Source organism: Gossypium hirsutum, chromosome D13 (assembly GCF_007990345.1).
Source record: "Gossypium hirsutum isolate 1008001.06 chromosome D13, Gossypium_hirsutum_v2.1, whole genome shotgun sequence".
NCBI classification, from domain to species: domain Eukaryota; kingdom Viridiplantae; phylum Streptophyta; class Magnoliopsida; order Malvales; family Malvaceae; genus Gossypium; species Gossypium hirsutum.
In genome coordinates, this window is record NC_053449.1 from 53,060,388 (window position 1) to 53,121,335 (window position 60,948).

At 34.7% G+C, this 60,948-nt stretch overlaps 2 protein-coding genes and 1 long non-coding RNA gene across 4 annotated transcripts in view; 2 read left to right on the forward strand and 1 right to left on the reverse strand.

The window, feature by feature from the left end:
• Positions 1-101, forward strand: part of LOC107918822 (protein trichome birefringence-like 41) — a 2,795-nt gene extending 2,694 nt beyond the window's left edge. For both annotated transcript variants that reach the window (XM_041109116.1, XM_016848406.2), the window contains exon 4: positions 1-101. This exon is cut by the window's left edge and continues 324 nt beyond it. The gene's annotated coding sequence lies outside the window, so the exon portion shown is untranslated.
• Positions 102-43,192: 43,091 nt separating this feature from the next.
• Positions 43,193-45,578, forward strand: LOC121225127 (uncharacterized). The gene is made up of 3 exons (XR_005923025.1): positions 43,193-43,718; positions 44,226-44,403; positions 45,256-45,578. It is a non-coding gene; the product is annotated as an uncharacterized lncRNA (long non-coding RNA).
• A 4,543-nt stretch (positions 45,579-50,121) lies between these two features.
• Positions 50,122-51,316, reverse strand: LOC121224984 (uncharacterized). The gene is made up of 2 exons (XM_041108644.1): positions 50,595-51,316; positions 50,122-50,503 (listed from the first exon to the last, which is right to left on the reverse strand). The coding sequence occupies exons 1-2, from the start codon at positions 51,314-51,316 to the stop codon at positions 50,122-50,124; spliced, it is 1,104 nt and encodes a 367-aa protein (XP_040964578.1).
• Between the last annotated feature and the right edge of the window lie 9,632 nt (positions 51,317-60,948).

The window sequence follows — 60,948 nt, forward strand, 5'->3', positions numbered from 1 at the left end:
AATAAAATGTCTCAACCAACAATCAAATACATTATTTGATTCTTATATCATATATGACATTGGTAAGATGAATAATTAATTTAGACAGATGATTAAAATTATCATATTGGGCTTATTGCTTCATCTATTTTGGGCTTTTTCATTATTTGAATATCACATCCAAAGGCCATGATGGGACTTATCGTGACTCAAATTTACAATAACAATTAAGATACACAAATCCCTTAATTTAGATGATTTTTGCAATTAACTATTATCCTACCTTTGTTTAAATTTCCTCATCTATAATACAATTATTATTTTTTGAATGTAAACTAGCTGGAGCATTTATTGAAAAGGGGAAAATAAACAGAACAACAACAGTCATAAAAATAAATAAATAAATTAAAAAACCAAACAATACCGAAAAAGCCCCAACCAAGTAAAATGGATTCAATCCCTCATGAATCGTCAGTCACACTAAGGGCCAATTTAGTATTACTTTTCAGAAGCACTTTTGAAAATTTCAAAAACATTTTGTTTAGCAATGTTTTTATCTCAAAAGTGCTTTAAGGGCAAAATATGCTTCAGAAAAACACTTTTTTGGCCAAAAGTAGAAGCATAAAATATTAGCTTTTACTTAAAAGTGCTTTTGGACTTTTAAAAAGTATTGCTAAACTAGCCATAAAGCTTATCGACCATTCATAAAACCATCCAAGAACAAATCCAGCACATCTTCTTGGAGAGAAAATGATTGAAGTCCCCCCTCCTCCAACCTCCATTTCTGATCTCGATTACCCAACAGTTACCAAACCTTTTAGATCCAAAAACAAGACCCATCATTTCTTTCCCTTAAACTACCTCGTCACCTATCCTCATGAAACCCCAGTCACCATGGACAAAGAGGAGCCCCTTCAAATTGAAACCCCAAAATTGGCTCTCCCTTGATAGCATGGCCTACCTGACTGTCATTTTCCAACTCATCCACCAGATACTCCGACATACCTTCTCCCAGGTTAGTATTATCTCCCCTCTTCAACCCCCTAGCTAGGATATGGGCGATGCCATTTGCATTTCTTGAAACATAGGCAAATCAACAGTCCCTAAATCTTAAAACCTCTTATTTGATATCATGTATATATGGTCCTATAGCCGAACCATCCAAATTATTTGATTTCAATTTCCTGACTACCGAGAGAGCATCACCTTTTAACACCATCTCTTGAAGCCCTAGATGTAACCTCAATCTTGCTGCTTGGAGACATGCAAGAGCTCTGTTGCAAAAATAGTCGATATATGGTAATTAATGGTTAGTTTAGACCTTATTACCTGACTTCTACCGTCTTTAACAATTATTCCTGACCAGAACCTCTTAGAATGTGATTGGAAAGCGGCATCAAAATTAACCTTGAATAAAGGTTCCTCCGGCGGTCTCCATTTTTCATAACCGACCCTCCGAACAGGTAATTTATCATTAATCACATCAACTTCTCTAACATAGAAAATTACTTTATGGGTAATGTCTTGTAGTGAAGAAACAATTATGTTGTAAACCTATCTATTTCTTGCAGACCAAAGAAACCATAGTGCGTATACAATCATTCTACAGGTATGAGTCGAGAAAGAATAATTTAGCCAATCTTACAAGGATAGGTCGACCGCCTTATTTGGCCATTTTATGACAACAGTGATAATACTCTGAAATGACATATTTTTATGTATTAATTACATGCTTATTTTTATGTATTTATTACCCGCTTTGTATGTTTTGAGAAGCTTACACAGTCAGTTCATTAGCTTACTGTGTCAGTGGTTGTCGAGCTCAAGAGATAAAATGGCGTGGTATTCGTCATTGAGAAGTGATGATCTAGTGTAAGACGATCCCATAAAATTGACGGTTGGCTAGAGTCAAGTTCCTCTATATCGTAAGTCTAAAATCTAAGTGGAGCTGGTGGTCGTAGGCGTCCTCTTCCACTATAACTGATTTATTCTGTTATGAAAAGGATCATCTAAAAGCCTAGGATTGAACCCAAGGAGGATCGAGATAACTAGAGACTGGAATCTCTCCATCAAAGGCTCTTTTTTCTCAACTCTATTTATTTTTTTACAATTACAATTACAATTTACGCAATCTCAATTCATCCAAACTTTTAATTCTATTTTTTTTTATTTTTCCAAGTACGCCACTTTTCTTGGGCACGATTGTGCTCGAGATCTCGATGAACAAGAAGTTGTGCAAGTCCAGACCCTGATTTGACCCTACTTCCCTTATACTATTCTTTTTGTTATTTTATAGGGATAAAATATTTTTAGTGCTCTTAACGACGCATCAACTTTTGGCGCCATTGTCGAGGACTGGTAACGTATTAATCTTGTTTCTTTTTTTTTTCTTATGACCAAATTTTCTCCATGTATTCTTATGTTTAATTCAGAAATAGAGAAGACTGCGATAGCTAATCGCAAGGAAACAAAGCTATGTAAAAAACAGTCAGAGGTGGTAGGAACTCAGAGTAACCCACCACCGGAAATAGAAGCAGACAACGAAGTTGAGTCTAGGGTTAACGAAAACCTTACTCAAACATTGGAGAACAAAAGAATATGAGTCGATCCACTAGAAGAAGTGTTTAGCGCTAGGGTTAACGAAAACCTGAATCTAGCAAATTAACCTATGGCTCAAATGATTCGACAATTGGTCGAAGCTCTTGCAGAACAACCGCCGTTATACATTGTGTATCCTACTATGGATACTAATTTTGAACTGAAGTCAGGACTAATCTAGTTACTGCCGACTTTTCACGGATTACAAAATAAAAATTCACACAAACATCTAAAAGAGTTTCATATGGTTTGTCTTAGTATGAAACCTTAGGGCATAACTGAGGATCAGATCAAATTACGTGCTTTCCTTTTTTCCCTAACAGACTCTGCTGGGGAATGGTTATTTTATCTACCCCCTAGGTCTATTACAACTTGAACTGATCTTTCTCGTTTGTTTCTCAACAGGTTTTTTCCAGCATCGCGTGCAGTTGAGTTAAGAAGGAAGATCGTTGGGATAAGGCAAAAAGAAGTAGAGTCTCTTTACGACTATTGGGAGCGATTTAAGAAGTTGTGTGCAAGTTGCCCACAACATGGGATCACAGAACAGTCTTTTCTCTAGTACTTCTATGAGGGCTTAAATCCCATAGAAATGAACATGGTAGATACTGCTAGTAGAGGGGTGTTAGTCAGCATGACTCCCCAACAGGAAAGGGACTTGATCTCCATGATGACTGCAAATACTCAGCACTTTCGAGCCAATCCTAAATCCACTAGAAGGGTTCACCAGCTAAGTAATTTATCCTTAGAAAATAAAGTTGATAGACTTAATAATATTGTGAATTCTCTTTTTGCAGTAAAAATAGGACTAGCCTGATTGTGCAGAATTTGTGCAACACCCGGACATACAACTGATTATGCCCTAGTTTATGTGACGATACTATGACCTATTTAGATGCTGTGGGAAACTTTCTTAGACCACGCCAAAGGCGATACGACCCCTATGCAAATACATATAACCCAGGATGGAAAGGCCATCCTAACTTGAGTTATGAGGCAAACCTATAGTATAACCAGCCATACCAAAACTGGTAATATTCAGGTACCTCTCTAGAAACCATGATCAATAAATTAGCAGCTAATGTGCTTGATTTCCAACAGTAAATACAATGGCAAAATCTTGATTTCCAAAAGGAAACAAAGAATTTTCAACAGAAAATTGAGGCATCTATAAGAGAATTGACCACATAAATTGAGAAAATGAACTCACAAGGGAAGATGTTGTCACAAACAGAACCTAATCCAAGACAACACGCAAATGCAATGACATTGTGAAGTGGAAAAGTACTAGAACCAAATCCTGGAAAGAATCTTGATCAAGATTTCGTCTAGAAAAAGTAAGAGAACGATGAACAGGTTCAAACGAAACCTCTATTGCCCATAATTCAACCTCCGTTTCTAGGACGATTGAACTAACATCGGAGAGGTAAGGAGGAAAAATAGATCTTCGAAACATTTAGAAATGTCGAGATTAACATGCCATTGTTGGATGCCATCAAACAAATTCCGCGATATGCCAATTTCTTCAAGGAGCTTTGCACCAACAAGCGAAAATTGATTGGAAATGAAAGAATAAGTGTTGGTGAAAATGTATCTGTGGTGTTGCAGTTGAGGATGCTAGTAAAATGTAAAGGTAGGATCATATTTGCGGTACTATACAAAATAGGCCACTTAGGAATTAAAAAAGCTATGTGTGATTTAAGGGCCTCCATAAATGTAATGCCTTTTTCTATTTATGAATCACTTAACGCGGGCTTTTTGAAAAAAATAGGTGTTATCATTTAATTAGTAGACAAGTCTATTGTGCATCCTGAAGAAGTCCTTGAGGATGTATTAGTGATAGTCAACGGATTTATCTTTCCTGCAGACTTTTATGTGATAAAAATGGAATAAGATAACGCTTCTAGGTCTTCAGACATCTTGTTGGGACAACCTTTCCTTAGTACTGCAAATACTAAGATTGACGTGCGTAGTGGAACCCTCACGATGGAGTTTGACGGGAGGATCGTGAAGTTTAACATTTATGGCGCTATTAGTCACCTGAGTGAAATTTTGAACGTAAACTGTGTCGAGATAATATACTCATTAGTAGAAGAGACTTTTGAGTTACCTTATGAAGACAACCCTAAAACGATGTTTGATGATTTTGAATCTGTTAATGAATTATTGTTGCTGATGAACACTAAACTTCTACTTTCTGTTGTGTAGACACCAGATCTGGACTTCAAACCACTTCTCAAGCATCTCAAATGTGCATTTTTGGAGAATGATGAGACCATTGTCGACTTACAAGGGATTAACCCATTGACAGGCACACATAAGATTTTATTGGAGGAAAAAACAAAACCAAAGTAAGAGGCGCACGGACGATTGAACCTAAATATGGTGGATGTGGTAAAAAGGAGAATTTCCAAGCCCATACGAACAAAAGAATTTAGTTGGAACAACCCTAATACTAGTTGAGGCGTCAAGCTAATGACGTTAAACAAACTCTTGTTGAGATTCATCCAAACTTTTAATTCTATTTTTTTTTCTAGGTACGCCACTTTTCTTGGGCACGACTGTGCTCGGGATCTCGAGGAACAAGAAGTTGTGCAAGTTTAGTCCCTGAGGATTTGACCCTACTTCCTTTATACTATTCTTTTCTTTATTTTATAGGGATATGGTATTTTTGGTGCTTTCAACGACGCATCAAACAGATTCTAGACCTAAATTGTAGAAGGGCAATGTACGCACTATACCCGACTCGGATATATCGGACGCCACAATACTTAAATACTTAATAAAAATTTTAAAATTGGCAAAGACCATTTTAAACATACTTCTTATTTATTTATACTCATTTCTAAGTCAAAAGATGTTGGATAAAGCATTTATTAATTACAACAAACTCTCAAAAGCAGTATAAGACATTACAACTTAAATATTTGTAAAAAAACTTAACCATGGCGTTAAAATTTCTATTCACTATATTCCAAGGAATGTCCCTCTGTATGCATAATATCGTTTTTCGAAATGCCACTATGGCGCATCCTTGGCTTGGTCCCTTTTGGTGCACTAGTTACAGTCTCAGAATCTGCATTACAAATAGGCGCCCGTGAGTTCAATGGAACTTAGTAAGTTTCAACCAATATTACCTGCAAATGTTGTTATGGAATTCCTAGACTTTAAGATTTTGGACTTCCTTTCAGGCTTGATGGATACTTTTTTAATTCTTGATGGTTAACTATACGCCAGTCTCCACACTCTATCATCTTATACACATTCCGCTTGATTGGCGGATCACAGACTCCACTCCTTATTGTGGATCCTAATTCACAAATCTCTTTGAAAATAGTATATGACTATATTCCTTAGAAGATATGCATATAGATACTACCCTTGGTGATTTTTATACTGGTTCTAGTGTACAGTCAGAATGCCAGTCACATCGTATCTCTGAGTCGACCTAGACAAATGAACTTGGTCCGATAGATGCAATATTTCTAATCATCCAACAGAAACCCAAATGACTCTCATACATAACATAAGAATTTCTAGGTTTGGTAGACACTTACACTGCTCATAATTATAGATATGCTAAGCTTCCTATCCTGGCGGGTTACTCTGGTGGTTTCATCATCGAGTATACTATCGAGAACTTTTTCAAAAAATACCTCATGGCATACCTAGATTTTGTCACAAAGGCAGGCTAAACTTGTTACTAAAGTGTTACGAAATTCATCATACTGGCTTTCCATATGACTTGCAACAAAGGCTTTCCAAGCAATTTGCCATAAAGGCTTTTCGAATAATACACCATATAGATCTTTCAGATAACTTGCCACAAAAGCTTTCCAAATAATATGCCATATAGGTTTTGTTTGGTTTGCCACAAAGACACCACATAAATTGACGTGTTTGGCGATATGGATTTGCCTAAACTCAGCATTGCCTAAAGTTTGCCCATTATCTCCCTCAGGACAAGCAAAAACCTTGATAGACAAATGTGGTTCATCTACCATTTCTAGAATGTGACATGGCCATGGTCTTTCGACATATCTATCATATTTACCTTTGTTTTTACTCTCCCAGCGGACATCATCAAAACACCACCACTGAGTTCGTTATCATATCACATATTTTTCCCAACATTCCATCCAAACCATTTTTAGTTCAACCATACTTGCCATGCATCATTCATTTAACCTAACGAACACATTTATATAGATTTCACTCATACCCATAACAAAATCATACTTCCCAAACACAATTTCCCATGTATACCTACCTCACATCGTCATATTTATGCAACACATTGTATACTTCATTCACATATACGAGGATGCTTCACAGAAACACACACACACATAAATCTAAAAATTTCTCAAAAAGATGTGCACATTTACAGAGACATCAACCATACAAAGAATTATCATAAAATAACATGCTAGAGTCTAGTCTAGAGAATCACCAAGGACCTACTTTTACCTCAATCCGGAACTTTTGTTTGGATCGACCTTTCCAATCTAGCAGTAGCAACTGCTAATATCATGGAATTTCTTTTAGAATCCCCATTTATAGATAGTTTACTAATGTTTCAACTACATCTGACCTCTATGCAGGGCCTTCCACTCACACCCTACTGTTCTTACGTCTTTTAACATCCTTTTTCATAAACAATCGTAACATATAGAGCTAAGACTTACCAGAAGGTTGAATCACCCACTAATTAAATGAAATCTTAACTATAGCTTAACTAAAAAAAAGAGATCATTTAGGTTAGAAAGAAGGACTAGAACGTAGAGTAGAAAAAAAATTCAGAATGTCTTCCCCCTTCATTAAATATATACTATCTGTCCCCCTACTCTAGATTTTGACAAGTGACAATATTTATCGAAACCAATTTTCTGATTTTCTCACAAAATTTGGGGGAAGGTAAAGAAAATTCGGTGAAGATCTTCGTTACTGTTTGACTAGTCACAGGGAGGGTCAAATCAATTAAATTTACTCTCAACTAATCCCATTACAAGAACCAACTTGAACAGTGCTCAAGCAAATTGAACGTACTATACCTCAGAGATGACTCACGCATGGAGTGACCTTAAAGACAATTAAGTCTCCTACAACATTCTCATACACTTGGTAGGCTCTTTGTGATCAACTAAAACTCTAAGGCGCACTCTTTCTTAGGCGTACCTGTTCTTGTGCGTATTCTTTTATTCACTTGAAGATACCCTATAATTAAATTCTTAGATACTACAAACGAGTAGATACTTTAATGCTAGTATGTGCCACTACTCTAACTTGCCAGCAAGCCAATAGGGTGACAGATTATGCTACTATAGTGCACTAGAATAGTTAACATACATACTTCATTCGCTTTTTCAAATTCATTGTTTTTAGGGTGTGATAGGAAATCTTTAAATCAATGCTCCAAATTTTCTACACCATTCGCGCACTTTGGGAAAATAACAGATCCAACTAACAGTTTATTATATAGATTACAAAAAAATAGGGATAAGGTTATTGAAGATTCGCTAGACTGTAATTTTTATTTTTTTCTAGTAAATTGAGTTGCCAGATCTTCTTATAGAAAGGTTTGTGACCAATTATATTAACAATAGGCCTAGGCAAATTTATCTTTTGTAATAGAATCCTGTAGCCACTTCTAACTGTATATTCGCTTGAAGGTTCCCCCTAGACAATCATATCAGAATGTTGGTTCAAAGTGAGAGGGATACATAAAATTTTGTCCGCAACTTCAACACTAAAATATCTGGTAATTTTCCCTACATTTCACTTTAGTTCATGATGTATAATCAAATCAGAGACTTTAGAAATTGGGAAATTAAGTCCACATTGTTTAATTCTTCGTTCTGTCAATCTAGGGACTTAAACATCTTTCTAAATATTGATGCTTGAACCCATTCCCATCTGCCAACCCATCCTCTCCTTAAGCAAACCCTTTGCAACCCATATACTCTTCCAGAAATATGATGGGTAAGACCCTAAGCTTGCAATTAAAAAGTCAATAGTAGAATAGTATTTAGCTTTAAGAGTTTGGGCTAGTAATGAATTCTGATCTTTAATCAATCGCCACCCTTCTTTAGTAAGAAGGGAAATATTAAATTTACCAAAACTTTGAAACCCTATACCATCCTCCTCCTCCAGTTCACATAGCTTAGACCATTAACACCAATGTATCCCCCCTTTACCCCCAAAATTTTACCACCAGAAGCTACTAATAATGTGCTCTAATTCCAAACATAACGAGGTTGGCAACAAAAAACAAGATATTGAAAAAGTGGGGATGGCCTATAAAACGCTCTTTATAAAACCTCTTTTCCCATGAGACAAAGGCTTAATGCACCAACTATTAATATGGCTTCTCATATGATCCTTTAGCCTTTAAAAAGCTCTTTTTTTCATTCAATAATCATAATTAATAAAAATAAGTAATGATATGTAAGAGTATTGAATTAGTTGTTTTTGTATGACATTGATTTATTTAATGATATTATTTAGGAAAGAAATGATTGTAAAATTAGCATGATTCTCCTGCTCAACTAATTTGCATGAAACTCTTGTCCATCAACTCCTAATCAAGCTGACAACACTCTTTTTTACTATACAAAATATTTTCTCATTTTGATAGTTTCATAAAAGCTTAAAATGACTTTTATCTTTTAAACTCAACTTCTTCATCATTATAATGACATCCAATGTTGTTGAAAATGTTTTGAGAAGAATGTTTCGAGAAGAAACTACAATGGCTTTTGTAACCTTGGTGAAGAAACTTTTGACAACTTAAAAGAAGTATTGCATCACCAAAAATTTCGTCACAAAGATGAGATAAAATTCAAATGTGATATATGCCATCGTGGTTTTCCAAGCAAGGAAGCAAGAAATGAACATCATAATAATGGCCATTAAACTTGGTTTTATCCTAATATGCCCATCATGCTAGTTATTTCGGTGTTGCTTCTATTTAGGTTTAATATGTTACTTTACTAAATGCTTAATTTCTAGTTTTAATGTGTTGTTGCTTACTTTTTCTTTCATATTTATTAAATGCATGTTTGGGGATCTTCCATCAAATTTAATAAACTTTTTGTTAACTCTCAACATTTAAGGTTTATGTTGGTGTGAAAATATGGTATGGTTCATGGGTTTTAGGGCTTGTTTCATGAGTTTAAATTTAAGGGTTAAGATTTATGCAAGCTTGAAATTGTGGTACGAGTTCATGAATTTTAGGGCTTCTGTGTTATTTGTCTTTATTTATATTTTGTTAGTTTTTAACTTTACTGGATTGTAACCTTTCTAATTTTATAAATAAAATTTCAACTTAGTAAAAATAAAAATAAAAAAAAAGATCACAAACAGTTACATCTAGGAGTCAATATACATTTTTTTGAGAGTGTTATACATTTTTCTTTATATCAAAATATTATATATATTAGGTCTTAAAAAAGTTGTATTCACATTGTATTTTTATGATATTTAACATTTTGATATTCTTACACGTGTGACACAACAAATAATATTTAAAAATTTTCTTTTTAAATTTCATGTATATATTTATTCTATAAGTTTTATTAGCATTTTAAAAACCAATATTTACTTTCAATATAAATAAACAATCACAAGCACCATTTCACCATAAGATTTGATTTTTCTAATAGAATATATAAACTCCATACTTTACTTTAGACTTTAGACCTTAATATACGGATTTTTATTCTTTTTAACACGTGTAAAATAAAATTCACATAAATTGTAACATCTGAAAAACCCCCTTTGTCGTAAACAGTGTGATTTTAGAAAGTATATGCATTAGAAGTTAAAAAAAATAAAAATAGAAATTATGCCGATGAATGCCAAAGTTAGTTGTAATATCGGCAAAGCAAGGGAGAGACCTAGGCTATATAAAGAGGTAGCAACACTTAAATGGTAAGAAGCCTTTTGGGGTATATGAACACTCCCAAGAACAAAGTCGTGAGGGCGTGCCCAAAATGCACAATATCTTACCGCGCTGGGTGTTGGCTATGATACCATTTTAAACTTTTAAATTTTTTAAACATAGTTTTAATGTGTTATTGCTTAATTTCTAGTTTAGTAGGCCCATTTAGAAAATGAGCGTTATTTTTTTTTAAGTCCATTTTTCGGGCTTATATTTTAGCTAAACCTTCTCACTTTCTAAATGGGTCATATGACCCGGCCCATGAATAAGTCTAATTTGATCATTGCCTATTATTTTTTAAAATTCATTATTTAGTTATGTTTTAATCATGATCGTAAATATTACTTCCAAAATATAAATTAAAAAAAGATTATTTAATGCATTAACTTCTAAATTAACGATAGAAAACACTTAATTTCCTTGACATCTTAGAATGTTGAAGATATATATATATTCATTAAAAGTACATTTTAGAATGGTGAAGATATATATATTCAGTTATAAAAATTTCTTACAATCAATCTCCAATTAAAATATTTTTTATTAAAAATTTTAAAGTAAATTAATTTATGAACACATTTTAAATACACCATTGAATCCCAAATAAAATTGAAAGCATATCAAATTCATTGCATGACAACTTTTTTATTTTTTAATGTATTTATCGGAACGAGTTTAATAATTAATTTCCTGTGTTCTATACTTTCATTAAGAGATAAATGTTGTTAATGAATTTTAAATTTGCTCCATATCATGGTGGATCGAACCCTCGACATTTTATATATATTTAGCATCAATTATTTTAATAGCTTTTCAATATATTAATTGAAAAATGTTATAGAAAGTTATTAGATTGATATTAGCCGATAGTTGGTACTTGAATATTGAAAATGACAGCTTCATAAAATGTATAGGATGTGTACAATGCGAAAAGGTTAACATATATTTTTTTTTTCTAATTTAAATTAATTCCTTTTTAATTTGAAGTATCATTAAAATATATAAATTTAACTATTGTCGGACTCGATCTCTAGAAAATTAAACCAAAAGTGTGAAATATCAGAGAAAATTAGGACTGAAATGAGCTGTGATCTACTATCTCCACCGTCGAAACTGATTCCAAGCAGGACTGGAACCTCCTTGTGACCTTTCCTCCATTGCCACCATTCATATTGGCACTGCAACCTTGAAAACCCCAAACCACCCCCCCCCCCAAAACAAAACGTATTGTGTCTCTTTTCTTCGATTTGGCTTGTAGGCTGTATAATTTTCGCTTTGTGGAGCTCTTTTTGGACGGAGTCATTAGCATTAGAACTAGATTTGTGGATCGAGAAATGTATTGAACATTGAATGTCAATATTTGCTAACTGCACCAAATTACACATTTGTAATGCTTTTGATAAAATCAGCTAAATATTAATAACGGGGTATAAGAATAATATTTGTCCATGGTATTGCTTTCATTCATTTGTTCTCACGTGTAATGCTATATACAGGTTTTTACATGATAGAAGCATGAAAAAGATTGTAACAAATAAACGCACAAATATTTGAATTAGAAAATAAATTGGCTTATATTTTTCAAATATAGAATTTCCTCAAATGCCTAGCATTCCATGTCTACGGGATGAGCTTCTCATCTAAGTGTGCTAACTGATAAGCTCCAAATTTAATCTTCTTCACAACTTTGTACATATTCTCTCAGTTCAATGTCATCTTGCCTCATTGACCTGTCAGAAGTAGAGCTGGTCATGAGCCGAGCCGGGCCTCAATAGAATTGTAGGTCAGCTTTCTAGGCCTAGATCAGCCAAATAAATGGGCCTAAAATTTTGCCTAAGCTCAATTTGGATTATAAATGCTAAACCCGAGCTCGATCTGGCCCGTATTAAATTTTTTTAGATTATTTTACTATATAAAACAAATTTAAAAAGTATAATAAATCAAATACACTTAAAAACATTAAAACAAATATTAAAATAACAAACAAATTAAAAACAATATTAAAACAACAAACAAATTGAAAAAATTGCTCCTAATTTTTTTCAACAAACAATTACCAAATAGAAAGTTTTTGGTTTTGAGTGACTAAAATGAAAGCACCTAAAAAGTTGGGTGATCATCTGAAAAGTTAACCACTCCAATTTTTTTCAGTTAAAGCCACCACGTGGCACAACTACGGTGTGACACATGAATTTTTTTTAAAAAAATCAATAAAAAAATTAAAAAAGTTAACCGCTCCTAAGGCGGAACGCTCCTTTATCGATGCATTTTTACATCCCACAGCTTCAGCATATCGCTTAGCCCCGTTCATCTTCGGTGCAAGAGCTCTCGATCAGTGAGCTATTACGCACTCTTTCAAGGGTGGCTGCTTCTAGGCAAACCTCCTAGCTGTCTCTGCACCCCTACCTCTTTTATCACTGAGCGGTCATTTAGGGGCATTAGCTGGTGATTCAGGTTGTTTCCCTCTCAACGATGAAGTTTACACCCCATCGTCTCACTGGCCGACCTCGACCTTTGTTATTTTAAGGTAATATCTAGTATTCAGAGTTTGCCTCGATTTGGTATCGCTCTCATGGCCCGCATCAAAATAGTGCTTTACCCCTAGATGTCCAGTCAATTGCTACACCTTAACTCATTTTCGGGAGAATCAGTTAGCTCTAGGTTCGAGTGGCATTTCACCCTTAACCACAACTCATCAGCTGATTCTTCAACATTAGTTGATTTGGACCTTCACTTAGTTTCACCCAAGCTTCATCTTGGTCATGGATAGATCACCTAAGTTTGGGTCCATAAGCAGTGACAATTTCCCTATGAAAACTGGCTTTTGCTACCACTCTGGTGGGTTCCCTTAACCAAGCCACTGCCTATGAGTCACCGGCTCATTCTTCAACAAGCACCCGGTCAGAGCCCTGGACTCTTCCCACTGCTTGGGAGCTTACGGTTTCATGTTCTATTTCACTCCCCGACGGCGGTTCTAATTTTAACTAAAAAAAATGGTGGGTTGTTAACTTTAACGGTCAACAATTAAAGTTAATGGTTAAATGATCTTTTTGATGTATTTTATATATATTTTTTCTAATTATTAAATACTTTTAATATTTTTATTTAAATTTAATCATTTTTATAAATTTTATTGATTTTTATTTTTTATAAATTTTTTGCCACATGTCATGCTGTGGTTGTGACACGTGGCGGCTCTAATTAAAAAAAATAGGGGTAGTTAACTTTACGATCAAGTGTTAAAGTTAACTAGATAATGTCCATTTTGATGCATTTTAACAGTTCAAGTATCCAATTGAGTGCAAAAAAAAGTAGGGGCTTAATTGCTATTTTTGAAAATGTTTAAGGGCTTTTACACTCTTAACCCATTAATTTAAACAAACTATATGTCACATCCCTGTTCTTATGGTGGTGTTACGAACGTTTGTGTATAAAATTGATATTTGGCCTAATTGTTTTGTAGTAGTATAATTTTGTTAGAGATCTGAGTTCGAGTCCTTTTCCTTTCATTTTTTTTAGTTTTTAGCAAAACCTTGTTTAAATGCCCAAATTGCCGCCCCTAGGGTTAGAAACCCTAGTACAATACCTTATTAATACTTTTTAATTAGATCATCTATCCCCTAATATTCTTTCCACCATCTTTTTTTACTATTTCCTTATTTCTCACTCTATTCTTTTCTTGGTTGTTGAATTCCTCTTTGTCGAATTATCAATTTACTCGTCGAATTCCATTGGCGTTTTTGTTCTTCATCTCTATTCCCTATTGCTATAGATCAGTAAGTCCATTAACCATTTGGCTCTAATAGTATCACGCAATGGAGTGTAAGGGATACACACGTTTTTTTCTTCTGATATTCCTTATTGAATTCTTGCAAATCTTATCAAAAACTCTATTATCGAATGTTAACATGTTATGTGTTACCTTTTAAAGGACCAAATCTAGGTGAATCGAATTAGAATCGATTGTGAAGAGCACCAATTGGACCCGTGGTGAAAGGTGCGTGTCTTTTCCAAGTGAATTGGTGGTAATCGTGTGTAGTTTTAGGGTCACACGATTTCCCACACGGATGCGTGGACCACATGGGTAGATCACAACGGTCGTGTCCTTATCATAGGGAATTTTATCGTTGCTCACATGGCTTAGGCTGTTACACAGCCGTGTAACCTTTGTTTTGCATTTTTTCCTAAAATTTTATGATATGTTCAATTTAGTCCCTGTATCAACCCCAACCTGTTTCTCGGGCTTTTGTAAATTCAATTGAGTCTTTGATAATATGACTGTTCTAAAATATATGATCCTATAGACTAAATTGAAACTATATTGTGTGTATGATTTGGGAAACTACTCATGCCTACTATCACTGTATTTTTGATAAACTATTATTGTTGTTACTGCTTTTGTCTTACTGATTGCATGCTAAGCATGTCTACTGCTACTGTTAAATCGAATACATGTTAAACATGTCTGCTGTTTTTGCATTGTTCTATTACAAGCATGTCATATTGCATAGTATGGGGTGAGACAATATGAACGGAGGAAGTACTAACAGTTTAATAATCTACAAACACTAGTGGTTCATCCATAACTTATTGACAGTTTATAAAAAATAATGGTAGTTTACCCAAATTTTTTACCGACAGATTATCTGCAAATTACTAGTGGTTTATCCACAATACGGTGTGTAGGGATAGATGAGTTGTAGAGAACTCTTACAGTGGGGTGTAGCGGAGTTGGGTAGGATCTTTTCTGTTAAACTAAAATTGCATTGTCATTCATAAGCATGTACAAGCAAACTGAAAATTATGAAATGCTATACTGATGTGTTTATCTGAAAAACTGATATTTTGTATGCTATGGTCTTTGTACTACACTGATTTCTTGTGTTAATATTCACACTGAGCTTTTTAAGCTCACCCTTCTTATTTCAATCTTCATAGGTAACCCGCAAGTTTAGGACACGGACTCGACATTCGAATGTTTTTGTCACATCTCAAAAATCTGGGGTTAGTAGAATCAGGTTTGTGAATCAAGAGAGAGTGGTCATGCCCTAATTTTTGATATTATCTGTGCATTTTTAGGAAATAAATGATGTATTGGTTTGTTGGTTAAGTGTTATTAAAACCTTGCTTGAAACCCAAGTTCAAATCCCTTCTCTCATCTTTTTTATTATTTTGCAAATTGTGCATGAAACTCTAGTATGTGACACACCTTATTTTTAAAATAAGTATTGCAAAATTATTTTAAAAATAAGGAACTGGCACAGTGGTTAATTGATAAATGAAAAAGCATGGAAATTGGATTTAGGTTCCAAATTCGAATCCCTTCCATTATAAAATGATTAAATTTTGCAATAATTCATTTTCTTTTAAGTGTGTGCCGTCCATGCCTAATTAAAACTAGTTATAAATATTACTTTTAACAATTTTTATCAGCCTTTAATCCTATTTTCTTCACCCTAGCCATCCCTCTCTTCTCCTCTCCTATTTTCTTTTCAATTTTTTTCTTTCTTTCTCCCTTGTTGTTGCCGCCCAAACCCCTTGAATCACCATCTCTTTTTCTTTTCTTTTGCCACAAGATCTTGTATTATCTTCCCCTAAATCTTGCTGTCATTTCCCCCTAATTTTCCAGTCTCAAATTTGAAATTTTGGACCTCCAAGAACGATTCTCATTGTTGCCAAGAAGAGCCATTGCCACGCCTTTCACCTAACTTATGTAAGTTCTTGTTTTTTTTTTAAATTTCTTGATGGTCTTGTAAGTTGAGTACCTAAATTTCCATATCTAGAATAGGGGTGATTTTTAAGTATTTAATGGGTATTTTCCAGCCATTAAAGTGATTTCAATTGTGGTTTTAAATTGATTTCGCCACTGTTGGTGGTGATGTGCCATGCCTAGAGACACAAAAGAGGGTTGTTGTTTCTTTAATTTTTCCAAAAAAAATCTTGGGTTCTTGAACCCTTCCTATTCAGCCTTTAATCAGGTGTAATTTAGGAAAAATAAATCTTGATCAATCAACGATTTAGATCTAACAATTCGGGAAGTGTAAATATGGTTAATTATGGGCTAGTGTGTAGTTTCGGTTTAGATGTTGGGTAAAATGTTAATTGATCTAATTAAAGATTTAATCTTGGAATAACTACTATTTTTTCAGTATTTAAATGTGTTAGGTTCTGACTTAAACGCCCCAAATCAATAGTGAAGACGATAAACACATCAAACCAATATAAGAAACCTAACTAGTTTGGATATGAAAAATTGATATAATTGTAATGATTTGGATTGAACCCATAAGAGGGTGTTTGGGGGCTATTTAAGTGGTATATTAATTTTTTTAAATAATTATTTTTACTTTAGGTCTGTTTTAAGGTCTTAAGGAGAAACCGCGAAATTCACAAGTGTGCTGTCATAGAGCTTAAATTAAGGTGTGGGTCCTAACTCGTTAACTCAAATGTTTTAATATTATTTTTAAATGATTTAATTAACGACTGAATAATTTTGTGATTGATATTGTTGTGGATGATTAGTTGATGTGATGTATGTTGATTGTATGTATAACATTATTCCAAATGAGAATGAGGCTTACGCATGATATATTTGTATGAATGATTTGCTATGAAATATTTAAAAGACTACTATACATGCACTTGGAAAAGAATTGTAAGTTATATGAGATTATGACATGTTGAATGACACCATCTTAATAGTGAATTGAAAGTTGGATAAATGATCCTATTTACTAAAAGTATTTGATAATATGAGTGTGTGTGTTGATCATGCCAAGGAAATGTGAAAGTATTGAATTCATGACTATGTATGAGATTGTATGACATCTTGCATGAGCATTGGGGTGGGCTTGATATTGTGGTTGACAGATGAGTTTCATGAAGTACTAACGGCATATTAAGTTTACATTTATTCATAGTCAATGCACTGCACTAGGAGTATTATGGAGATTTACGATTTTATCACATTTATTGTTAAATGACAGATTTTCTACAATTTTTTTATTTGCTGGTTTTACCACGTCGAGCTTTGCTTGCATTTGTTGGAGTTTGGAAGACGGGTTCTTGGGAACTCATGGTGTGTAGTGGATGGTTGGGGTAGGAATTCATTCTTGCAGTATGACATGATCATGACTCATTAAAATGTTGTTAATGTTGCTGGATTGTGATATATGCTTCATTGTGTGAATGCTTAAATGTATGCTAAATGCCTTATTGTTTAGACTCACACTGAGCTAGTTTAGCTCACTCCATAGTTTCAAAATTCTTAGGTAATGCTTGAGACTAGGATTGGACCTGACATACGGAGTATCGCGTTGGACATCAGACTATTTTCAAACAAGTATTGTTAATAAGTTCTTTGCTGGTTTTTGGGTTGTAATTTTTAATGTCTTGGGTCTGTGGCTTGATTATTATTTATTTGGGGATTTTGTGCATGCATGGATCATTGAAGCTTAATAACTGATAATTGCATGATATTTGGCTTAACTAAAACTGTATTGATCATTAATTTTCCGCTACATTACAAATTAACCGTTTTTGAAAAGAAATTCTATAAGGCAATTGGAGTAAATGACATGAACAATGGTTTTTGTTGCATTTCAACGATTCATTTAAAAAAAAGCATAATGTCAAATAAATTAGTCTTCTAAAATATGGAAACAATAAGAAAATAGACTCTAAGTAAAGATGACCTAATTAAATGAAAGCTTTAACGTTACTTAATTTCAATAGTGATGACTTTGCTTAAGTTAGAAAAATTAGGGTTTTTATTAAGATTACCCAATAAATGAATGTTTTATCTAACTTGGATCACCAATAACGGTTTTCTTCAAAATTAGTCGTGTTAAGGATTTTCAAATGTCAAATGGTCTGTTTAGCCATTTCGGTCACTAATGTAGCCTTCTCAATTTGGCCATAACGTCTAGGTCGGATTAGGGAGGTTACAATCTTGGCCTAGATTATTTTCTTTAAAAGTATTCTAGACATAATATTATAATTTCGATTATTTGTGAACTGTATTGTTTTATTTGAACTTTGGCATGTGACTTAAGTTTTGGGTTAATTTTAGCAGTCATGGAGCTTAAGTTGTTTAGACTTAAGAAACTTGGAAATTGAATTTATGATGCATGAAATCTAGTTTTTAATTAAAACCTTGTCGGTTATCTCTGATCCACTGCAAAGTTATAAATGAGTTATGAGTAGTAAATAATTTGGAAAACAACTTTTATAAGGTAAACATTAAAAATTAATCGGTTTTTGGAAAATTGTATTTTTAGTGAAAAGGGAGATAAAACGCTAAATTTTCTTCAAAGGTACATAAATATTTTAAAAAGACTTTTATAAACTCTGGTAGTTTTACTAGGCCATTTCGTGGCTAGTGTAGCCTTCAGAATCCGGTCGTAATGTCTAGGCCGAGTTAGGGAGATTACAATATTGTAGGGATTAATTTCATATAAAATATTTTTTATATAAAACCCATTGTCATATTAAAAAAATTTATTTTCATGTTATTATAATTACTAAATAGTATATACTTTTCTTTCTAGATTCTATACAAACAAAATTTCGATTTTTTTCATGTAATAAATATTTAGAACAAATATAGTAGGGATTATTGTCATTTAAAACCCTTGATATATGGATGGCTATTCAATGTAATGTTGGGGTTTTAAAAAATAACTTTATTTTGAAATCTATTCTCTACATAAAAATAAATAAATTTAACACTTTAAAAGTTCATATATCAATTAATTTTTTCTCTTGTTTTATAAATTTTCATATTTTCATTTTTCAACATAATATAATAGTGGATGATGATATGTGAAGTTAATGATTAATTATGTTAATTAAATTATGATTAAACTAATTAAAATAGGTTAATTAATGACTAATTAAGGTATAAAAGAGAAAGTTAGTGGAATTTCACCACCATCTTCTTCATTTCCTACCGTCCACCCTAGCCAAGGGTTAGAAATAGCTTCAAAATTTTCTTTTTACATTTGACTACTATTTGGTAATCAAATTCAAGCTCTTTCCATGAAAATTTTATATATTTAAGGTCGTGTAAACTTAATTTAGCTAGCCAATATACTAATTTGTGCAACTGTTAAAGTTTAAAAAGTTTATATTGTTCATTTCTTGTGGAATTGAGCTTGAAATTGATAGATTTTAAGCTTAGATTATGAAAAGGACTAGATTTTGCAGTTAATTTAGCTTAATTGTTAACTTTGTTACATTAGGGACCAAGTTGAATAAATGCAAAACCTAACATGAAATTATGTTAGAAATATAAATTATAAGGTCACTAATAAGAAAATGTGAAATCTAATTTTAATCCGAGACTAGGGATTAAAAGTTATGACTATCCTGAGTTTCGGGAGTAAATTGGATAAAATTTTAAATTTTAGGGATATAAAAAAATCGAGTTCATATAGGTTCATGCATATCATAGCATAGAATGGAAATATTTGGTATTTATTGATGATATAACTTAATTATTTAGATCAAGAATCATATCGAAGTAGAGTGGAATTGATTGAAGAAAAGCTAAAATTATGGATTAGTCCCTGAAGTATCCACTTTTCATATCTTGAACAAGTTCATATGAAACTTACCATCCTATTTTTATATTATGTATGAATTATGTTTGAATTCATCTATATGTTTAGATTTAATTAGAATTTAGTGCATTTGACATATGTGGCTTAAACAAACTAAACCAAAATATTGATTATTATGTGATAGTACATAGTGCAAATGTAAATATTAATTAATTACAAGATTTGTAAATGACATATGTGAACTTAAATGGTGCCCGTGTGAACTTATTAAAAGGTTAGGATATGTATGAAATGTAATTAAGGTTATACACACATTTGATAAGAGATTTTACATGTTATGACGAGGTTTAACATTTGTTGCAGATTCTTAGATATCGTAGGTTTAGCTCGGATGGGTAACCTTGATATAATGTCAACTTGTGTGATCAAACTTTTTATAAATTCATCATGTGTGAGCAACCGTGGTATAAAGTTAGCTTGTGTGAGCAACCTTGTTATAAAGTCAGCTTGTGTGAGCACTTATTCACCAGTGCATCTGAGCCCGTTTTACTATAGTTCCATCGAGTGATTGTTGTTATATGTTTAGTTATACCATCATGTGCCAAAGTATAGCTATGTGAATGCCAAATTGATTATTTTAAATTATTCTTATATGATCAAGGTAAGTTTAGTGAAAGGGCACACACTATCTTGAGACAGTAATTATATGTTCTTGTTGAGTCTAGGCTATGTGGCATGTACTTAAGGTTTCCTAGTGTGTAAATGATTGTTTTGGGATTTGGTATGTTAATGGTAGTAATGGTTTGTTTTGAATATATCTTTTGGTATGAAACCTAATGATGCATATTTTGTTTAAGTTTGATGCTTTATGGTTGGTGAAATTTCTTTTGATTGATTTGGCAAGTTAAGACTATCATTTAGGTTATATGATTTGGTTAAGTTGAATTGATGTTTTAGGAAATGATAAGCTATATACTTTAGTTGATTTATGGAAATTCCTTGAAATGGTTTAGTTTCAATTGAAATGATGAACATGTTGTAGATTGTAGTGAAAGCATTTGGTGTGGATAGGTGAAAAATGACTTCAAAATATGTAGATATGGAATGGTTAGATTGTAGGAAATAGATTGGTTGGTTTAAATGATTAAATACTTGAATTGGTAGGCATTCGCTCATTTTAATGGTTTCTTTCTTTTGTATTGCTGAATGAGACACTTAGAAAATAATTTCATATCAATTGAACTAGGTACCAAATTTTTGAAAACAGGGGTAATGTCACGATGACAGGTCTTTCACGTCCCAACGACATTCGACAGGGAGTGGTGTTGTGACATGGATATACATGGTGTCGCGACATGATTCTCTGAAATGGTAACGTCATGAAAAAGAGATAACGAAGTTGCAACATCAATCCAGAGATTTTAAAACTTTACATTTTGGTCCTAATTTATACTCTGGTTAGTGAAAGAGCTTTCCTGTCACATCCCGAAATTGGGCCTAGAAGTTTTTAGGTAATTTATGGATTTTGGCTTACAATGAGCTCAGAAATTTTGAAGTATAGTAAACTGAAAATGTATTCAAATATGACCTTTTAGAAATTAAATCAATTTATGAAAGCAATGTAGACAAGACCTCTAATTTTAAAAAGAGGACTGTCTTGTAAAAGGGTTAATTTAAGAGTAGTTTTAAAGTAAATATACCAAGTTTTAAAATCAACCCAAATTTCCCCATTTTTACCCTACTTTTGACGTGTAAAAAAGGAGAGAAATGACCCTTCATCTTTTTCTTTTGTGTTGTCCATTAGGAAAGAAAAACCCCAAACCTTTATCCCTCAATTTCAATCTTCAGAACTCCAATCCTTTGTTTTCTATAATCTTCCTAGCATTAAAACCCCTTTTGAAAGCCAAGAAGAGCAGAAAGAACACCCTTAATTTCCTTTTCATTCAACTTGTGGGTTTTCTGAATTTTCAATTAAACACTCCTTTTCCCCTCAATCAAGGTAATGTTTCGTTTTCCTAATAGTTTTTTATGAACTCTAGCTATTTAAATCGAGTTTTTTTATCAATTGAATCAAAGGTTTTGTGTAAATGCCAAAATTTTGGGCGTTAATGGTGAAATTCGAGATTTTGAATAAAATCAAATTTTCAAAGTGTTTTTCAATCTTCCAAACTCTAATCCCTTATTTTCTATAATCTTCCTAGTATTAAAACCCCCTTTGAAAGCCAAGAAGAGCACAAAGAACACCCTTAATTTCCTTGTCATTCAACTTGTGGGTTTTCTGAATTTTCAATCAAACACTCCTTTTCCCCTCAATCAAGGTAATGTTTCATTTTCCTAATAGTTTTTTTATGAACTCTAGCTATTTAAATCGAGTTTTAAATCAATTGAATCAAAGCTTTTGTGTAAATGCTGGAATTTTGGGCGTTAATGGTGAAATTCGGGATTTTGAATAAAATCAATGTTTCAAAGTGTTTTCACCTCGTTTTGATGTGATTAGAAGGTTTCTAAACTCTCCTTAGTTTTGTTAAAAGTTTTTATGGTTTTGTTAAGTTATCATGAAAGATAACCATTGTATGTCGAAATTTTGGAACCAAGTTTTCGAGTAGTTTGGAGTGGTTTGAAGGTTGAGAATCATTCTTAGATAAATAATTAAATGATTGGAATTTATTTTAGGAAAAGAGAATGAGTAAAGATTAAGATATTTGAGTTTCAAATTTGCAAGTAGAAACTTTCAATTCCAACAAGAAAAAACTTTAGGCTTGCATTTTTGATTGTTTGGATGTGTTTATAACTGTAAAGTAATCATATTTGTTGTGTGGTTAATTTTGGTGAATATTCGGAACCGTTGGAGCCTTTGACGAGCAAGGCAAAAGGAAAGGAAAAGCTAGTTTAGGCTTTTGACGAATAGGTGAAAGCGCGAACGGTGAGTGTTTGGAATTGCTGGTTGTAGACATGATTCATAATGTTAAATGAGAGCTTAGGAGTAGCCTAAACCCCTACTCTAAGTTCTAAGTGTAAGCTTTCTTATTCCTCTCGTTACTTTATTGTGATATGTTATTATGTGATGTGGAATATGTATTATGATGTGTTAATGTGATTTGAGATATATAATTGAGATGACTATTTTGGAGTTTGTTAATTGTGGGCATGTTAAATACGCCAAATGAGAGTGATGATGTTGTGATAATGATGTAAATGTGTATTGAAATTGTGCAGAAAACGGTAAGTATAAATGTGTTTTTATTGTGGATATTTTGGCCTTGTGACCTTTTGAGACGTTGGATGTAGTTGGCATGCCATAGGATTATGTGAGTACTCACCCTTATGTTGTGTTTTTGAGGCATCGAGGCCCGAGAAAGTTTTGGATAGATAAGGGAATATGAGCTCAGGTCCATTCACCGGGATATGTTTGTGTGTCATAGAGTGTTAGCTAAATTCTACGCTTTTGGGATATGTTTGATTCATCAAGTCTGTCGAAACCATTTTTTTTTTGTAAAAGAGGTCGAATTTTATTTTTGAAAATGAAAATGGAAATGAGAGTCGCCACCGATCATTTTTATGAGGTGTGATCGGGTCACCTCATAACGATCTAATTTATTAAATAACAATTTTGGTCTACGAAATTAAAAAAAAGGGTTCGGGAGTTGGTTACGTACGAGAAAGGATTAGCACCCTCATAACGCCCAAAATTGGTACCTAATTGATTAATTAATGTCTTAGTGTGAAAAATTGAAAACTTTGAAAAGATTTAAGGTACGATCCTTTGTTAAAATATCGTTTAATTAAAATTTTTAGAAAAGGGCGTATTTCACGTCAATTGAGAAAAAGAATTATATCCCGTGAGTTAGGACACAATGTCTTAAATCCTCGAAACAAGAATAAACACCAAAAGTTTTATTTATTTTAAAAGATATTTGATTATCTCAGTTTTAGAAAAGAAATCATATTCCGTAAGTTGGAACTCAATCTTTTTCAATTCTCGAGATTATTAAAAAACTTATGTTAAAAAAGGGTTTGTATATTCAGATTTATCAAGAAAAATCGAAACCCCAGAAGTTAGGGAACGACTTTTCAAATTCTAAAATACGAAATATTGCTTATTTTTCTTTTACAGGTTTTTGAATAACATCGAATGCGATATTTAAACAATGTGTATTTATTGTGTTTGGAGTATAACAATGAATAAATATGTCTAAATACGATTCAAGATATGATTATAGTAAAATAAAATAAAATGCTAGTGTATGAAAGTAGAATAATGATATACTAAAAATAAAACGACATGCTAGTTAATGACAATAATATGAACACGATAATAAAAATATTTATAATGATGATGACAATAGTTATACTACAATTACTACATTAATAATAACATAAAAAATCAACGAATAATAATAATAATAATAATAATAAGTAAGCAGATAATAATCAAATAAAGAATAAAATAAAAATCCTTAAAAGGCCAAAGTTAAATAAGTAAAGGATTTTATTGAAACTAAATGGGATTAAAAGTTATAAATTGCAAATATTAAAAAAAAGGGCTGACAAGGGCCAGAATATAACGGGCGAAAAGTATTGAGGACTGAATGAGAAAATATCTCTGGTCCTTATGCACGGCGTTGCAAAATGAAAAAATGCAAAAATTACAGGGTAAAACTAAAAGACAAAGAAAATAAGGTAGGGCTTAATCGAATTGCGCCGCAAAAACGGAAGGACTATTCGCGAAAATAGCCCATTAACGTGAAAACACGCGGATCTGCCTTACGGGTAGGTCAGCGCGCATGTTAAAGGGGCAAAAGGCCAATACAGTGCCGTTTTAGGGCTATTAAGATTAGCCCTAAACGTTGTAGTATTACATAGCCTATAAAAGCTAACTTTTTTTTTTAAAATTTTCATTCTATCCCTTTTTTAAAAAAAATCTGAAGGCTCTCTCTCAGTCTCTCTCACCCTTTTCTCTTCCGGCCAGGTTTCGGTCGTCGGCCACCATGGCTGTCGCGATTGCCAGCGACGACGCCGTCGTCTATGGTGGCCGAAGAGCACAAAAAAACCCGTTTGAATCCAGTTACCTGTGGAGCAAGGACCCGAGGCCAAAACCCCCGAAAACCCAGCCAAACCCAGCAGAGCAACAAAGAAACATTCCGTTTCTCCTCTTTTTCCGGTGTGGCCTTCTACGGTGAGTTGATCGACCGACCTAAGTGAGTTTCCTTCCCTTCTTTTTTTCTTTTCATTTTTGTAGATAAATTAAAAAAATAAATACAATAAAACTTAAACGTAAAAAATAAGCAGAAATCAAACGAATATCACCTTCAAAATATAAAAGTTCAAATATTTTATCTTTTTGTATTCAATCTTTTCTTGTAAACATTACAACCCATGGCCTTTATAGCCAATATTACATTGTTTATTATTTCTCTTTGCTACTATTTCTCTGTTGTTGCTTCGCGTGTCTGTTCTTCCTTGCAGGTAACGATGGTAGAAAGGTGTCAGACGGCACGTGGAGGGGACAACACGAAGAGGCAGCGCGACTAGGGTTTCTGTTGAAGAGTTTAGGTTTTGGGCCACTTGGGCCGTTAGTTTTTTTTTTATTTTTGGGCTTGTAATGTTTATTTTGGGTTTGTAATTTATTTTGTTGGGCCTGGGGAAATTGGGCCTATTATAGCTGCCCCTCATTACTCGTTTTTGTGTAACGGGAATGAAGCAAAGGCTTTAAGAAGGACCAATTTTGCCTGGTTTCACTGAATCTTGACTTTTTTTGGTGATTTTCTTCTTCAGGTAGCTTCATTCATGTCCACTGCGTTTTGTTGCGTCGATCCACTCCACTTCAACTTCAGGGTGACAAGATTCGTGGTTTTAGTCTGCTCCACTACAACTTTAGGGAGATAAGACTAATTATGGTAGATTTAATTTGACCGACTGCAACCTCAGAGGTATAGGATTTTTCATTTTAATCTGCTCCACTTCAACTTCAGAGAGATAGGATTGGTGGCTTCAATCTACTCCACTGCAACTTCAGGAAGATAAGATCCGCCATAATTTGTAGCTTTAATCTGTTCCACTACAACGCTAGGGGAATAAGATTTGCTGTCTTCAGTCTGCTCCGTTACAACTTCAGGAAGATAAGATCTGCCATAATTTGTAGCTTTAATCTGGTATACTGTAACTTCAGGAAGATAAGATCCGCCATAATTTTTAGCTTTAATCTGTTCCACTGCAACGCCAGGGAAATAAGATTCGTTATCTTCAGTCTGCTTCGTTGCAATTTCCAGGAGATAAGGCTGGTGGCTTCAATCTGCTCCACTGCAACTTTAGGAAGATAAGATTCACCATAATTTGTAGCTTTAATCTATTCCACTGCAACGCCAGGGAAATAAGATAAGGCTGGTGGATTCAATCTGCTCCATTGTAACTTCAGGAAGATAAGATTTGCCATAATTTGTAGCTTTAATCTATTCCACTGCAACGCCAGGGAAATAAGATTCGCTGCCTTCAGTCTGCTCTGCTGTAACTTCAGGGAGATAAGGCTGGTGGGTTCAATCTACTCTACTGCAACATCAGGAAAATAAGATTCACCATAATTTGTAGCTTTAATCTGTTCCACTACAACGCCAGGGAAATAAGATTCATGTTTTCAATCTGCTGCATTGAAAACTTCAGGGAGATAAGGTTGGTGGCTTCAATTTGCTCCACTGAACCTTCAGGAAGATAAGATCTGCCATAATTTGTAGCTTTAATCTATTCCACTACAATGTCAGGGAAATAAGATTCACTGTCTTCAGTCTGCTCTGCTGCAACTTCAGGGAGATAATGTAGGTGGCTTCAATCTGCTCCACTACAACTTTATAAAAATAAGATTCGTCATAATTTGTAGCTTTAATATGTTCCACTACAATGCCAGGGAAATAAGATTCGCTGTCTTCAGTCTGCTCCGCTGCAACTTCAAGGAGATAAGACTGGTGGCTTCAATATGCTCCACTGCAACTTCAGGAAGATAAGATCCGCCATAATTTGCAGCTTTAATCTGTTCTACTTCAACTCCAAGGAAATAAGATTCGTTTTCTTCAGCCTGCTCCGCTGTAACTTTAGGGAGATAAGGCTGGTGGCTTTAATATACTCAACTGCAACTTTAGGAAGATAAGATTCGCCATAATTTGTAGCTTTAATTTGTTCCACTGCAACGCTAAGGAAATAAGATTCGCTGTCTTCAGTCTGCTCCGCTACAACTTCAGGGAGATAAGGTTGGTGACTTCAATCTGCTCCATTGCAACTTTAGGAAGATACGATTCGCCATAATTTGTAGCTTTAAACTATCCTACTGTAATGCTAAGGAAATAAGATTCGCTATCTTCAGTCTGCTCTACTGCAACTTTAGGGAGATAAGGCTGGTGGCTTCAATCTACTCCACTGCAACTTCAGAAAGATAAGATTCGCCATAATTTGTAGCTTTAATCTGTTCTACTGCAACGCCAGGGAAATAAGATTTGTTGTCTTCAGTCTGCTCCGCTGCAACTTCAGGGAGATAAGGCTAGTGGCTTCAATCTGCTCCACTGCAACTTTAGGAAGATAAGATTCGCCATGATTTGTAGCTTTAATCTATTCCACTGCAACGCTAGGGAAATAAAATTCGCTGTCTTTAGTCTGCTCCGCTACAACTTCAGGGAGATAAGGCTGGTGGCTTCAATCTGCTCCACTGTAACTTTAGGATGAGAAGATCTGTCATAATTTGTAGCTTGAATTTGTTCCACTACAACGCCAGGGAAATAAGATTCGCTGTCTTCAGTTTGCTCCACTATAACTTCATGGAGATAAGGTTGGTGGCTTCGGTTTGCTCCACTTCAACTTTAGAAAGAGAAGATCCGCTATAATTTGTAGCTTTAATCTGTTCCACTACAACGCCAGGGAAATAAGATTCGCTGTCTTCAGTCTGCTCCGCTACAACTTTAGGGAGATAAGGTCCGTGGCTTTAATCTGCTCCACTGCAACTTCAAGAAGATAAGATTAGCCATAAATTGTAGCTGTAATCTGTTCCACTACAATGCTAGGGAAATAAGATTCGCTATCTTCAGTCTGCTCTGCTGCAACTTCAGGAAGATAAAGCTGGTGGCTCAATCTGCTCCACTGCAACTTCAGAAAGATAAGAGTCGCCATAATTTTTAGTTTTAATATACTCTACTATAACGCCAGGGAAATAGGATTCGCTGTCTTCAGTCTGCTCCACTGCAACTTCAGGAAGATAAGGCTGGTGGCTTCAATCTACTCCATTGCAACTTCAGGAAGATATGATTCACCATAATGACTTCAATCCATCCCACTACAACTTCAGGGATATAGGATTTATGGCTCCATTGATCTGTTCTCTTGGGAACATGACCTGTAGAATCCATTTCATGGACCTATTTATGCCTAGTAATTAGGATGTAATGAACAAAATGAATCAAATGCTCTTAACTAGATGTGTACGAATGATATTTGCATGAATGCAGATTTCATGAGAATGATCCCTTTTTATTGCTTAGGTTGCCATTGCTCGTTGTTAATCAAGGTTCTATCATTGACGTATTACACTACCTTCTTGCTCAGTTGGTATCTTTGACAGAAAACTTGAAGAAATAGTCACAATTTAGACTATTCTTTCAAAAATATTTCCAACCCTTAGGTTTGGAGTGTTCTAAATAATAATCCTGTTTTAGGTTCTTGTACTATTTAAAAGCTTTCGGGGTAATATGCAAAACTCCTTTTGCTTAAATATTATCAGTACATTAATCGTTATTTAAATGAAAAATGATTGAAAATATTATCACAATGGACAAGATGAAATTTTATTGAGAGCAAAGCTTGAAATGAATAAATTAATCAAGATAGCAAATTTTGCTAAGATAGGAAATGAATAAGATGAAAATAGGTCCCCCAGATATCGTAGCATGAGCTTCTCTGCACAAAACTTCTCGAGGACCCTTTGAACTTGATACGTATTTAGAAGTCCTAGAAGACTTTGTTGATGCCTCAAGATGTAGCAACCCTCCTTCTTGTTAGTTCGGAGAGGACAAGACTACCACATGCCCCACCTTTGATAAAAAATTTGAATTGCCCATTCTTGGGTTTTCAATTCAAAATCCTTTTGGTCTCAAGGCGCTGTAACAACCTGATTTTAACCTTAATCGGAATAGTGGTTTCGGGACAACAAATCTGAGTCCAAAAATATTTTAATATTATTTTAATATTATTTTATGTGTTAATTATATGTGAATTTACATGTGTGAAAGTCCCGTGAATTAATTTTATTGTTTGTGTGCTTAATTTGAGAAAATGACTTAATCGCGTAAAATGAAAATTTGATGGTTAAATAAGAAAGTGCCTAATTGTTGTTGTCTTTATAATTTGGAGGCTTTATGTTGTAAATTAACCATAAGTGAGAGTAATGGACGGCATGATGTTAAATTATATAGCTTATTATATTAAGTATAATGGTTTAATAAATAATAATACAATATATTCTTAATATAATAAAACAAACATAAGTTAAAAAGCCATTGTCATCTTTTTGTTTTTACTAACCGAATGTAAAAGAAAAGAACAAGCTTAGGGTTCGGCCATTTTTGAGTTTGATTAAGGTATGTAGCTAGCTCAGTTTTTGATAATTTTTACGTTTTTGAGATCGTTGCTAAGTTATCTTCAAAGCTCATGTCTTAATTTTTTATTTTGATGAAGATTTTCTTAATTTTTTATTTTGATGAAGATTTTGAAATTTGCCATTGATGAGTTTATGAGTTTTATGATGATAGTTGATGAATTATGAAATAATATTTTGATGGATTAAAATGTGAAAAAAAATGAAATATGTGGACTTGTATGGAGCTTGTGAATATTCGGCCTAAGCATGATATATGCAAATTTTGTATATTTTGTGTTTTATGCAATAAGGACTAAATTGAAAAAAGTGTGAAATGTTAGGGGAAAAATGGTAATTTTCTCATTTATGTGTTTGGATTAAATTGAAATGAATGTGTGTTTAAGTTAGTTAAATTTGAATTTATTTAGATCAAGAATAGAAGAAAACAGAATTAGATCGGGGGAGGTCGAAAGTAGTCGAATAGTCGATTATACAGTCCGCGATATTCGAGGTAAGTCTATAAGCATTTAAATGTTGTTAAATTGAGAATATATAAATGTTATGTGATGAATTGAATTATTCGAATATATATATGTGTGTGTTTTGGCCGAATGTGATTATGAGATAGAGAACTATGTTTCGAGTTTGATTCAATCAAGATTTAACGTCTGAAAGTCCCGTACGAACCCTAAGAATATATAGGATACATATGTCATGACATAGGATCTCCGATATGTGTTTTCGTGTAACAGCACGTCTGGGACATTGGCATTGACTTGTGTTTACGTGTAAGACCCTGTCTGGGACAGTGGCATGGATATGTGGTTACATGTAAGACCACGTCTGGGACGTTGGCATTGTACGAGCTTTCTGATTATCCGCGTATCCTTTTTAATTTTGAACGGTTCAACGGGCAATGTTAAGTGAATACCGAATGTGAAATGGAATAAAATGGTTGAGGAATGTGCTTATCCGAAGTTGTGAAAATAAGATAAGTTGGATGTTGAATTTATTGCATAAATGTTGAAATTATAAATGTGAATTATGTGTATGCATATGTGATTGTGTATATTCGGCCAAATGTGGTATATGTGATATTAATAGTGAGATTTATATATGTCATGTGTATTTATGCATTTAGCCTTATGATATATGTATGTATGATTAAAATGATAACTTTGTATTGGAAGATATGTATATTCTGCCTTATTAACTTAGTGTTAATATAAAATTATTGATATATATATTTGCTTATGACTTACTAAGCTTAAATAGCTTATTGTATGTATGTTCCTGTATATCTTTATTTTATAAATTTTAGAGTCAAGTTACGAGCTCAGGGATCGTCAGCAAAGTCTATCACACTATCGATGGTTTCTTTCGGTATTTTACTAAGTTGAATTTGGGCTTATGGCATGTATAGCATAGTTGAAATGTTTGATTTTGGAACAAGTATGTATATGTTTAAAGCCATGCGAAAATGGCTTGTTTATGATTAATATGGATAAGTACGGTTTTATGTGTTTTTGAATGGGTGCTTGATGTGTTTAATTTTTATGCTTGAATTTGACTATATTTGATCATGAATTGAGCTTACATTCAAATGAGATATTCAAATTGCATGTATGTGATAAACTTGGTTTATGCTAGGTATTAGAGTCTCAAGATGTGAGTTGGATAAATTTAGGTGAAATGTTAATTATACTATAGATGGAATGATAGTTCATTTCGGTTATTCGTTATGAATAATATATGTATATTAGGTCTTATGAGTTAGCACCAAAGTTGTTTATATAATTGGTTAATTAATGGTAAACAATGGGTTTATGATGTATTTGATTGTATATTGGCTATATAGGTTCGATTTCTATTGGTAAGTAATGAATATGTTTCATGATTGTTTTGGTACGAATCCAAATGGAAAATGAAATAGTATCGTTTGGTTATGATATTTGATTCATTATAATATGCATATAATCTTGATAAAGGTATGACCCAATCAATGATTAGTTAATAGGATAAAATGTGAAGTTTAGGTAAACTAATATGAACATGCGAATTTGATGTACATAGAAATTTTATTTATGTGCAAATGTTAAATGTGACTTTTGTTTATAGGGAAAGTGCACATTACAATTATATATCAACATTAACAGTATGTTCGGCCATGACGTAATGTTACTATGCTTGTATATACATTTGATTATTAAATGGTATAAAATGGTTCGATTGGTTTAATATGCGCATGTATTGAAGTAATATGATTGATAATCAACTAATGTTATATTTGTTTTGATTTATGTTCGATATATGCTATATAATGATGTATGCTGGAATAGGTTTTAAGTGTATAAATTCCATTAATGTTAAGTCATGTGGTTTGGACATTTTTTTTATGCATTAAGTTCTTGTAATATGATTTATTACACATTGTTAAATTGAATACGTGATTATTTAGATGATATTAATATGGTTAATTATTGAAGGATGATCTGTATGTGTGATATGACTAGAAAAAGTATATACGAGTTTGAATTGTAAGGAATAAATGTCTGTTCTGAATTGTGTTTTGTTCGGTAAAGCCTCATAACCCTAATCTGGTGACGGATACGGGTTAACGGGTGTTACAGGCGCCTTTTGAGGGTTTTCACATTGGCCTCTCCTTTTCCTTTTTTTTTGTTTTTCTTTTCTTTTCTTTTTTAAAGTGAAGTATTTCTTGCTTGAATCAGAATTTATTTGATTAGGCAGGCTCTTGCTGTCCATCTCAGTTAATATCAACGCTTCTCTAAAAAAGAGCTTCTTTGCCACATAAGGTCCTTCCCAGTTTGGCATCCATTTTCCTCTAAAATCTTTTTGTATGAGAAGAATCTTCTTCAATACCAAGTCCTCCTCATGGAATTCTCTAGGGGCAAACCTTTTTGTTGTAAGCTCGCATCATTCGCTTTTGGTGCATTTGACCATGACAGATAGCTTTCAACCTTTTTTGTTCAATCAAATTCGGCTAATCATATCGAGAATGGATCTATTCTATTTCATCTAACTTGAGTTTTGAAAAAACTTGGGCAGAGGGAATCTCAACCTCAATAGGCAAAACCGCCTCCATCCATAAACTAATGAGAAAGGTGTAGCCTCAGTAGAGGCTCTTTTTTACTGCATCGTTCATTTTGGGGCGATATGGTGTTAATCTTGAACAGACAGCAAACTTCTAATATTGTGCTGTTGTTCAAATTTGGTGCATTGTCAGATATGATCCTTTTTGGCATTCCATACCAACATATGATTGTTTTTTTTCAAGAATTTGCTGACTGTCGACTTTGTGACATTGGCATATGAAACAACTTCCATCCACTTAGTGAAGTAATCGACAACCACAAAGATGAATCGATGACCGCTAGAAGCTTTTGGTGAGATCGGCCCAATGGCATACATGCCTCACATAGAGAAAAGCCATGGATTCTATTGATTCTTTGTAAGGTAGGATCTATTTCTCATCTTACTCTACCATTCTTAACAAATCAGGAGATAAGCTACAGTCTTGGTCATTTTTAAAGTCTTGTGGTTCCTCTGGACATATATCTTGCTCAAAAGGAGGCTCTAAGTCAATAGCAGTGTCGCTCATATCATTGATATCTAGAGACCTGTTATAGGGACGAAAGAAGGTCTAAAGAATAAAAAAATCTAAGAATATTTATCTGTATAGTATGATTATGAATGAAATGGAAAAATAAAAGAATACTTGCTCGAAGTGAGAAACAAAGATGCATTTTATTGAAATAAAGATGTTGGACATAAGCCAATTTCTCAAAAAGGATTCTTATTTCTCCTAGGCTTAGAGCAATAAGCGTGCTTTGGACATTACTTTGAATTAGCTCTAAAAAATACAGGGATCTCTTTCACAGTCCCACCGTTCAAAACACTCCCTGATAAATTCTCTTTCTCAGCTCCCCATTCAGATACGGCGCTAATGTTTAGATTCCCTGACATTCCTTCCAAGCCTTTGACTTTTTGAGGAATTCCTACTCTTTATTATCCATTAGGCTCTACACCAAAGCTTTAAATTCAGTGCATTCCTAGATTTCATAACCTTCTTCAGTGTGGAACTCACAATAGCTCCTCATCCCTTTTGGTATTTTCTCTGAATTCTGAATGATTAACCCCACGTCTATCATTTTCTTCAAAACCCATTTCAGTGGGGTTTTTACTTCTGCAACATTGGTTTTGGTTCTCTTTCTTCCATTATCAATTATCGCGTTTACCCCTGGGTTTAGATGATTGGGTAACAGATTTGCTGCCACATTAGGTCCCGATGGATCGTCAAACTTCACGATACCCATCTTGATGAACCTTTCAACTAAAATTTTAAATGTAGGGCAGTTTTCAATTGAGTGTCCTGTTATTCCCACGTAGTATTCGCATTGGGAGTTCGCATCATACCATTTCAGGAACGGAGGTTGCACGGGTTCCGAGTAGAATGGAGATACCATATGCGCATCAAACAGATTCTGGTATAGCTCTCTATATGTCATCGGGATGGGTGTAAATTGGAGTCTGTCTGTGTTTGGCCTCGAGTTGGATTCTTACTTTGGGGTTCCTTGATAGCTACTAGTCACGGCCTTCGGCTGGCCTACGGTGACTGATTTGGAATACCCTTTGCTCACATTATTCACTTCATTTTCATTTTTCTTCGGGGTTGATCTTTTGGCGCTTTCTCACGCGTTTATCTTCCTACTCCTTATCGCGTTTTCAATCATCTCACCGAACATTACTATATCTGAGAAGCTCATGGTAGCGTTTCCCAACATATGGTTAATGAACGGGGCTTTCAGAGTGTTGATGAAAAGTATTGTTGTTTCTTTCTCCAGAAGAGGTGGTTGGACTTGCGTCGCTACCTCTCTCCATCTTTGGGCATATTGCCTGAAGCTCTCACTTTGCTTCTTTTCCATATTCTGCAGTGTAATTCTGTCAGGTGTCATGTCTGTTACATTGTTGTATTGCTTCATGAAAGCCTGTGCCAAGTCCTTCCATGAGTGGATTTTGGCACGGCTTAGCTGGTTGTACCATTTTACAGCCAACCCAATCAGACTATCTTGGAAGCAATAAATTAACAGTTGATTGTTATTAATGTATCCTATCATTCTTCGGTAGAACATCCTGATGTGAGCCTTAGGACAACTAGTCCCATTATACTTTTCAAATTCTGGAGTCTTGAATTTCGGTGGAAGTACTAGATCTGGGACCAAACTCAGATCCTTGGTGTCAACCCCGTAATGGTAATCAACATTTTTCATTGCTCTGAGTTTTTCCTCCAACAACCTGTACCGATCTTCGAGTTGTTTTGGCAATTCCATCTTTGCCTTTTCTATTTCTACCATTTCATCTAGGTCAGAAACCATAGGATTGGTTAGATTGTCCCCTGGATTGGACCCTGAGCCTGTCAGGTATTTCATTGGTGTCGAGGTACCGGTTTGATATTGTTGGGGTCTGATAGTAATGGGTGCCCCTTGTGGATACGTGTTGGGTTGGACCTGGACACTTATCGGGGTAAAACTTGGGGGATAGGCAGGGTCTTCATTATCATCTCTAGAGTTGGCCGCTGGGCTTTTCCCTTTTTCAAGCCCTCCGGCTAGTAACTGCGTTAATTGGTTCATCATAATTCTTTGGGATTCTAGTATCTGATCCCTCATCTCTTGTTGTACCTTCATTAACTGTTCTTGCAGTTGCTCTTGCAACTGATCTTGCATATCCTTCTGCATTTATTCTAATATTTCTAATCTTTGATCCATTTCTTTGGTTTTACGATGGGTACCGTAACGATATTTAGTTGGTGGATTTTTGTTAGTTTCCAGGGTAACCGTAATGCATGCAATGTAATGCAGATAAATGGAATGAATGCAAAAAAAGCGTGATTCTGATTCAATTCTATTAAAACAACTTTACTAGAAAACAAATCCTTTTACATAAAAAAAAATTTACATATATGGCCTTGCCCTAATACTCAAAGTGAAGACATTGATCCTCTTTCTCATTTCCGTATGTTAAGATCGAATCTCGCGAACTTTTCAAAGGGGTGCCTCCTCTATTTCCTTGTTGCTTGATCCAAGCCATGACCCATTGTTCACTTATCTTCGTGAGGCTCATTAGCTTCTTTAAGAAAGTTGGAACGTTGGCGGCTCTCGAATAATCCTTGTCAGCTTGAATCCTCGGGCAACGAAGCAAGGTCGTGTACTCATTCATCAAACTATCACCCTTCCCTCGTTACGTTTTCTCAGACCATATTTGGACGACCGCATTGTCTTCCACTTTATCAAGAAATTCATTTTCCATGACAAGTTCTCTATTTTGCAACTGAACGTGAATCAACACCTCTTTTTTATGATGAAAATGCAATGCAATCATAATCAAAACAAAAGAAAACACGTCAGTACAAAACATAAATAACAAAAAGAACACCTATTTAGATGACCACTAGGGGTTTGGCGTGGTTCTGCCTAGGGTAGGCTCTTAGGGCTCATTATATGCAGTTCGGCTCTAAAGTAAAAGTACCCGAACCGGTAGATTCCTCGATCCTCGCCCATTATAGGCTCATATAGACCAAGTTCAGTTCAGGGGAATACATTTCCCTATGGCCATCGGAGATGAAAATCTCACGAAAACATAGCTACGGATGTATCCCGAAAGTGATTCACTATCCCATGTGGAGATGAAAACCTCACGAATGAGTAGTTTCTCACTCCCACTTAAAAGGGTATAATTGAGTGATCATGTAATGCAATATACGAAAATATATCAAAAGACTCGAACCAAAAAAGCAAATATGAACAAAATGATGAAAATCATAACAAAGACGAATCAAATGCAATGAAAGGATCGTATATTTAAACCAAATTTTTAATTTTCGACAAAAAGACAGAAATTAATCAATTTATGGCTTGACTCTCTTATTTTTTTATCCCCAGTAGAGTCGCCAAGCTGTCGAAACCATTTTTTTGTAAAAAGGGTTGACTTTTATTTTTGAAAATGAAAATGGAAATGGGAGTCCCCACCGATCATTTTTATGAGGTGTGATCGGGTCACCTCATAATGATCTAATTTATTAAAATAATAATTTTGGTCTACGGAATTAAAAAAAATAGGTTCGGGAGTCGGTTACGTGCGAGGAAGGATTAACACCCTCATAAAGCCCAAAATTGGTAACTAGTTGATTAATTAATGTTTTAGTGTCAAAAATTTAAAGTACGATCGTTTGTTAAAATATCGCTTAATTGAAATTTTTAGTAAATGGCATATTTCACGTCAATTGAGAAAAAGAATTATATCCCGTGAGTTAGGACATAATGTCTTAAATCCCCCAAACGAGAATAAACACCAAAAGTTTTATTTATTTTAAAAGATATTTGATTATCTCGGTTTTAGAAAGGAAATCATATTTCGTAAGTTAGAACACGATCTTTTTTAATTCCAGAGATTATTAAAAAATTTATGTTAAAAAAAGGGTTCGTATATTCAGATTTATCGAGAAAAATCGAAACCTCGTAAGTTAGAGAACGACTTTTCAAATTCCAAAATACGAAATATTGCTTATTTTTCTTTTAAAGGTTTTTGAATAGCATCGAATAGGATATTTAAACGATGTGTATTTATTGTGTTTGGAGTATAACAATGAATAAATATGTCTAAATACGATTCAAGATATGATTATAGTAAAATAAAATAAAATGCTAGTGTATGAAAGTAGAATAATGATATACTAAAAATAAAACGACATGCTAGTTAATGACAATAATATGAACACGGTAATAAAACAATTTATAATGATGATGACAATAGTTATACTACGATTACTACTTTAATAATAACATAAAAAATCAAGGAATAATAATAATAATAATAATAATAAACAAGTAAGCAGATAATAATGAAATAAAGAATAAAATAAAAATCCTTAAAAGGCCGAAGTTAAATAAGTAAAGGATTTTATTGAAACTAAATGAGATTAAAAGGTATAAATTGCAAATATTAAAAAAAAGGCTGACAAGGGCCTGAATATAACGCGCGAAAAGTACTGAGGACTGAATGAGAAAATATCTCTTGTCCTTATGCACGGCGTTGCAAAATGGGCCAAAATGAAAATATGCGAAAATTACAGGGTAAAATTAAAAGACAAAGAAAATAAGGTAGGGCTTAATCAAATTGTGCCACAAAAACGGAGGGACTATTTGTGAAAATAGCCCATTAAAGTGAAAACGTGGATCTGCCTTGTGGGTCGGGTCAACGCGCGGGTTAAAGGGGTAAAAGGCCAATACAGTGTCATTTTAGGGCTATTGAGATCAACCCTAAACGGCGTCGTATTACATAGCCTATAAAAGTTAATTTTTTTAAAAATTTTCATTCTATCCCTTTTTTAAAAAAAAATCTGAGGGCTCTCTCTCAGTCTCTCTCACCCTCTTCTCTTTCGGCATGGTTCCGGTCGTCGGCTACCGTGGTGGCCGTCAGTCGCCGGTGACGGCGTCGCCATCTACAGTGGCCGGAAAGCACAAAAAAACCCGTTTGAAGCCCGTCACCCGTGGAGCAAGAACCCAAGGCAACCCCTGAAAACCCAGCCAAATCGGGCGGAGCAACAAAGAAACATTCCATTTCTGCTCATTTTCTAGCCTGGCCTTCGGCGGTGAGTGGACCGACAGACCTAGGTGAGTTTCCTGCCCTTTTTTTTCTTTTTATTTTCTTAGATAAAATAAATAAAAAATAAATACGATAAAACTTAAACGTAAAAAATAAGTAGAAATCAAATGAATATCACCTTCAAAATATAAAAGTTCAAATCTTTTATCTTTTTGCATTCAATCTTTTCTTGTAAACCTTACAATCTATGGCCTTTATAGCCAATATTACATTTTTTTATTATTTCTCTTTGCTACTGTTTCTCTGTTGCTGCTTTCCGTTTCTTTTCTTCCTTGCAGGTAATGATGGCAGAAAGGTGTCAGACGGCACGTGGAGGGGAGAACACGAAAAGGCAGCGCGACTAGGGTTTCTGCTGAAGAGTTTCGGTTTTGGGTCACTTGGGCCGTTAGGTTTTTTTTTAATTTTTGGGCTTGTAATGTTTATTTTGGGTTTGTAATTTAGTTTTTTGGGCTCGGGAAAATTGGGCCTATTACAAAGTCATTGGTGTGTTGGAGATCTGTGTATCCAATGTGTGGTGGTAGAGCCCACTTTTATGTGTCGTAGCCTCAGGTACCAATTTATCATTAAATGAAATATTATGAAATGTGATGTATGATTGATTATGTGATTACAAAGTTATATAAGTTGATAGTTGATGCATGAATAATTTAGTATGTTACTTTAGTTAAATATGTATGAAATTGCGCTTTAGATGTTCTCATTTAATGTGTGATATCTTGTTTATTGGTTGATTTTTCGATCATTCATTGAGCTTGTTTAAGCTCACGTATTCTTTTCTAAACCTTTGCGAATATTTAGTTTTTCCAGTGTGGGCGGTGCAAAATTCCAAGGAACTGATCCAATTAGGCTGTAGTGTTTGAGTAGATGATATTTTTGCTATTCTTTGAACTGTGGGAATAAGGCAATGTGGTAGACATTTTTGGTTTATTATTATTACGTCTTAAATGGTTGATATGATCTTAGACTCTTAGGAGTTTATGGATGTTTGATATTATATTATTAGTTTTTTCTTGGCTTGAATTATTGATGATGCTTTAAACTACAAATATGGTCATTTTGTTGTTGAATATCGAGCAGTGGATGTATGTTGAAATGGAAAATGTCTGAATGTGTTATATGCCCTGTTTTGCTATAATTATTGTTGATTTGTACAGAGGTATCGATAATCAAGCTTAAGTATCGATACCCCCATGTTGGAACGAATGTGAAGGAAGTCAGTAGCTTAAATTGGTATCAATACCCTTCTTTGAGTATCGATACTCGAGGAGAAAATATAGGTACTTTATGAATTGCATCAATAAATTGATGGGTTTTAAATTTTGCAGAGAAACAGAATGGTAAAAAGGTACTGATTTTCTAATGGTATCGATACCTATCTTCATAAATATCGATACTTGAGTTTGAGTATCGATACCTACGCGATTTCTTAGGGAATTTTTGTTAGATGGTCCCATGCATGATTAACTTGTTATTAATGTCAATAAACATTTGATAAGTGGTTTTAAATGTTTCCTAAGGTGTTCAAGACTCAACACTCCCTTAAATTTTTTAGAATGACGATGGTTGCATGCTTTTGGGATTGTGTGAATATGTATGAGTTCGATGTTTGATGTAGCATCATGTTACATGGGCTCAGCGACCGGGCTAGGTATAGAGTGTTACATTTCTTTAGCTCATGTGAGACCCAAAAATGATTGTGAGACATATTATGATTGTGATTAATTCTTAATTACATGTTTAAATGAATGAATGGTGCATGATTATTTATAGTTACTCCAATTACGGTCATAGCATCTTGTACCTCAAACCTGACGATCAGATCAGGCAAGGGGTATTATACTATTACTAAGGAAAGTATTCCAAATTTGACGGTATATATTAATAAGGAATTTACCTTTGATTATTTTTTAAAATATAATAAATAATTACACATGATAGAATAATATAGTGACAAATAACATATTATAAGCACGCCACATAAGAATTGTTTCCTTTTTTGTAACTTCAAATTGCTATATATATTGTGTACGTTATCTTAGACATTAGTGTATTTATTCAGCTATAATATTGGTGCTAAGGTAGTGTTTGGTATGATGGAAAGTAACTACTTTCTTGGGAATTTAATTGGAAAGTAATTCTAATGTTTGGTATGTTAAATTTGATTTACTTTCCTTAGATTCTAACTTTCCCGTGGCAGTTATGTTCCCATGAACATGACAATGTGATTCCCATAATAAAAGGAGGGAAAGTTACTTTCCCATGTAATTAGAAAGTTAAAAAAAATTAAGACAAAATTAACCCTATTTTATATTGGTTTAGGGTATTAATATATTAATAAACGTAAATGAGAAAAAAATCTATTGCCTTATTCCTTTGTCCTACTACTTTATTTTCTCTATTACTTCAACGGTTTCTTTTCAAGTATTATATATACATATTTTTTTTTAATTTTTTTCCAAAACAAGTTTTATTTATACATAATTTTATATGCGCATTTTATATTTAAAAAACTTATGTAGGAAAAATTTGAAATAATTTTGCTTTCAATTAACATTATAAATTTAAGAAAAATTAAAAATATTAATTAAAATTCATAATGAAATACTTAATCCAAATATTTATTAAGAATTAAATACATGAACATTATCTTTTATTTAATAAGGGTAAATTCATAAGTTATCATTACATTCTTAAGAAAGTACTTAGTGAGCCAAACGTGGTAATGTAACTTTTCTCAGATTTTAATCAATACCTTCCATTGTATACCAAATGTTATAAAGTAACTTTTCCCTCAATCACATTCCAAAAAATCACATTACATTGAAATCATAACGTGAGAAAGTATCAAACGCTATTATTTTTCATTCAATAATCATAATTAATAAAATAAGTAATGATTTGTAAGAATATTGACTTAGTTGTTTTTGTATGACATTGATTTATTTAATGATATTGTTTAGGAAAGAAATGATTGTAAAATCGGCATGATTCTCCTGCTCAACTAATTTGCATGAAACTCCTATCCATCAACTCTTAGTCATGCTAACAACATTCTTTTTTACTATATAAAATATTTTCTCATTTTGATAGCTTCATAAAAACTTAAAATTACTTTTATCTTTTAAACTCGATTTCTTCTTCATTATAATGACATTCAATGTTGTTGAAAATGTTTCGAGAAGGAACTATAATGGCTTGTGTGACCTTTGTGAAGAAACTTTTGACAACTTAAAAGAGATATTGCATTACCAAAAATTTCATTACAAAGATGAGATAAAACTCATATGTGATATATGCCATTGTGGTTTTCCAAGCAGGGAAGCAAGAAATGACCATCGTAATAATGGTCATTAAACTTGGTTTTATGCTGATATGTCTATCATGCTAGTTATTGATGTCGCTTCTATCTAGGTTTAATATGTTACTTTACTATATGTTTAATTTCTAGTTTTCATGTGTTGTTGCTTACTTTTTTTTCTTATTTATTAAATGCACGTTTGAGGATCTTCCATCAACTTTAATAAACTTTTTGTTAACTCTCGACATTTAGGGTTTATGTAGGTGTGAAAATATGGTACGGGTTTATGGGTTTTAGGGCTTGTTTCATGAGTTCTATATTTAAAGGTTAGGATTTATGCAAGCTTGAAATTGTGGTACAGGTTCATGGGCTTTAGAGCTTTATTAGGTGTATGTTGTTTGTCTTTATTTATATTTTGTTACTTTTTAGCTTTGTTGGATTGTAATCTTTCTAATTTTATGAATAAAATTTCAGCTTACCAAAAAATTAAAATAAAAGAGATCACAAATAGTTACATGCAGGAGTGGTTATACATATTTTTTAGTGTTATGCATTTTTCTTTATACCGAAATATTATATATATATATATTTGGTCTTAAAAAAATGTATTCACATTGTATTTTTATGACATTTAACATTTTGATATTCTTACACATGTAACACAACAAATAATTTTTAAAAAATTTCTTTTTAAATTTCATGTATATATTTATTCCATAAGTTTTATTAGCATTTTAAAAACAAATATTTACTTCCAATCTAAATAAACAATCACAAGCACCATTTCACCATAAGAATTGGTTTTCCCATACTTTATTTTAGACCCTAATATACATATTTTTATTCTTTTTAACATATGTAAAATAAAATTCACATAAACCGTAACATCTAAAAAACTCGCTTTGTCATAAACAATATGATTTTGGAAAGTATATGCATTAGAAGTTTCAAAAAAATAAAAATAGAAATTATGCCGATGAATGTCAAAGTTAGTTGTAACACCTTGGGCAAATCTCACATCGGTAAAGCACGGAAGAGACCTAGGCTATATAAAGGGCTAACAACACTTAAGTGGTAAGAGGTCTTCTTGGGGTGTATGAGCGCTCCCAAGAACAAACTCGTGAGGATCATGTGTGCCCAAAACGAACAATATCTTACCGAACCAGGTGTAGGCTATGATACGACATTAAACTTCTTAAGTTTTTAAACATAGTTTTCATGTGTTATTGCTTAATTTCTAGTTTAATAAGCCTGACCCATTTAGAAAATAGGCGTTACTTTTTTTGCCAAGTCCATTTTTCGGGCTTATATTTTTACTCCATTTTTCGGGCTTATATTTTTACCCAAATCCTCTCACTTTCCAGGCAGGTCAGGTGGCTTGACCCATGGGCAAGTCTAATTTGATTCTTGTTTATTATTTTTTTAATTCATTATCTAATTATAATTTAATCATGAGCAGTAAAAATTACTTCCAAAAGATGAACTAAAAAATATTTTTTAATGCATGAACTTCTAAATTAACGATAAAAAACACTTAATTTCATTAACATTTCAGAATGGTGAAGATATATATTGTCACACCGCGAAAATCGGGTTAGTAGAACCAAGTCTTTAAACAGGAGGTTGAGCAATTTAAGTATGTGAGTAGCATAATCAAGTTTTTAATTTATTTGTTAGCTCAAAACAAAATTCAAATTTGAGGTCTGATTTGAAGAAATGGGTTTTAATTTATTAAGGACCTAATTGGAAAAATAGAAGAATTTGGGGTGACCAAAAGGGCAAATTGGCTTTTTCTTTGTAAATTGGCTTTCAAATTGCAACCACTCACGTCTTCCCCTCCCCCTTTTGCTCTCATTCAAAACAACAAATTCTCCTAAACACAAATCCCTTATTTTCTCTCTAATTGACTTAACCTTTGTGATTTTCTAAGCTCTCAAACACCCAAACCTCCCTCAATTTTTAAGAAAACCCCCCAAAAAATATCAATTTCCTCATTTGGTTTCCAAACGAATTTTTTGAAAATCAATCTTTCATTTGTTCTTCTCGATTGAGGTAAAGTTTTGTATCCTTATTAAGTTTTGATATATTCTAGCTTCTTAAATTAGGTTTTGATTCGTTGTAAAAAGAATTTCATGTTTTAGCCGAAATTGAGATATTTAATGGAAAATTTTGGGTTTTCAAATTAAACTATTGTTTTTAGGTTATTTTCTACTTATTTCAATGAGATTAGAAGGTTTTCAAACTGACTTTAATCACTCATTAAGAGATTTGAAAGATTTAATACAAAGTGGTCATGAAGGTCGAAATTTCTCGAAAATGTAAATCTAAAATTCTGGGTGTTTTAAAGGTTGGACTCTATTCTTAAGTGAATAACTTGGTGTTTAGAGTTGATCTTAAGCAATAGAAACAAGTCTGGTTTAAGGAATCAGAGTTTTGGCTAATCTAGTCAAAATTTTCGATTTAAAGAGGAGCTATGTAGAATCTGGTTTATGTTTGATTTATGGTGTGTTTATGGTTGTTACTTTTTTTTTACTTATTGTGTGGTTAATTTTTGTGAAGATACGAAACCGTTGGACCCCCTACGAGTAAGGCGAAAAGCAAGTAAAAGCTAGTTTCAGCTTTCAGCTAATAAGCGAAAGCATGAATGGTGAATGTTTTGGAGACGCTATTGGTATGCATGATTCATTTGTTAAAAAGGAGCTTAGGCTAGTCTAAACACCTATCCAAAGTTCCAAGAGTAAGCTTTTCTATTCCTTTTGCCTCTTTTTTTTTTGTAAAATGGTGATTATGTGTTGAGAGTTGTGGTAATTGATGTAGCAAGGCAACATGTGATACGTGAATTACGTCAGTATGTGTTATGTGATCTACTAGTTTTAATGTACTCATATGTGACTTAATGAGATTTTGGCTCATTGAGCATTATGGTAGCACTTGTAAGAACATCAATTGTGAGTATGTTAAGCATGCTATGTTAAAGTGATAGTGTTGTGTATATGATGGTCAAGAACAGAGATTATATGCATTAAAACGGTAAATAAAAATGTGTGTAATTATGGATATTTGGGTCTTGTGATCTCTTGAAACAGTTGGATATAGTTGGCATGCCATAGGATTGTGAGTACTCACCCTTGTGTTGTGATTTGGATATCGAGGCCATAACAAAGATTGGAGAGATAAGGGAATGTCGAGCTAAGCTCCATTCACAGGGACAAGTTTGTGTGTTGGAAAGTTTTAGCTTTATGCTACACTTATGGGATATGTTAGACTATTTGAGTCATTGGTACGATGGAAACCCGTTTATCTAATGTGTTGTGATAGAGTCCACTTTACGTTTCATAATCTCAAGTTGTCAAAGTATCATTAAACTATTTATATTTGAAATACATTGTATGTATATGCATGTGAGGACATAATTTAAGTGTATGAGTTGATGAAGCTTGAACATAATAATTTTCCTTTAAATGACTATGATTGTGAATGTGCTTGAGTAAGCTCTTGCTTAACCTATATTGATGTGTATGTCTTGTGGTAATTTCTAAAACATTCACTGAACTTGTTTAAGCTCACACACTCCACACTAATTTTGCAGATAAGTAGAACTTTTGGTGTTAGTGGAGCGATCAAGGAAATGGTCTTAGCAAGGCAATAAACTTTCGAGTATGCAGTATTATAATTGTTAGACTCTTCGAATAAAGGCAATGTGGGTTAGAGTTTTAGTTCTAGTTTTTAGCATTATTTTATTAATTATATTTTGGTATTAGGTTGATGGACTGTTGAAGTTGTTAACGAACTTTAACTACGAGCAATTTGATGCTTGAGATTGAGTTTGGTGATGTCTGATAGTTATTCTTGACATAAATGTACGAATTGGACTCGATAAATGGTTAAAGGATATTAGTAAGTTCAATTAAATTAGTCAATAGTGGCATGATGAGTAGGAGTATTGTTTGGTCATGAAGTCTACTTTGCTTTGCGAAATTTTTAGCATTTTGACCAATAGTATCGATACTTAGGACAAAAATATCGATACCACGGAGTTGGGATGTTTTCAAAAATTGGTAGTAACCCAATTTGGTATCGATACCCAATCACAAGTTGTAATGGCCTAAATTCAAGGTTATCGGAATAGTGGTTTCATAACCACAAATCCTATTTAACGAGAAATTTATTTTAATATTTTTTTGCATGAATATTGATATGATAGGAAAATTGTATGAAATTATCGATAAAAAATTTTGCCGATTTAATGGTTAGTTAGAAAAAGAAATTATTGAATAAATTAGGTAAAAACAAGTTATCGAGACCTCGATCTCATAAAATTGAGTCAAAAATATTTTTATAAATATTTATGAAATGTTAGTAATGTTGTATTAAAATTTCGTTAGAAAATTTTAATGTTTGGGTAGTCAATTAAATGAAAAGGACTAAATTAGAAAAAGGTGTAAAAGTGGTTGGGATGATTAAATAGCTTAAGTGTATAATGAGAAAGGATTTAAAAGGCAATTAGACCCAAAATTTCTTTGGGCTAGACGGCAACGACATGAAATCAGCAAGAAAATGGATGATTTAAGGGTAAAATTGGAATATTGCATAATTAACTAAATAAATTAGGACTAATGTAGAAATATCTAGATTTCTTGTGATTTCTCTTCATTCTCATCAGTCAAAACGCCATAGAAGGGGTTCTTTAAGCTAGTATTTCATAATTTTTGCACCAAGTGAGTTAATCATTGTCTTTTTCTTGTAATTTTTGTGTTTTTAAGACTTTTACAGCTAGGTTCTACTATTAAATTCATTAGTTTTTTATTTCATGGATGAAATTGAAAGTCACCATGGTTGAGTGCTGTAAGTTTATGATGAAACAGCATGAAATTGAAGCTTTAATTTGTTTATAAGATGATTTTATTAGGTAATTTCAATAGAAATTGATTTTTAGGACCTAATTGTGAAAAAAGTTGCAATTAAAGTCTAGTGCTGAAATTCTAATTCCCAAAGGTTATAAATGTAACGCCCCAAAATTTCTAATTTCGTTATTGTGAAAATATGACACAAATATCTGTCAACTTTAGTGGTTATGTGTTCTAGGCGTGTTTGGGAGGTCTCAAGTTTGAGCTTTCGCTTGGGCAAATTTTGGTATTTTGAATGAATTAGACCCTACTCTTGTTTAGTAGGCTTTTATTTGATTGTTGGGTAAATTACATCAAAATTGGTCTGCTGGTTTGGTGGCTAAATGGTGTGTTATTATGGTAAAGGTCTTGTGTTTGAATTCCTATGCTGGTTTGGTGGTTAAATCGAATTAGAAGATGAAAAAATTATGGAATTAAATCTTATTGAGACTAGTTTCTCATAGAAGAAATGATATAAGTAATGGAATTGTAAATCATGAGGTATAATAAACTTTGTGAGACAAGGTCAGATTGAATTCAGGTTCCCCTGTTCTGAATTTGGAAAATCATCAAAAATTGGAAAAAAATAATTAGGGGTTAAAATTTACATTTTTAAATTATTAATGAGTCTATTTTGAATAGAAACAAATGGAAACATCATCCAAATTTTTTACTAAGAGATAATTAATTTTTAGCAAAGAAGGGTCGAAACTGTCAGACAGCAGAACAAGGGTAAGTTTGAAGATTTTACTGTACTTATTGGCTGAACCAAGAATTCTATAAATTTTATGGTAGACACATATTTGAGTCTAGTTTAAAATTCATCAAGCGGATCTTAATTCAGAATTCTTTAGCTCAAGATATAAATAATTTAGTAACAGTGACTCAATTATACAGCTTTGAAAGAACATATAAGTAAATAGTGAAAACATATATGAATAATTAACTAGCACAGGTTACATTAAAAATGGATCACATGGCCAAGGCCAATTTGGGCCGAGTGGGCCACATGAGCATGTGAGCCCATTTTTTTGAAAAGTTTTGTAAGGTTGCACGGGTCACCCAAGTCGACTGTGGACATACTGTAGGGTCGGTAAGCTTTACTTAGACCCCTAAATGTGTGATCTGTCTATCTGATTTCTATACCGACCATGAATTATGATATCTGAATGTATGTACCATTAATTGCATAATGGCATGACATATTTTGTATGTTGCATTGCATCGAGGTAGTTTGATGATATTTGGAGGAAGTGTCTGAAAGGCTATTAAGCCTTTTACTTGGCAGCTTAGCTGCAACCTTCTGATTATGTGCTGCATTTCGATATAGCATGGTGTGTAGGGTTGGATGGAGATGGTGCGTAGAGGCTGGTTGGTAGGATTCTGATTTATTGTAACTGCATTCTGCAACGGATATGGGCTAAGGCCCTAATGTATTTCTGAGACTATATCTGAATGGGCTAAGGCCCAAACTGGTTCTGTGATGGGCACAGGCCCCAGACTATATCTAACTGAATTCTGTTGATTATCTGTATGCATGTTTTCTGTACGGATTACACATTGAGTTTGCAAAAACTCACCCTTTCTCTGTTTAATCTGTATAGGTAATCAGCAGACTTGTTCCGATTCAAATCTTCTTAGTCCCCATGAAATGGCTTAAGCATGCTTACATGGAACACTAGGTGGACTTTAAGTTTTGGTGGCAACTCAAGCTTGTAGGTGACCTTGCCCACTCTCTTCACAACTGTAAACGGCCCCTCATACCTTTGTATGAGCCCTTTGTGGAAGCCCATATATCACAAAATCAAGTGTAGTTTGGCAAGGACTGAGTCACCCACTTGAAATTGCTCATCTCTTCGGTTCTGATCGGCCCACTTCTTGTTGCGCTTACTTGCCTTGTGTAAACAAGCTCTAGCCAAGTCATTCTTTTCTTGCCAATCCTTTGCAAATTGATAAATTCGTGGATTTGGTCCTGTATAATGGGTCACAACAGCGTTGGGTGTGAGTGGCTGTTGGCTCGTCACTATATCGAACGAACTTTGATTCATTGCCCCACTTCGTAGCCACATCCAATAACTTTGGCCAATCCCTTTGTATGGCACTCACATAATGTCGCAGATATGTCTCCAACAATGCATTTACTCGTTCAGTTTGCCCAACGGTTTGTGCATGCATACTCATGGAAAAGTTCAAATATAAGCCCATTGACTTGGACAACTCCGTGCAGAACCGACTTGTAAATCGCCCATCTCGATCACTGACAATAGACTGTGGCACTCCCTAATATTTCACCACGTCTCTAAGGAAAAAATGAGCTGCCACATCAGCAGGGCATTCCTTGGTGGCCAGAATGAACATCGCGTACCTCGAAAACCTATCCACCACAACAAGAATACTCGCAAACCCATCAGACTTAGGCAAACAAACAATAAAATCCATGGATAAACTCTCCCATGGTCTTTACGGAATGGGCAAGGGTTGAAGCAAACCGGTTGGGGTCTTTAACTCGACCTTGTCTTGTTGGAAAATTAGACAAGTTTTCACATAAGTTTCCACATCACCACTCATATGAAGCCAATAGTAACGTTCCTCCAAAAGGGCCAAAGTACAGTGCATCACTGGGTGGCCCGTCCATCTCGAGTCATGGCACTCTTTCATGACTTCCTTACGTAGCTTTCCATAATGGGGCACATAGAGGCGACGCCCATGGGTGTATAGCAATTCCCCATCAAGCCAAAAGCTCCTCGTTTTTCCCTCATTGGCCAGCTCAGTCAAATTTTTGGCTATGGGATCATGGGACAATCCCTCTCGAATGCGTTCCAATAAGGAACCATCAGGTTGGCTAACTGCCGCAAACTCCATCTTTTGGCTAAGTGCGCCAGCCACAATGTTGGCACTCCCCAGCTTATACACCATTGTGAAGTCAAACTCAGCTAGGAAAACCTGCCAACGAGCCTGTTTGGGAGACAACTTTTTCTGGGTTAGAAAATAACTGTTGGCAACATTATCAGTAAGGACCACGAACGTGGAACCCAATAAATAATGTCTCCATGTGCGCAAGCAGTGTACCACCACAGTCATCTCCTTCTCTTGGACCTTATATCTTCGCTCCGTCTCATTAAGCTTTCGACTCTCGAAAGTAATTAGATGTCCATCTTGCATCAGTACTCCCCCGAAAGAATAATCTGTTACATCCGTGCGTACTTCATAAGGCTTCAAAAAATTTGACAAGGCAAGCACGGGTTCCCTCGTCATTTCTTGCTTCAATTGATTAAAGGCCCTCTCAAATTTCGGATTTCAATCCCATGCCTTCCCCTTTTTCAACATGTCCATCAAGGGTGTGGTAATTCTAGAGTAGCTTTGATAAAGCGTCGATAGTAATTTACCAACCCAAGGAAAGATCTCAACTTCGTCACCTTGGTTGGAGCCTCCCACTCAGAAATGGCTCGAACCTTGCTTTTATCCATTTGGATCTTACCCCCTCCCAAAATGTGGCCTAGGAATGACACCTCTTGGTGGGAAAATGAGCACTTCTCCTCCTTAACGAACAACTCATATTCCCTCAAAGTTTAGAACACCTCCCTCAAGTGTCCCACGTGCTCCTCGAGAGACTTGCTATACACCTTATTCATTAGGGTGCAGAATGTAGTTGGGGCATTTGTGAGGCCGAAAGGCATCACAAGGAACTCATACGAGCCATACCGTGTCACATAAGCTGTCTTTGGCTCATCCCCCTCTGCTATCCAAACTTGATGGTACCCTAATCTCAAATCCAACTTGGTAAACCATCTTGCACTACCAAGTTGATCGAACAAATCTGTAATAAGAGGAATATGGTACTTATTCTTCACAATGATCTTGTTTAAAGCCTGATAATCGATGCACATTCTCAAGGACCCATCATGTTTCTTTTGAAATAGCACTGGCGCACCGTATGGGGATTTAGATGGTCTAATGAATCTCGCATCCAAAAGTTCCTTCAATTGTAAGCTATTGGTAAGCTCTTGAACTCCTCGGCGCTGCAATAAGAGGAATAGGGTACCTATTCTTCACAGTGATCTTGTTTAAAGCCTGATAATCGATGCACATTTTCAAAGACCCATCATGTTTCTTTTGAAACAACACTGGCGCGCCGAATGGGGATTTAGATGGTCTAATGAATCTCGTATCCAAAAGTTCCTTCAATTGTAAGCTATTGGTAAGCTCTTGAACTCCTCGGCGTTGCAGCTCTTGCTTCGCCCACGGTTTTAACCCATCCATGAAGGAAAAAAATGCTTCTTTCTCACCCATATTTGAGATTTGAAGCATGAGTTCGTGAAACTCCTGCACATACTCCCTCAAAGTGCCTTGTTGCGTAAGCCGACGTAACTTTGCCCGAACCTCATCCTCGGCATACTCTAGGTAAAACTGTGCTTTGAACTCACATCGAAACTCCTCCCAAGTTCTAATTTCGGTTCCACCACATCTCACATCGGTGGACCTATGACACCACCGCAATAACACAACGTCAAATAAATACATAGCAACAGTAGTTACCTTAGTGACATCCTTCGTGATGCCTTTGGCACGGAAGTATTGCTCGATTCCCCACAGAAAGTTGTCCACATCTCTTGTAGACCTTGATCCCTTAAACTCCTTGGGCTTGGGTACATCAATATTGGGCTTATTTGCGACAGCAGCTAACCCTCTATTGCCTAAGGCAGCCTTGTAGATTATGAGTTCCCCCTTGAGCTCCGCAATCTCCTCTTTCAAGGCCATCACCATAGCCTCAATGGCATCTCCCTACCAGTCAACTATTCAACATTATCCAACACATACACTTTGAGCTACTCCTGCATGGACTGCAATCCATCATGGAGCCTATCATCGACATTATCAATCCTCTCCTTGATATCCCCCACGAAATCCTCGAGAGTGACAACACAATCTTCTAAAGCTGATAGTATGTCCCTCGAGCGGCTAGCTTTCCTAGCCCTCTCACGGGTCTCCATTCCCTCAATATTCTCAGCAACTTCTTTTGACATCTTTCAACGGTGCCTTTGTACTTTGGCTCTGATACCAACTATCACGGACTCAGATTTTTCCTACGCGATCTGTGCGACCTTAAGCAGTTCCTTCGTACTTGCAACAATTGAGGATTCAACAGAATTCCTTTAAGGCACCAATGAAGAACAGTAGATGAACAAAATAAGAACGATCCTTGAAAGATTAACAAAAGCTACAGAAAAGCAAGAACACCTGAGAGAAAAGTTTGAATGAATGCTTCTATTTATAGCTGAGGCTCTCCAAAATCAACGGTCTAAATCAATGTACATCAATGGCTACAATTAAAAGCTATCTAAATATCAAATCTCTAAGATTACATAATCGTATCTTCTAAAGATTACATTAATATCTAAGATCACATATCTCTAAAGATCACCTTCCATATTTGTCAAGCATATATTTAGAAAATCACTTTCCTTATTTGCCAAGCTCCAAAGATAGGCTTTTAATTTCTCCAGGCAATGGACCAATCCAATTGGGCCAAATGACCTCCCTTGAATGCGATGGATCGTACGAGTTCGTCATGGTTGTGAGCTCCCAAGCGTAACCCATGACACTAGGAAGAAAGAAAAGGGATTATTGCTTCCTGATCGTTGCTTATTTATTTTTTGAATTAGACATGCCTTTTTTCATTTATTAAGGATCAATAAAAGATAAGTTGTTGCATTGTAGACTAGGGGAAGCATAAAACATTTGGGAAAACCTTGTACCATGCAAAACAACTGATGAATGATTTTGAAGTAAGTTGTTGCACAAAAAATGTTATGATATATTAAACTCGAAAAGAATTGATGATATTATTGGGAAAAGGGGTTTAGTCTGATTTATGATAATCTTTTTCTATAATTCATTGTGTATAGAGAAAATGTTATTCAAATTGGTAATCAAATAAAGGCCCTGCAAATGGTATATATCAAATTTCAGCTTATGTTTTTATTTTTTTCAAATAAAATCTAACTCAATTACCATCATTTTAAAAACTTAAGCCCTTATACGAGTAATCTTACAAATTCAACCTAATCTTTAAAAAAATTAGATTCACCATAACTTGAAGTATATGGAATTGATATCTACAGCCATATTTTCTCATGATTATATTATAGTTGCCGGTAACTGTCGAACAACACTGTCTGCAACAAAAGTATAAACTTAAAAGCTGACAAATGAATGGTATAAGCTAAAATGCTGTGGACTCCCATTGCTCCATTTCCATTCCAGGAGTTTTTATCATTTATTTTTTAAAATTTTCTTGCAAAAGCTCTTAAGTAGTTAATATAAAAAAATCAAGTGGTAGGTTCATATCTGCAAACACAATCATATATCTTCCCTTTAATCGTTTTTATAGCCAACCTCTATTTTTTCACCACTGTAAGCTACAAAAAAAAGATTATTTCGACTTCAAATATCAAGTTAAGGAAACCTGTTAGGCCACCTATTTAAAACTATACATACCTTGAGAGCTTCACATTTAAACCGAGCACTGAAATTGGTGTGAAGAGCCCTTCCCATCCCTTCTAAGATAACCTGCATGGCAAAAAATGCATGGTTTCGTCTTTATTTTCTTTAGCCATTTCCTAATTCTCAAAACAGGAGAAGGAATAAAAGGCAAGGCGGTGAAAAGGTATTATCTGAATTAAACATGTACCCAGTCAGCATGTTTTGCTGCTACAGCTAGCTCAGAGTTGACTTGCCTTAAATCTATACATGGGCTTCCACAACCATAAATGGAACTGAAGAAGAATTTCCTCTGGAACCATCTAATGTGGTGTTATTCATTGCATCTACTACGAGGCCTCCAGCTTCAGCAGCTCGGCGGAGGATGTCGCAATGTTGTGCTTGTACTTAAAGTATAGGTTATTCACGGGAGTTCGGTGAGATGGTAAGGGCGTCTCCTACCTTAACCAGTGGTCGAGGGTTCGATCCTCACCCTGAATATGGATCAATTTTAAAAATCGTAGCCAGCATCTACCCATTAATGGGCTTACAGAATGCGGAGAATTAATTATTGAGTTTACTCTGATAAATATATTGAGAAATAAAAAAATCAGGTTAATGTGTTCAATGCACGATGGTATAAAGTAGGATAAAAACCCAAATAAAACCAGAAATGATGCCATTTATACGTGTCTGTCGCATTGATTGTTTTGGGTAACTCCATCTCTGCTCTGTTAAATACATGTCCTGCACTGGTTTAAGCATTGATTGCCAATATTTGCTAACAGCACCAAATTGAAAAGTAAAAAGATAGTTTAGGTAGATATTCCCAATGTGGATCAGAATTCCCAATACTTTTTCCTTTAACAAGATAGTTAAATTAGTTCCACAAACTATGAACAGTAGAAGCTTGCTCCTTCTTCGAAATACAGTATAATAGTTTATGGCTGGTAAACATGATTTTCAACGGATTTTTGTTTTCTTCTTTAAGATGGTTTTTTTTAAACAAACCTAAAAAGAAAATTATATTGTATTTCATGCACTATACCAGCATGTACCCAACATAATTACATTGCAAAGTTAACTTAGTCACAGACATTAAAAGAAAAAAGAAACATTCATAAAAAGAGGCCAAGGCAAATGTACCAACATGTTTCCATCAGCGGCAGCGGCGACATCATTCCTCTTGCCTTGGACCCTCCTCACCATCGCCACCACCATCAGAAAACTGTGCCCACACACTTTGCCTTTTTCTCCCACCACTAAATTCTTCCTCACATCCTCCAACGGTCTTAAGTAGCTCTGACTGCAGTGATGGGCAGTTTTCTTTGAGATACTCAAAACAATTAATAGTCAGAAACTCGACAAAGTTAGGCTCTGTTCTTGATTCCAGGATTTTTAATAACTTCTGAAAAGCAAAAAGCCTCACAAAGAGAAATCATGAGATGATGTCAATAGTCTTCCTTCTTCGAAATAGTTCAAGTGTTATAATTCCACTTAAATTAGGATGTTAATAGTCTTCCACCTTTAAAAGTTGAAATCAATTGTAAGTTCTATAATAGTTATTTGCTTTTGTAACAGTTATTCTCGTTCTAATTAATATTTTTATAAATAAAACAAATTGATTAAACTTAATATTAGCAAATACATAAAACAATTGTATAATAATTGAGTAAAATTTAAAAATGAAAAAATTTGTAAAGAGGATGATAACAATAAAGTAAAACATCAATCCTAAACTCTAATTATTATTGAAGTTGGCCAGCATGCTGCCTAGTTACACCAGAAACAATTCAAGCCAGTGAAGTTGCAGCAGAAGATCAAGCTACTGCTTTTTGTTTTGTTACTTTTGAATTGATATTTTGTAACTTAGTTGAAAACAAAAACAAGTTGTACTTGATGTTTAGGTGCTGATAAGATGAAAAATCAGCTTGACTATGTGTGCAAGTAAGGTTTTGTAAGTTAGAATGTAATTAGTGGAGTTAGGTAGTGTTTTAGGTGCTGATTTGTTTATGCTAACCAACTCATGTCTGGTATTTGTATTGGTTTTAAGCCATTGTTCAATCTCAATGAAAATTCATTCAAGTGTTGTTCATCCAATACTCTCTCTCTTTAGCTTTCATTTTTCAGTTCTTAGAAGCTTAATTTTGTCTTGAATTCTGTTTGTTTCTTCTGCAAGTCTCGAGCCTTGTTGCTTAAGTTTCAGCTGATCTTGCTTGCATTTTTTTCTTAACACCAATACTTGGTATTAGAGCTATAATCTCAGTGGACCTGTTATAGTTCAACACTTAAAACCATGGCTTCATCAAGCTTCTCGCCAGCTGCACCATCAGTCTTCAATAGAAAGGGTTATCACATATGGGTGGTCAAAATGAAGACCTATCTGCAGGCATTCGATCTGTGGGAGGTGGTCAACTCAAATTTTGAACATGCACCACTTAGATCCAATCCAACTGTGGTTTAGATCAGTCAGCATGCTGATGAAAGGACCAAGAGGCACAAGGCCATGTCCTGCATTCAAAACTGTGTGTCAGATGTGATCTTTACAAGAATCATGGCCTATGAGACACCAAAGCAGGCCTAGGACAAACTAAAAGAGGAGTTCCAAGGAATTGAGAGAATAAGGCAGCAACAGCTTTTGAATTTGAGAAGAGATTTCAAGAACTTGAAGATGAAGGAGGAGGAAACAGTCAAGCAGTATTCATATAGGATTATGGCTGTGGTGAACAACATAAGGTTTCTTGGAGAATAATTTAGTGAAGCAAGAATAGTGGAGAAGGTGATTTCTACCTTACCTGAGAGCTATGAGGCAGAAATATCATCCCTCGAAGACTCAAGGGACCTAACCAGCATCTCATTGACAGAGCTGATCAATGCTCTTTATGCACAAGAGCAAAGAAAAGCCAGCAGGCTTGAGGAGCACCAATAAGGTGTCTTCCAAGCAAAAATCAAACTTGCCTCAAGCACCTCTGCCTACAAAGGCAAAAGGACTTGGAGAGACAAGCCAAAGTCAGATGCTGCAAGAAGAATGGATCAACTCTGCAGGCATTGCAAAAGATCTGGTCATTCAGAAGTCAATTGCTGGTTTAGACCAGATGTGCAGTGCCAACAGTACAAAAGGATGGGTCATGTTGAAAAGGTTTACAGAAGTAAAGGCAGACCAAGACAGAATCAACCACAACAGCCAAAGGCTAAATCTCGAGTAGCAGAAGAAGGCAGTAACCATGAAGAGCAAGTTTGTACAGTTTCATGCTCATCCACCAAAGAAAAGGCCATAAAGGGAAGGCTCATAGACAGTGGTTGCACCAACAATATGACACCAGATGCTGCCATCTTCAAGTCAATTGATAGAAGCTTTAAAACAAAGGTGAAAGCAGGTAATGGTCACTTCATCAAGGCAGAAGGAAAAAGGATGTGCTGATAAGCACTCCCACGGGTAACAAGCTTGTTTCAAATGTGTTGTTGGTGCCTGAGAATGACAGAAATTTGCTCAGCATAGCTCAGCTACAAAGGAAAGTCTATTATGTTGTGTTCAAAGGCAATGAGTGCCAAATCAGTGATCCAAGCAGATCCAAGCTCATGTCAGTCACCATGGCTGATAAAAGTTTTGTTGTTGACTGGACAAATGACCCAGACTCAACCTACATATCCAACTACAGATCGATGGACCAGCTAACCAAAGAAGATCTGGTTGATAACTTCATCAACTCAGTTGAAAAGGACGAAGTTTGTGAAGTATGTTAGCTAAGAAAGCAGGCCAGGCTGTCATTTCCTTCAAACAAGGCCTGGAGAGCCTCAGAAAGGCTGCAGCTTGTGCACACTGATGTGTATGGCCCCATGAAGACTTAGGCACTGAATGACAGTAGGTATTTCATTCTGTTTATTGATGATCACTCGAAATTTTGCTGGATTTATTTTTTGAAGCACAACTTAGAGGTGGCCTTAGTGTTCTGAAAGTTCAAGGCTGTTGTAGAAACTGAAACAGGCTGCAAGCTCAAGACCCTAAGGTTTGATAATGGAACTGAGTACACCTCGACTCAGTTTCAAGCCTTTTATGATGAAGCAGGCATCAAACACCAGCTCACCAACATAGATACTCCTCAACAGAATGGCGTTAATGAAAGAAAGAATAGAAGCTTGATGGATATGGCCAAGTGCTTGATGTTTGAGAAGAATTTTCCCAAAACCTTGTGGGCAGAGGCAGTTAACACTGCTGTATATATCCAAAATAGACTCCCAACCAAGGGTTTGGCTCACAAAAATCCATTTGAGGCCCGGTTTAGGTTCAAACCATCACTGGCTCACTTGAGGATCTTTGGTTACATATGCTATGTACATGTCCTAGCAGTGAAAAGGGAAAAACTGTCAAAAAGGGCTTAACTTGGCATACTGGGGGGCTATAGGACAATCAAAAAGGGGTATAGGATCTTGGATCCTTCAGCAAACAAGGTGATTGTGAGTAGAGATATGGTATTTGATGAGATGTCAAGGTGGAACTAGGAGAAGAAAGAACCAGAGGTAGTTTCTGAAGACCTTGTGTAGATCAGACTGTATCCGATCAGAATGGTCCTGAAATAGACATTGATGATGAACCAGTGAGGGGCACTAGACCATTGGTTGAGATTTATGAAAGAGCTCAAGTAGCCATAGTGGAACCAAGCTGCTTTGAAGAGGCTGAAGCTCAGCAAGGGTGAAAACAGGCAATGGCTGATGAAATCAGTATGATTGTGAAGAATTAGACTTGGGAACTAGTTGAAAGACCAGCCAACAGAAAGGCCAAATGGGTCTATCGAGTCAAACATAATGCTGATGGAAGTTTGAAAAAGTTGAAAGCACGGCTAGTTGTGAAGGGGTTTAGCCAAAAGTATGGCATAGACTATCTAAAGACCTTTGCACCAGTGGCCAGGCTTGACACCATCAGGCTACTAGTTGCCTTAGCAGCACAAATACAGTGGAAAATTCACCAGCTCGATGTGAATTTAGCCTTCCTCAATGGATTTCTTGAAGAAGAGATCTATGTTGAACAACCTCAAGGTTTCAAAGTGGCTGGTAAAGAAAACATGGTTTACAGATTGAAGAAAGCCTTGTATGGCTTGAAACAGGCACCAAGGGCTTGGTATACCAGGATTGATAGGTACTTGGTCAGTTTAGGATTTGAAAGGAGAATTAGTAAGCCAACATTGTATGTTAAGAAGGAAGGGGTGCAAACTCAGCTCATTGTATCCTTGTATATTGATGACTTGTTGGTGATAGGAGGAGACCAAGCAATACTGATCGATTTCAAAGTCAAGATGCAGTAGATGTTTGAGATGTTTGATCTAGGAATGATAACTTATTTTTTTGGCATGGAGGTGACACAAACACAAAATGGAATATTCCTAAGTCAGAAAGCCTTTGCTTCCAAAATTCTGACCAAATTCTCCATGCAGAACAACAAGAAAACAAGCACTCTAGTTGCCATGGGAGAAAAACTATCGAGCCAAGGCAATTTTGAGCAAATTAGTGGATCAGTTTATAAGAGCTTAGTTGGTTGTTTGCTATACTTGACTGCCACTAGGCCAGACATTATGTTTGATGTAAGTTTACTCTCAAGGTTTATGCATTGTTGCAATAAGAAGCATTTTCAAGCTGCAAAAAGGGTGCTCAGGTATATCAAGGGCACCCTGAGTTATGGAATGATGTATAGCAAAGCTAAAAGCTTGAAATTGGTTGGATATGCTGATAGTGACTGGGCTGGTCCATAGATGACATGAAAAGCACCTCAGGGTATTTGTTTACCCTTGGTTCAGCCATTTTTTGCTGGAACTCAAAGAAGCAAACAATAGTTGCACAATCTACTGTTGAAGCTGAGTATGTAGCAGCAGCAAGTGCTGTCAACCAAGCCATTTGGCTAAGAAAAATATGGAAAATTTAAATGTGCACAAAAGAGAAGCAACAAAGATCTTTTGTGACAACCAGTCTGCTATTGCAATTGCAAAGAATCCAGTGTTCCATGGAAGGACAAAGTACTTCAACATTAAGTTTCATGTTGTCAGAGAAATGGAGCAAGCACAGGAAGTGAAACTGATTCATTGCAATTCAGAGGATCAACTTACTGACATTTTGACTAAGCCCCTTAGTGTATCAAAGTTTGAGCACTTGAGAATGAGTTTGGGAGTTTGCAGCATGCAAGCCAATGAGGAGTGTTGAAGTTGGCCAGCATATTGTCTAGTTGCACTAAAACCAGTTCAAGCCAGTAAAGTTGCAGCAGAAGATCGAGCTACTGTTTTTGTTTTGTTACTTTTGAATTGATATTTTGTAACTAATTTGAAAACTAAAACAAGTTGTACTTGATGTTTAGGTGCTGATAAGATGAAAAATAAGCTTGACTATGTGTGCAAGTAAGGTTTTGTAAGTTAGAATGTAATTAGTGGAGTTAGGTAGTATTTTAGGTGCTGATTTGTTTATGCTGACGAGCTCATGTCTGGTATTTGTATTGGCTTTAAGCTATTGTTCAATCTCAATGAAAATTCATTCAAGTGTTGTTCATTCAATACTCTTTCTCTTTAGCTTTCATTTTTCAGTTCTTAGAAGCTTATTTTGTCTTGAATTCTGTTTGTTTTTTCTGCAAGTCTCGAGCCTTGTTGCTCAAGTTTCAGCTAATCTTGCTTGCATTTTCTTCTTAACACCAACAAGTATACTCTTTTGATGGCGAGATCCAAATGTAAGGAGGAAGATCTTTATGTGAGGACTTGAACTGATAATATTTTTCCAAGCTTCCATCTTTCAAATGAAAAATACCAATATCTCGAGGACCAAATGGCTCATATGTATCCGTTTTCAATAAAACCATCCGTGAAATATATAGAATTAGGCTGGCTTTTAGGAAAATCCCAAGCTGAAACTGCTAATGTCCTATTATCTCTCACAAAGACTATATCTCCATCTATACTCTCTACCTCTTTCTTTTCTAAATATATACTATTTTCATCGTCTAAAATTAGCTTGAAAACTGTGAATTTTTTTGTAGAATGAACACTTCTTTCACCACCCTCTTCAAATTTTAAATGTTTGTGAATGGAGTATAAATTTCCCATAAAGGACCTAATAAGAAATGCTATATGTGAATAATTCTCAAGCCTTTGAATTTTTGGCATGAGTGTGTTCAATTTTGGTGGCTTTGAACTTTCATCATCTCCTACACCATTAACATCGAAAGATACAAGATTGTTGTAGTGCCCTATAGCATAAACCAAAGCTTCATGGAAAAGAATATCAAGGAAAAGAGATTAATCTTCATCGACATCCATGTATATCCAATTTTATTGGCAATGTTAGACGTTATTTTGAATAATTTGAGTATAGTCAAATGTTGTTTAGGAGTATCTGATCAGTTCCTATTTTTTAGGGATTTAGCATCAGCTTAGTTGCTATTTTCTAGTGATTTTCAGTTGTACTTCAACTTATATAAAGGCTTGATTAATTGTTGAATAAACATGAGTTTTTTTCCTTTTTATTCTTTAACAGTGGTATCAAGAGCCTGGTTAGCAAAACTATGAGTGTGAGTGAAAGCAAAAGTTGAGAGTTTAAAATAGCAAGTTTGCAGCAGCAGCAATGGTCATGGTTAATTTTGTTCAACCAGCAATCCCACGCTTTGATGGTCATTACGATCATTTGAGCATGTTGATGGAGAAATTCCTAAGGTCCAAAGAATATTAGGATGTTGTTTCTTCCGGCATTATTGAACCGGAAGGAGCAACTCTGATACCAGTGCAACGATCAGCTCATGAAGCAGCAAAGCTGAAGGATCTTAAAGCAAAGAACTACTTGTTTCAAGCAATAGACAGGTCCATCATGGAGACAATCCTTTGCAAGGACACTTCCAAAAAAAATTGGGATTCTATGGAGAGGAAGTATCAAGGGTCTACAAGAGCAAA

Excerpts from the sequence above, each read along its gene's own strand:
- LOC121224984 (XM_041108644.1), bottom strand. The coding sequence starts at position 51,316 with ATGGTGATGGCCTTGAAAGAGGAGATTGCGGAGCTCAAGGGGGAACTC. Across the intron at positions 50,504-50,594 it reads AAGATCACTGTGAAGAATAG|ACCATCTAAATCCCCATACG; the intron begins GTACCCTATTCC and ends GAGATTCATTAG.